This window comes from Rattus rattus, chromosome 8 (genome assembly GCF_011064425.1).
Source record: "Rattus rattus isolate New Zealand chromosome 8, Rrattus_CSIRO_v1, whole genome shotgun sequence".
Classification (NCBI taxonomy): Eukaryota; Metazoa; Chordata; class Mammalia; order Rodentia; family Muridae; genus Rattus; species Rattus rattus.
The window spans coordinates 77,525,942-77,598,030 of NC_046161.1; the positions used below are offsets into that span (position 1 = coordinate 77,525,942).

A 72,089-nucleotide genomic window follows, 5' to 3' on the forward strand; every position below is an offset into this window, starting at 1 on the left:
TCATGGATATCAAGGAGCTGCCAATACCAATCTTGGATCCCATGGTAGGGCCATTTTAGTTCTTTAGTTCTTTAGTTTTTTACTTATTTCTGTTCACTGTGGACTATCTCATCTTTGTGGAAAGGTCTGAGAGAGGGGGGAAAACTGGTTTCTAAGTGGAAAATTAGACATCCTGATGGATGAACCATAGGGAACAGCAAGACTTCATACACGTCTTGGGGAAATGTGGTTCCTTGAAGAGCAAATGTGTAGAATCAAATGCCGAGAAAGCCCTGTCAGATTTTGTTAAGGGAAAACTGAACAACTGTGTCCTGGGGATAGAGTCAAACCGGCTGACTAGAAGGAGGCCAGCCCAAGACTGTAACTAAACATGAGAAAACTGAAAGGTACAGTGTTGCAAAAACATTTATGAACTTGCTCCTCTGTCTAATGTTATGGTTTATTCTTGAATTTTCTCCATTCAGCATGAGTTTAAAATACTATTCAAACTTGCGTGATAATGTTGTAAGAAATAGGAGGTAAAGCTTTCCAGGGTAGGTGCCTGAGAGTAGAGTGTTTTAGAAATATATGTCAATGGATGTGAGTAAGTCATGCATCCATGGCCTTGGGTAAGTGTTAGTGCTAGAAATAAATGACTACAGCAGTTAATGTCTCAGTGAGATGGAAAGGAATTGAGGTCATTTGTTTCTTCTTTATCAAGCCCACACATATAGAACATTGTGAACATTCTTGAGACTTTCCCCTGAAGTTCAAGTCCAGTGTCTTGGAAGATGGCTCAGGTGGCATTTGCTGCTTGAACATGAGAACCCGAGTTTAGATCCCCAGTTCATGTAGAGCTGTGGACCCTAGTATACATCTCTAATTCCAATACTCCTGCGTGACATGGGAGACAGAGACACAGGAGGAAGTCATGGAAGCTCACAGCTTAATTAGTCTGCATATGCATATGCAACAATAAAAAATATTCTGTCTTAAACAGGGGGAAGGATGAACACTGATATATCATGGCATGCATACACCTGCATTCGCTCACACAAACATGCACACACATAGACAGACACATGCACATAGACAAGATATTTAAAAATCATCTAGACTTATTAAGCAATAGAAAGATGTTAGGCTGGCACTTGGCACACACATTTCTGCTGTGCTCAGCATATTTCCCTGTATGGTTCTTTGTGAGGTTGAAAAGCAACTCATAATAGCACAGTTTTTTAAAAAAAATCTTCACCTGGAGCCCGAGTAGGATTATGTGGGAAGATCAATTTTTCAGTTCTCATCTTCTTACTGATTGTAGGAACGTTAAATCACTCAGAGCTATATTAGGCTAAATATTAATGGAAACAAAAAAATCTTGTTCCCCAGACTTGGGAACAATCAAGGTTATAAGGCATATTTCAGCAGCAGCTGAGGTTGGTAGAGCACGCTGGTCACCGCATCACCTTAATTAGATGCGACACATTCTGAAGAAATCTGAGAATTAAGGCAAAGAGTCCGTTTTAGCAGCCTCCTCAAAATAAGACCAAAACGAAAAGGCATGTCGCCAGAGCAGCCGAGATGGGGGAGCTGCTGACAGTGGCGGGTTCTGATATGCCCACAATCTTGTCAAACACAGGGCCTCCAACAAGGCATTTTGAAAATCACAAGCTAGGATTAAAGGAGACTTTAAATATCCGTTTAGGTTTTTTTCCATGTGTCCATACAAAAGACAGATCCCAGACAGCACACATTCATAAATCTCTAGGGTGCCATGTGACACTACCCCCCTCCTGCCATCTAGCCTTTTTAAGTAGGAGGCTACTTGAGGTAGATGCTAAGGATACGCCTCTGAGGACTCTGCTGCCACTGTAATCAGTCACATGGCTACTTAGGCAGGGATTGCAACGGACCTTTGTTCTCCCTGTGAGTAGCAGGACATAGGCATCCTTGGAGTTATTGAGCCTGTACTGAAATGAACATAAATCTCTTTCTGAACCAAAGTCCTGCTCAGGAAAAATGGGTCTTGTTGGACTTTGTGATACATACAGGACTCTAGATGAGTGCACAAGCAAGTAGCCTGGGCGATAAAGGACCTCGGTATAACTGAGTGTCAGAGAAACCATCCATCTGCCTCGAGTGCCTTGTCATCTTCAATCTGTGAACTTTCACAGTGGCTCCTGTTCTCCTGTGGACGCTCAGAAGGGGCACCACCGTCACAGTCCAGATCTGCCTGTCCTGTGAACTGTGCTCACATAGTACTGCCTGGTCATCAGTGTGTGAGCTCTCTCTATAGGGCTGACGGGGAAGCCTCGCTAGCATCACTCAGATGGTTGGGAAGTGAAGGAAAGGGTAAATGACTGGGTCTGGGACACTGGCTAGATGAAGTTCCCAGTCTTTCTACGTATCCGTTTTCTGTAAGGCTCTTTGGTCCATACGGTCCTTTGTCAGGTATCAAGAGGACAGTCTAGTAAAACAGCAGTGCACCTGACTGGAGATTGAAAGAACTTCCCCTTAGAGTCTTGGATCTTCCTGGAAATCATCTTAAGATGGTCGCTGCCTCTGTAAAGGTTTTGAGCGAGCCAGGAAGGAACCTTCTGGTGGCTTTTAGGGATGTTGCAAAGAAGTCGGTAAATGTGTGCCTTTCAGGTGCCCCCTGCCTATGGCTATATCATCCTAAATGTTTCAGTTCTTGTCTAAAATGCCTCCAACAGCATATCCAGAAACGCACTGAGAATCGTTGTGCTGTTTGAGAAAACTGACCAAAATACCTGGTCAGCACAGAGGAAGAGAAGGTGGGTCTGGGACAGTACATAGATAGTCTAAAAGAAAGTGCATGTACTTATGGGAAATGCCCTGGAGGATCGTTCAGTTATTTGGCTATGGAGTCACCTAGGGGTCTCTTGTGAACAAAGGAGCAACTACTCTCACAAATTTTACTTCTACTAGATTTTGGTGACGTACTGGCCGCCAGAACAGGAGGGTTGAAAGTACTGTGAGATGGGACTAATAGAAAAGAGTCAGAATGACGTCATCAGCAAAGGGACTGCCATTCACACATAAGAAGCTGAGTCTGGGTCCCAGGTGCCACATACAACAGGGCAGGCCAGAGCTGGACTGCAGTTCCAGCACAGCAGGAACAGAAGGATCCTCAGAGCTCTGTTGTCACCAATGTAGCCCAACAGTGAGCTGGAGTCAGAGACACCTCGTCTAAAAAAAAAATAAATAAAGGTGGAAGCAAACAGAAGCTGGATGGGTGGGGAGGTGGGAGAACCTGGGAGGAGGTGGAGGAGCAGAAACGTATCAGAATTTATTGTATAAATTAAAAACAACAGAAATGAAAGTAGAGAATGTTAAATAAAGGAGAACAGTGACTGATCTGGAGTGGAAGAGACACAGATTCCTCTCTTTCACTGTGGGGTTTATTGGACTAGAAGAGTCTCGAGGCCTCATCACAGCCCTGAGGCTGGAGGGAGGGCATCAGATAGAAACAACACAGTATATGGGAATGAGCACATGGTGGGACCTTGAAGGAAAGGGGGCGTTCTCTTTAAAACCTGGAGAGAAGCTCGAGAGTGATGAGGGTGTGTGAGAGAGAGAGCACTTCCATGAGGAGGACAGAGAGAAGTCAAAGGAGCATCTGCAGAGCGCGTGCCCCAGCGTGCCTCTCTGAGCCAATTCTCAGATCTGACTTTGTATAACCTTTCAAGGGTGCCCGGAAGTTACACATCTGGTCATATGGTGACTTAGTTCAGAGAAGTGTATGTGACAAAGAACACGGAGGAGTCAGACATCAAAATTGAGAGCTGTCAGGTCACTGAATAGACAGCTCTTAACGCTCTGCTGGGGAGTGGGGTTGAGAATGAGGGGCCACAGAAAGCATGGCCTAATATAGGCTATGAGATCTGACAAAGATGCGGGCCCATGTTCTAACAGATAAACGATGACATCCAACACTGACCTCTGGGCACACACACACACACACACACACACACACACACACACACACACACACGGACATACGGAGGGAGGCACCAGTATGATGCACACACACAAACATACATGACACTATGCACACAGACAGACAGAGACAGAGACAGAGAGGGAGGGAAGGAAGGAGAGAGAAAGAGAGAGAGAGAGAGAGAGAGATTTTCTAATGAGCTTTGGCACAGAATGTCCCTGGTTAAGAACAGCTCACCAGATCTTTTCATAAGCAGAGAGAAACCAAATCCTGAGGATTATTCTAGAGTCTTATCCAATATCAGGATCTATCTCTAGCGCTAGAGAAACAACACAAAGGCAATGAGTTCACTCCTTGGATACAAAGCTCACGGGCACAACTAGAAAATAATAGGGTGTCTTAGTTAGGGTTTTACTGCTGTGAACAGACACCATGACCAAGACAAGTTTATAAAGGACAACATTTAATTGGGGCTGGCTTACAGATTCAGAGGTTCAGTCATTATCATCAAGGTGGGAGCATGGCAGCATCCAGGCAGGCATGGTGCATAGAACTGAGAGTTCTACTTCTTCATCTGAAGTCTGCTAATGGAAGATTGACTTCCAGGCAGCTAGGGTGAGGGTTTTAGGCCACGTCCACAGTGACATGCCCTCAACAAGGCCCACTCCCTGGGCCCAGCATATACAAACCATCACACAGGGCAAGGAAAAGTTTCATTGCTTTCATCAAGAAAGAGAACACTGGTGATAGCCCCATAGTAGCACTTCCCTGAACAGGCAAGTCAAGGGGCTATCACCAGGTACAGTCACAGACAGTCATGTAGGAAGTCCCATCACCACACACAAATGCAGGCTCCTTCCACACCACTCTGTTTGGGGGGTCACACACTTTGTGTTCAAAGAATTAGCAGACTTGAATGTCTGGAGGGAGAAATACAGAATTTAGTGTTTTTTTAATGAGCAAACTTTATTCTTGGTTACCTAACAGGCGGGATGTGGGCTAGCCCTTTGAACAGTTCTCTAGAGATCCTTATTGAAAGGAAAAGAAAATTTCACAACACACTGTCATTAGCAAGGACAGCAGCAGTTGCTCCTGAGTGACTGAGTGACAGTTGATGTGACCTTATCTCCAGTTGCTGCTGCTGGCTGTGGGCTGTCATGGCTACCCTTGTGGAAAGGTTTGGAGAAGGAAAAGGTGATGACTCCTGGATTCTGATTGGTGATAAACCCTAGACCCTCAGCCTTCATTAGAAGAGTCACCCCACAGACTGAATGTCCATCCAGGAGACCATATGGTATCCTGAGCACAAAAATCTCACCACCTGACACTGATTTTTTGATCTGGGATTCCAGAGGACATCTTCCTTCCGTTTGGGATGATTTTTTTCTACCAGGACCAAAATCGTAGAGAACCCCAAATATGGTTTCTGACAGCTGGATGGACAAGTCCTGTGTTTCACTTCGGAGTGGCAGTGTCTTTCTAATTGAGCCTCGTGTAGCCTGCATTGAAGCTGTGCTGATGTGTTTCTGGAGTCAGGTGGCCTCCTGAGTTGGCAGAGGGGAGGGGAGGGTTCAGCCCTCAGTGTTCTGGGAAGCATTTCTATAAGCTCAGTGTAAAGAGTCCTCCAGTTCCGTCTTTACAAGTCCCAGAATTCCCTTATCAAATTCCTTCTGTGTAAAGTATCGAGAGTGGATTGTGTCTCATTCACCAAACCCGGTCTGCATCATCAGGGTATCGAGACAAACAAGAGGCCCACTGTAGTGAGTCCCAAAGATGCCCTCATTTCCCTCACAAATGAAATCTAAACAAACAAACAAGTTACGAAGGGAGGGGACTGTGAATGCGATCGTTCTTGGTGACGCTAATGACAAGAGAACTGGAGTGGTTCAAGCTTGGGAAGTGATGCACGTCTCTAAGATTCACAATCCGTAATTACATAATATGGAGTCACAGCGGCGTGCAATAAAGAAGTGTGCGTGGTGTTGTTTACCCTACACTTTGCCAAATTGTTTCAGACTGGCAGTCAGTATGACAAATGTTAGTCTATTTCATTCTGAGGGAAAAAGGGTACTGCCAATGTAAGTTGCTTAGAAAATACATGAGACATCAAAACAAACTATCAAAACTTTGTCAAAATTCTGTCAAAAAGGCAATATTGGATAAAATTCTATAAGCAATAAAACCGATACAGTTTAGCTTAAGTCTGGGTGTTAAAACAGTTATTTATTTTAGGGGGATTAGGCAAAAGTCTTAAAAGGAAAGAGAAAACACAGTAAAAAATTAATTTAAAAATCTGTACTATTTGGGGCTGGGAGACGGTTCCGTGGGTGAAGTGCTTGGATTGCAAGCATGAGAACCCGACTTCTTGGACTCTATAAAGACTCAGGCAAGGTGGTGCATACTTGAAACTGCAGTTCTGGGAAAGTGGAGCTAGGAGCAGGCATGCCGTGTGCTGCCCAGCCTTGCCTCACGGGTGAACTCCACGCACCGAGAGACTCTATCTGGAAGGAGGTGGACTTGACTTCTGAAGATGACACCATAGCTTGTCCTCCAGCTCCAAACGCTTGTATACACTCATGTACATGCAGCCATACACATGGACATAGACCCTGCACACAAGTGTACACACACACACACACTCACTCACTCACTCACTCACTCACTCACACAAAGAAAAAAGTATCAAATTAGTAAGTTCCAAATTATGAATGAGGAAAAAAAATCAAACAATGACAATAAGGTAGGAAACTAATAACTATTGTTAAACAAAATCCAGGAGTGAAAATACTATGTGTGACAAACAAGAACACTTACACTGGATTTTTTATCATCGTCACCACCATCGTCGTCGTCGTCATCATCATCATCGTTTTGAGACAGAGTTCTCTGATTAGCCGTATCCCTAGCTGACCTGGAATTTAGTCTGTATGTCATACTGGCCTCAGATTCAGAGGTCTGTCTGCCTCTGCCTTCTAAGAGTTTGTATTAAAGGTGTGTCCCACCACCACCCAGCCCCTGGATTTTGAAAAGAAAAAAAGAAAAAAAAATTACAAGTGTATGTTCTTTGTAGGAGTCTATCCAAAATAAAAATCTTCCAAAAAGTGTGAATCAAAGGATGCACAAAAATAGACGAGATATGCAAACTAGCCAAGTCAAGGAATCTCGGAGCCAGCACTAAAGCAAATGGGAAGCTTTCGTGTTTGTAAAAATTACACAGTCATGGCAAAGGGAGAGGAAGACCCCTCTACACGGGAGCTCTTCAGTACAGCGTCCAGGACTGCCGTGTTTGCTCTCCTGGGTATGCCATGGTCAGTGGATCTGGGTGCATCATCACGGACTGCTCCATTGCCACACTCTTAGTCACCTATTGAGAAAGAACATGGGTTCTGTGTGGAAGCCCCTGCTTCACCAAGTGGCAGAATTAGTGGCTGGTTTGCTAGCCACACTCCTCCAGTGACCTGCCCAGTCACCTGTCAGCCAGCTACCGTGGCTCTGGCTTCAGTGGAGCTTCTCTGGCGTGTGCTTCCAACCATACTGAGGCTCTACTCCAACCGTGTAGAAATGCTGGGGCAGGGCATCTGCCCAGCCAGTGTCTGTCTCAACTAGAAACAAGATGCTATCCTTCAAACCAGTTTTCCATCCAGTGAAATTCAAAGTTCACCCCAGTCTGATGGGTATCTTTCCCAAATGGCTTATGAGCTGAAAAGAAAAAAGGTGTAAGTAACAGTCTCCAGACTCCAAATGGGAGCCTGTACCGGCTGGTTGTGTATCAGCTTGACACACAAGCTGGAGTTATCACAGAGAAAGGTGTCTCAATTGAGGAAATGCCTCCCTGAGACTCAGCTGTAAGGCATTTTCTCAACTAGTGATCAAGAGGGGAAGGCCAAGCCCACTGTGGGCGGTGCTGTCCCTGGGCTGGTAATCTTGGCTCCTGTAAGAGAGCAAGCTGAGCAAGCCAGGGCAAGCCAGCCAGTGAGTAACATCCCTCCATGGCCTCTGCATCAGCTCCTGCTTCCTGACCTGTGTGAGTTCCAGTCCTGACTTCCTTTGGTGATGAATAGCAACATGGAAGTAAGCTGAATAAACCCTTTTCTCCCCAACCTGCTTCTTGCTCATGATGTTTGTGCAGGAATAGAAATCCTGACTAAGACAGAGGTCCTAAGCTTACTGAAAATATATAATAGCAATAAATAAGAAGATATAGACAAAACCACACTATAAAAGAGGATTGGTGTTTGCCTTTGATCGTGGCAGAGGCAGCTGGACCTCTATGAATTTGAGGCCAGCATGATTTATGTAGTGAGTACAAGCCAGAGCTACATAGTAAGACCCTATGGGACACTATTGTTCCCTAACTCAGAAAGACAAAGAAAACCTACAAACTTAGACGATATATTAAACCCTAAAATAGAATCTCTATAAACTCCTCAAAGTGACCATTCTGTAAATAAAAATAAATGGAAAATGCACAGTCTCCAACAGCAGTAAGCTACAAGTTAAAATTAATCAGAAAGATCAGATAGCCCTAACCCTCTGGTCGAAGGCAAAGTTTAAAGCAGAGTTTCAGGGGTTATCCTGTGTCTGAGGCCTCCTGCTTGCCATCTCACAGTTTCTTCCTCTTGCCTGAGTCCAGCCACCTCTCTGTGGCATGTCCTTCCTTGTAGGCTACAGTGTGTTTATGTGGGTAGCAGCTCACCTGGGCGGTGATCATTCCGTGCTCACACATTCCTGTGGGCTGAAGAGATGGCTCAGTGGTTAAAGGCGAGGCTCACATCCTCAGCTTGTAAGAGCGAGAGGGCTTCGCCCAGTTAGGATGATGATCCCTTTATCATTTCCATGAAACATTTAATAGTCTTTACAACATCCCTGAGACAGCAAGAACCATTTTACTCCAATGAATCTCGATCCACTAATGCACATGTGTATTGGAACTGTCTTTCCCCATTTCAGTCTCCATGACCTCTTCTCTCTGCTTTCTGGAAGCCCTTCCCAAGTAACTATCTGCTTGTCCACAAGGTCTCACATTGAGGTCACTTTTTCTATTTCCAGGAACCATATATAAAGTCAATACTGTTCAAGAAAGCTGACTTTCTGCATTCTAGAACCTAACTCAGGATTCAAATAGCAACGGGGATCCTAGTGCACGGAGATGAACCTCCTCTGGTAAATGAAAGGGGGCTGCCCACGTTTCTCCACAAGGATTGTCTCTGAGTGGTGCACGTATTTAGCAGATGCCCAGTGCCAGTAAAGAACAGGTCAGAATCGAAGCGAATGCAAATGCTATGTCCTCAGTATTACATGAATAAAGTTGGGAAGGAAAGAAATTCTCAGCCTCACCTATAATAGTTGAAAGTGAAAGACATCATTTGAAGTTGATGAACCAAATAGCAGAAGCACGGCAGTGTTCAATGATACAAAGAATGAGAAAGATGATGCCAAGGAAATCTTGTGTGGGTGACAGAGCGTAGGGAAAAGAAGCATGCTAGCTGTTGACATCCTGGTTAGGGGACTATTGTAGACCCTAGCCAACGGAGTAGAGGGAAAGGGTGTTAGACGCTGGGAAAAGCACCAACCTTTCCTAATATCAAACTGCACAGATATAGGCAGAGAAAAATCCACATAGTGGAAAGATTTAAAAAAGAAACTGCTGACACAAGAGTGCATAAAGTAACAGCGTGGAACAAAAATCAAACTTATCTGAATAGCAATAAATGTCAAGTAACTTAATTTACACATTGAAAGCGCTTTTCAGGCTGGATCACAAAACACAGCTAAAAATAAACGGGACTCAAATATACTTCACAGTAAAAACAGGACCGAGATCTTAATAGGAAAGGTGAAATTCAACCCTCGAAGCACAAATGATCCACAAAAATAAAGACGTTCCTAAAGCTAATGGCCCAATTCGCAGCGAGGACGTAATTATAAATCTCTTATGCATCGAATACCACTTCAGCATATTGTATGAAGTGGAAAAAAAAAGCTACAGCAGCTACAATAGAAGCAGAAACATCTCTTATTATACAATTCACCCCATTAGGCCTGAATGAGCAAGTCCATAACTATATTGCTAGCCTAAAAAGAAAAAACCTTGAAAAACAACCAGAAGACTGCTCTTGATTAAAGTTCTTAAATAAAATGAGAAAATATATGTATTTGTTTAACATGAGGAGAACTAAATCTATCTCAGCCCCAAAGTCAGAGTCACATTTAAAGGAAAAACATTAAAGCGTCCCTATTAAATCTATGCACCACACAGGAATGGACAACTTCAGCACTGTTTCAAAGTCCTGGAGCAAGGAGCCAATTGCAACGAGCAAGAGAGGTACAAGTGATGTTCTATGGGAATAAGGATTTAAAGTTATCATTATCAAGATGTTTATACAGCCCAAGACCTCGAAAATTAATTTTCATATATATAAGCAGTAGTCGTAGCAAAGATACTGTGAAAGAAAATGGTGTATTTAGTAGCAATGAAAAATAAAAATGGGCCTGGGGATATAGCTCAGTGGTAGGGAACTCAGTATTCAAAAGGCCCTGGGATCCATCCTCGGCAACACAAAAACCAAAAGATGCCTGAGAATAAATGTACGGAGAAATATGTAAATGCTATGTAAAAACAATCCAACAATCCCTGACAATGTTAGTGAAGTTTATAGAAGAACTTAACAGGCCATATCATCAGAAACGTGAGGCAACGTTACCGATGGGTCAATATTGATTTAATAAAAAATACCCCAGGGGATAGAAAGATGACTGAGAAGGTAAGACCATTGGCTGCTCTTCCAGATGATCTGGGTTTCACTGGAAGCATCCACATGGTAGCTCAAAACCAACCGTGACTCCAGTCCCAGGCGATGCTCATCTGTGGTGCACAGACATAATATACAAACAAAACACCCATGCACATACTAGACAGACAGATATAGATAGACAGACAGATAGGTTATAGATAGGTAGATGAATAAATGAATAAATATTTAATATCCCCAAAGGTTTATTTTTAAGGTAAACATTTTTTAACTAAGTCTGGAATGTAACATAGTTTAAGTGTCTGCTTAGCATGCACAAGGGCCTAGGTTTGATCCCCGGCACTGAGGAGGCAAAATGTTTGCCAAGTATGGGAGTGCAAGCCTGTAAAACCAGCACTTGGCAGGTGGAGGCATTAGGATTACAAGGTGTGGAGCAGTCTGAGCTCCATAAAGAAACTTGAAAACAAGAACAAACAAAACATCTAACGTCTTCTTTTTTTTTTCTTTTTTCTAACGTCTTTAAAGCATAAAAATGTGTGTGTGTGTATGTTTGTATGTGTATGTATGTGTGTATGTGTGTGTGTATGTGCATGTGTATATGTGTGTGTATGTGTATGTGTGTGAGTGTGTGTATGTGTATGTGTGTGAGTGTGTGTGTATCTTATGTGTGTATGTGTATGTGTGTATATGTGTGTGTATATGTGCAGTGTGTATATGTATGTATGTGTATATGTGTGTGTATGTGTATATGTGTGTATGTGTATGTGTGTATGTGTGTGTATGTGTGTGTGTATGTGTGTGTGTGTGTGTGTGTGTGTGTGAACACTGAAAAACTTTAGGTGCATGATGAAATTAGAGCCTAGCGCCAAGACTCATTAAGATGAATTGTTTCTTGCAAAGTCGAGGTAACAATTGGCACATAGATAGGCATGAAACAAATAAAACAGAATTGCAATCTGAAATAGTTTCTATTGTGTATCATAAGTTTATACATTATAAAGACGGAATTTCAAAATGTACTGTATCAAATTCTCAAGTAACAAATACATTTTATATTTCGAAAATTGGAATTTCAAATCCAACTCAAAATTTGACTATTTTGTTTTGTTTGTTTGTTAAGCTAGGGGTTAAACCTAGACCCCAGAGCAGGCCAAACCCTCAAGTGGATTTTTAAGAAACAGTGTCAGAACCCAGTGGTGGTGGCAGAGGCTTTAATCCCAGCACTTAGGAGGCAGAGGCAGTTGGGTCTCTGAGTCCAAGGACAGCCTGATCTACAGAGTGAGTTCCAGAGTACCCAAGGCTACATAGAGAAACCCTGTCTTGAAAAACCAAAGGAAAGAAAGAGAAAAAGAAAGAAAGAGAAAAAGAAAAGGAAAGAAATGGTCTCAGGATAGTTTGATATCCATTTAGAAAAAAAATTAGTTACTTCTGTAGAAAGTGAAATAGAATTTTTTGAGTCTAGAGTGATAAAGAATAAATTACAGATAAAACATTTAAAAGTAAATATGATGGAGTAAAAGGAAAATCAAAAGATGAGAATAAATATAGAGATTTAATTTTTATTTACATTTATTTATATGCTACGTTTTGGTGTTTTGTTTGTTTGTGTTTGGGGGTTTGTTTTTTATGTCTGTGCATGTTTCCCCGTACATCCGGGCATCCCTTGGCTGCAGTGCCTGCAGAGACCAGAAGAGGGAGCTGGATGCCGTGGAACTGAAGTCACAGCTGGTTGTACGCCCTCCAATGTGGGTGCTGGTTCTCTCTGAGCGCAGTGCAGCTCCAGCCTCAAATTGGGTGGGGGTGGGAGTCCCCTAAGTCATATCCTAAAGAGGTGATGTAACACATCTGAAAAGAGAGAACAATAACCCGATAACAGAAAGGACTTAAACAGGCAGTTGTAAAATAAGTGGTGTCTAACATCATCTCCCTTGGAGTCAGGTAAACACAGGCTTCCTCAACAGTACTGAAATGTCTATAAGATGGTCAGAGTGGCTGTGCGAACAACACCATCCTGGAGGGCAATCATATTAACTGCTAACCAGCGATGCCCCACTGCTGGGAGTCTGACCCACGAAGTACATACCCAAGTGCTGGAGCGCCCATAATAGCAGCACACAAAAGCCCATTGAGAGCAGATTGGCAGTCGGCTCCCGTATGTTTGTATCCATGCAATACCATGAGGGGTAAGGCCAGCTCTCCTGCTCTCGTGAGGAATTAGTTTTAAGGAAACCATTTTAAAGGTTCAAGCTAATGGACACGATCATTTCAGTGTTATTATAATCCTGTTCCAACTCATATGTTTTGCATTCTAAATAACCTTGTCCAGATTCCTAACAATAGATACCAAATGTATGTAATAAAGCCCTAAATCAACATCTCTGCTGTATATTTGCCTTCTGTTTTCTGCTTGCACATGCCTGTATGCGTGTTCAACAACTCAGTGCATTTAAGAAAAAGCTATAAGTCACGTGTAGTGGGACACACGCAACAGGACATGCCTATCATGAGCACATAGAGCGTCAGGGGAGGAGGGTCAAGAGCCCAAGGCCTGCTTCAGCCACAGAAAAGATCTTGATTTAAACATAACAAAATGGACAAAAAAGGTGAATTAAAATGAAACTACTTGTCACTTCCTCTCAAATCTGCCCCTCTAACAGTCCTTATGGCTGCTCCTGCCACTGTTACTGAAAGCCTCTTCTCTCTTCCTCCCCCTCATCCAATTGATTACCGAGAGCTGTCAATGCTGTCTCATAAATAACTCTGCTATTCATTTATGTTCTGGATCCCCACCGACTCTTTCATTACACCTTATCTGTGACTCCTGCGTTGTGCAATCCATCTTCTGCATTAGTATGGAACTGATGGTTGCAAAATGAAAATCGATGTGACAGCGACATTTAAAATTCTTCTTATGGTTACTAGCACTTGTGTTATATACAATAGAAGCCCCGGAAGCACTTACCAAATGAAAAAAGAAAAAGCCAAATTAACAAGTGCATCATAGACAGGGAACAGACACGGTTACTGACAGCTTCATATTTATCAGCCATAAAATAATTGCTAGGACACCACCCAAATACAGCTGTTTGCCAGTCCTTAACCTCAAAACCAACTGTCCATATGGAGTCAATTACTGTGGATGGATTTCTATTTCTCTTTGTAAGCTTCTTGATTTCATTTTACTAAATCAGCCAGGGACCATGATTGCAATTTGTATGAAATTTTGGAATCAAATACCCCAGTAAATAATAACAATCATAATAACCACAGTGGGATTTCTGCAGAGCACACAAACAATGGAGAGTCTCCCGGCGGTGATTTAAATTCAGAATTCTTTCAGCTTCAAATCCGTGGACACTGAGCTCTCCCTAAAATAGATGAGTAATTCTAGGCCACTAAGTTATTATTCCACGCACATTCTTCCTGCGCATACCTAAATACATTTCTATGATGCTAAAAGCATTCGGAGTTAGATAGCACTCATCTTGCTATAAATTTAAATGCAACCTGACCTGTATTTCTATGAACGATAAAAATGCTACTTGGGCAATCTAGCTCGTGCAGTTAATCAAGAGAATTGTGTCTTTAAGAGTATCCTAGCAACATGTCTGCAGCTAAGGAACACCCAACTGACACTGCCCGTGGATTTAATTATGCCGCTGGACTCCGTCAAACTTTCTGGTTCATCAAAAGGATACTTAAAAGCAGAAACAGAATTAAGCTACAGCTGAAATGGCTGGGGAGGGGGAGAAAGAGGAGAACTACCTAGGTGGACAAGGCCACTGGAGCTTCTGAGCAGGCAGAATAGTGAGAGAAAATGAACAAAGTTCCAAGTCAGTGGAGGGACCAGAACCAGTGCATTAATGACTTAGGAGACTGCTAGTCCCCGGGCAGAAGTTGTACTGGGGTAATCACAGTCTTAGAAATATGTTCAAAACTTGTAACAGTGTAACAAAGTCACTGGCCTACCCAATGTACATTTTCTGGAGCCTGTGCCTTGAAGAAAATGCTTGGCACACATCAGGAATCACCAGGAGTTATTCCCACCATCATAACTACAACCTCATCTCCACTGTATTTTTTTTAACATGGCTGCATATTTGGCACAATAACAAATTCTACATAAACAAGTTTTACAAAAGACAGGTCTGTTCAAGAGGAACCGGTTTGTTTGACTTGTAGAAAGCCAGGAAGTCAATGAACGACATGTGGAGATTTGCATTGCAAACAAAATCCTACTTCATAGAAACCCAATGGAAATTGACCGTTTTATTAGTTAGCTGTGCAGAGACACCGTGACCAGAGCAACTCATAAACTAAAACATTTTAACCGGGGAGGACTTACAGTTTAGTCCTTTAATCCATTATCATCATGGTGGGAACCATGACAGTGTGCAGGCAGACTTGTTGCTGGACAAATCTACATCTGGATCCACAGGCAGCATGGAAGTGAGGCACACTGGGCATGGCTCGAGCATCTGAGACCTCAAAGTCTGTCCCCAGTGACTGCTTCCTCCAACAAGGCCACACCTCCTCCCTATGGGCCTATAAGGGCCATTGTCTTTCAAACCACAACCATAAATGGGAGAGCATCTTCCCCAGTGCTCAAGAATACACAAGAGTTCAAGTAGTTAGTTCTATTTTAGTTTTACGTAAAACTATCTCATGCATGCAGACTAATCCTTTTAAAAATTGTTAGTGTTCCTCAAGCTGTATGCACAAGTTTGTGGTTGGCTCACTAAGAACACACGCGTGCATAAGCACAGATGTGTATGTGCAAGCATACACACCATTTTCTAAACGTTCAGAAACCTAAATTTTTAAGAGACCTATTAGTTTAAATAATTGTATGTTCATACAGAATATCAACTTAAGCCACTGAAAGTCCTTCTAGAGGGAATACTATGCATTTTCAAGCCCCACCCCCTTTTCTTCTGGAAATCTGAGGATCACAGAATGTAACAGAGGAATGCTGTATGAATTGCCCAATTGTTCTGATATTGGTTGTCGTCCCCCCTCCCCCTCTCTGTCTCTGTCTCTCTCCGTCTGTCTGTCTGTCTGTCTGTCTGTCTCTCTCTCTCTCTCTCTCTTTCAAGTGTTCTGACATACTAGTCAGAAAACTGACAGTAACAGACCACAACTAGTTATAGCCATTAAAATATAATAATTTCTGGGCTGGGGAGATGGCTCAGCAGGTAAAAACATACTGATCCGAGTTTGGATCTCCAGAACCCACATAAAAGCTGAATTCGGTAAAGTAAGTGTCTGTAATCTCGGGACAACACAGGAAGCCAGGTAACAGAGAGAGAAGACTCCAGAAGAGACCAGGCCACCAGCTAAACTCAGCAAAGAAACTACCTCTCAAAGTAGAAAAGCCAGGACCATCACCCTAAGGCTATAATCATTCGTGTAACCTTATCTCCACCCATGAACATCTCTCTCTCTCTCTCTCTCTCTCTCTCTCTCTCTCTCTCTCTCTCTCTCTCTCTCTCTCTCCTCTCTCTCCTCTCCCCTCTCTCTCTCTCTCCTCCTCTCTCTCACGCATGCACACATGCACGCTTTTGAGATAGTTTCTTTCTAGGAACCATGCAGTGTAAGGTGCAGAGTCCTTGTATCTCATCTGTACCCTGGCATTACAAGCTCCAAGCACCAGATTTGAGTTTGCAAGACACTGCAGCCATCCCTGTACATAAAAGAACACCTCCTTTCCCTTTGCTTTCCCTATAAAAGTGGTTCTCAGACTCCAGCTGTATCTATCAGGATGGCCTCGAGGGCTCATTCAAACACAGATGCTTTCTGATGCTGTCTCGACACAGGACGTTTATAACGTAGCTGTCAGCAGGCATCTCTGCCTGGTTTCCCCATGCTGCAGCAGTTCTGGGGACACAGACTTGACAATTACTGCCTGGAGCATAAAGCAGATCTATTAAAATGTTGCTCAGTTTGTTCAAGAGAAAACCAGTCTCCTGTCCAGAGAACCTATGCCCTGCCTAGGATGAGGTATGCTTAGATATCTACAAAAAAACTAGGCCTGAGGCTCATGGACCTTACTGTTCTATACAACTGCCCTGGTCACAACACACCATTTCCCTGGTCAGTGCTTTTGGGGTCTATTGATTTTACATCCTTTTGGAAATTAAGTGGCATGCGGGTTTGTAGTCATTATCTGAAGGGTTCCCCCTGCCCCAAATATTACCCATAAGAAGCACATAGTTTCAGGCATCCAACACTCACTGGATATAAACTCTTGACTTCCTGTATCAGGTAAAAATCAGATATAGCAATGCCCTGTTATATAGATTGTATGAAAAAATGTACCTAGACAGAATCAATTCCTACTGCACAGGACGTAGATTTTAATCAGATCAGTTAATGGAGGCAGGCGGCTAGCTCTCTTTAGCCCTGGTATTCAGGGGATCTCCACACTGCTGCCTGGGTGGCATTCTCGGGCAGAGTCCAGCACAGAGAGTGAACATATAAATACCAAGGGCAATGGCCCGTCTGCCAGTTTGTAGACATTTTAGGGAGACAGTACCAGCTGAAGGGATCACTGTACTCTGCTGGAGAGTGCATCAAGGGAGGCAGGCAGGTAATCCCTTGGCTTCTGATTCTTCCATGAGTTTGGCAGAGGAGCAAAAATCTGTGCAAACTCGCTTCTCCTGCAGCCACAGGCTGTTCCTTCACAGAAAAGCCAGATGCCTTCTCTGGAGGGCTGCAGCCTCTGCACCAGTCGAGAAAGGTGAGAGCCATCTCACTTGAAGATGTCTAAGAACATGCCTACCTTTTCAAATGTTCATATCACCAGCCTCGGCTAATTAAAAGATATTTTGGGGGGTTGGGGATTTAGCTCAGCGGAGAGCGCTTGCCTAGGAAAACAAGGCCTGGGTTCGGTCCCCAGCTCCTAAAAAAAAAAAAAAAAGAACCAAAAAAAAAAAAAAAAAGATATTTTGGACGGCAATGAATGCTTTGTGTATGAATGTAGTGAGTACATGTGTGTTTACTGTATGCCCACATGCATGCGTGTGTGTGTGTGTGTGTGTGTGTGTGTGTGTGTGTGTGTGTAAGCCAGATGTTGACATAAGGTATCTTCCTTGATCATTCCGTCTTTTGCCAAGCCTGAGCCCATCCATTTGATTCGGTTAGTCTAGCTAGCTTGCTTGCCCCAGGGGCCCCTCTCCCCATCTCCTGAGCACGGGAGGCAGAGGCAGACAATCACTTTGTTTTATCCATATAGTCATCTCTCCAGCCCGTGTGTCTCTCTTAAGTACAGAACCGACAATACTATCCTTCTTATGGCACACTTCATTCTACTGTTTTCTTCTCCCCAAAATATACCACTTCAATGGATTCTCATAAGCATGTAAAGATATGATCAGTCCCATTTCACATACATAGAACTTGAAGACAATTTATTTGAAGAAAAGTGTAATGTGTAAGCAGTCAAGGCTAACCTATTTCCTTACCTCAAAGACAAATGTGTTTCTACCCTGTTTTGACTCACTTCTAATCTTTATTTTGTGTTATGGACAGACTGAATATATTCCCAAATGTAGAGACATATGCTAGAAAGAATTAATTTTTAAATAAGTGTTTATTCCTTGAGAATTTAATACACACATACAATATTATGACATTCACCCTTTCACCCATACACAACTCCCCTCGGATCCACCCCCTCCCAACTTTACATCTTTTAAGAAAAATCAACTCCAGTTTGTGTCACCCATGTACTCATGGATATTGGGTTGGGCCAACCACTGGATTTGAGTCAGCCTACTGGGGGGAGAGGGGGCTGCACTCTTGAAGAAAACTGACTCTCCCCAGCAGCCACCAACTGTCCAAAGTGCCTCGTCAGCGGAACCGCGCCTTCCCCATTCCTAACCTTGTCCTGAGCAGGGTAAGAGCAGAGTCCATCCTTCCCTGATTAAGGCAACCAGCACAGAGAGTGGGCATGTCACTGCATACCACGGCAATGTCTCTTCTGCCAGTTTGTAGACACTTTGGGGAAACAGTGCCAGCTGAAGGGACCACGTAGGTTTGAAGCTACCAATTTATTCTTACCAAGAGATTACCTGAAAACAAGACAAAGCAAAAGTAATCGATTTTGTAGAAGCTGTTTTTATAGAGTACTGATGCAGTGTTTTTTTTTTTTTTGTTTGCTTGCTTGCTTGGTTTTATTTCTTATGTCGTGAGAATTGAGTGCAGTATTCCACCTATGAAGTCTGGGTATACTCTGTAACACGGGTGCCATGTTTGCCTCAATTCTAAAGAGAGCAATGATTAACACAGTACCAGCTACTCAGGAAAAGGCCCTTTAAAAACTATGCTCTCCCCTTTTCTTAATTTCTTTTCCATAACAACAACAACACGGCTAACATTTGGGTAGCTGTGGCTCTGGGCATGGTCTTGGGTCTATCAACTGACTGAACGTATGTAGGCAAGCCCCACAAAACAGACTGTCTTAACAGCAGCGCTCTGCAGAGAGAAAAAGGAGAGGCAGAGGCTCCCAAGCTTAGCCAGACACATCCGCTGTGGAGAAGTGGGGTGTGAATGATTAACTCATGCAACCCAAGGCCCAGCATTGTCCAGACATTTAACCGCTGCGAGGCTCTCCCTTTGCCTCATGCCACCAAACCTGTCTTGGGAAACTCTAAAGTTCTTTTTCTACTGTTCTGTAGAAGAGCTCATAGTGACAAATAAAGGACCAGTAAGCACAGACCCAAGACAGGGTGTCTTTACTGTGGATGCCTAATGGTTGGGGGCTTATGTGTTGTGTGCCCAGTTTTGGGGTGTGTGTGTATGTGTGTGTGTGCGTGTCTGTGTCTGCTCCACTTTTTCAATTACTTATTTTAATTATCATCATCAGCTATGACAACAGCAGCTGTTTATCAAGTGCGTATAGCATGCTGGCACTTGGCAGAGCATTAACCTCTGTGTTCCCCTTACTTCTAACCACCATACGGCCCACGGAAGACCGTTAGGAACTGAGGAAGCCACAGTCCACAGGTACAAGCTGACCTAGGAGGGCAGTGCCTGCAGGGTAAGTCTCCACCCTCTCTACTCACCCCAACAAGAGGGAAGCACTTTCAACTGACTTTTTAAAAAACACACTTTAACGTAGGGGGTACGTATTGTGAAGCCGAGAAAAAGGCTTTATGGGTATTTTCTGTGGCCGAGTTAGGGTGATTTCTATCCGTCTAAAGCTGTCACACTGCTGCTTTAGTGCATGTTTCCCTTCTGGTGTCCTGAGGAGCCAGGGACTGCAGCTTGGAGTGTGGAGGAGGATGAGGAGGAGGAAACCCAGGGTCCGCCAGGAAACAGGCCTGCGTCCCCTCCAGCTTCTTCCTCCCCGTCTGCATCTCTCTTTATTACCACGTGGATCGTGCATCATTGCTGGAGCTAGTAAGGTCGGAGAGATTGATTAGGACTATAATCCTGTGAGAAGACAGCCACGCTGTCTAGTTGGTACAAATTCATGTGCTTCAAGTCAAAGTCCTGAACAAAATAAGGCGACAAATGAAGGAGCAACCTTGCAGATCCTGCTTCCATGGTCTGTCTCCCAAATATAAAGTGTCATTCAAATAAAGAATCATGGTGTGTTTTAACTTTTTATTAGTAAGAGTTCTGAGTACAAATAATTTAACTTGACATTTAGAAAAAACTGATTTGCTCTCTAAGTTCTGTACATTTTAATATCAAATTTTAATACTAAACATCATAATGCCTTTAAGCTTTTAACTTAATTTAATTTTAATAATTCTTTGTTTCACTGGGTTAAATAGACTTTCAAGTAGAAAAGGCATAAATATAATGAAAGTAGTGAATAAAAATTTTTCTGGACAAAAACATTTTAAAAACCCTTAAAATTAGAATACTATTGTAAAAAAAAAACCATATCCATGAACAAAATTAACATTACATAATGCTTTATCAAGAACTGTGTCACAAATAACATGCTTACATATATTACAATGATTTGCAATATAGTAAATGCTTATTCATAAAGTCCTCTCCTGAGAAAAATTTTAAATATTATTTAGCACTTTAAGGAGAGTTTGTTCCCCCAAAATGACAAGAACCCAATCCAGGGGGAAGACAGCAGTACAGCCGTGAATTAGGACTGACCAGGGAAGGTCTTACCAAGTAACAGCAGAAGAACCCAGACAACATGGGAACGCCTTCCCTAAGCCTTGCATGAGACGTGCACTGTGAACAAATGGACACACTGCTCAGGTCACCCACGTTCCACGCAATGTTTCTCCTTGGCTGATATATTACTGCTCCAACAGGCCAGACCAAGTCAGCAAATGCCCCTCAGCTATCCTGGACTGAGTGGAAGGACCTTGCCTTTCAACAGAAAGCTGTCGCATCTACTCAGAAAGACAGGAGCCCCACGTCTAAAAACTTCTTTGTGAAGTTGTGTCAACATCACAAACTCACGAGTATCGCACCGCTGTCTCCTGAGTTTGAGCACAAGTTCAAATATTAAAAATATGTATGAAAATTTCCAAACATAACACTCTGGAAACATAATTGAGTTGAAAATCATTGTGTTGGGCTGGCATTTCTTCTACTGCCCGTATTTGGTAGGGAATCTTTCACCTGTCACCAGAATTTAGAGTGTACAGAAGAGGAGGGGAGGGACAGCCTTGAGCTTGTGCCCAAGCCTCCTGCAGCCACAGAAAGGAAGGCCATTAAGGCAGCCATGTCTCCTGTGCTCTACCGTATCCACGCACGCGGCCAGCAAGGCAGCACTGAGTGACTCCGGGCCTGCAACTGAGGAGTATCAATTACTCCTCAGGAGTCACCGCCCAGTGCACACTCCACTAAACACCCTCAAGTCCCCAGGGATAGTTTTCCAAGAAAATGAAGTCCCAACATTACTGTCACCACCACTCAAGAGTGGCTTGGCTCTGTCACCTCAGACAAGGGCACAGCTCCTACATCCCACTGCTGTCTGCCACTGAGGTCTTTAATCCTACCGGAGACCCTCCATTTCCACTTAGCCATCAGTGGGAAAAACAGTGCTTGGGCTCACTGAGGTTGGATCAAAATGAGAGGGAAAAGAAATGAGATTTACTGAAGTAAAACTTCCCACAGTGCTAACTCAGTGAGACCTAGCCGTAACAACAGAGGAACAGTCAGCAACAACTCTCCTTAGGGTTCATTTCGAAACAAAAAAGCATTCTTACAATGCGGCTTTGAGGAACAGCACTACCTGTTTGATTATGCCATCGTTAGCCACTAAAAGTTACTCCCTACTAAGTCTACTTTACCATTGAAAGTTTAAATGTTTATAATAAATACTGTATTAAAATACTTTAATATTTACAATTGAAAAAATATATATACTCTGTGTGCTCCAGTCAGTCATCTGAGCGTAACCTCTTCAATGTCCTCGTCAATAGAGTCAACGGCTGTGACTGTTGGCTTAGTGCTCGTGTGCTTCAACCGGTGTCTATTTGGATTAAAACTTCTTCCTTCGCTGAGGAAAAGGTCTTCATCTTCACCATCAGGCTCCCGGACTCTGCTGCTTCTGTCCCCGGAGAGGAAATGAAGAGGGTCCAAGTCACCTCTGCTGGCAGCAGGGAAATGTGAGTCAATGCTCTTGGAGGGGACATTGCTGTTGGTGTTGGTGTTGGTGTTGGTGATGGTGTTGGTGTTGGTGTTGGTGATGGTGGTGGTGGTGGTGTTGGTGGTGGTGTTGGTGTTGCTGGCGCTGGTGCTGGTGCCAAACAGCTGCTCCATCAGGGTCGCCTTTTTCTCTTTCCTTGAAATGAAATCTAGACTGTCTTTACTCAGGCCCTCAGACGTGTTGCTTTGGAAATCTAAAAGGCTATTTTTTTGGCTAGGTGGATTTGACTTTCCTGATGTTTTTCCAAACGAAGGCACGTAGCTACCGAATGAGAACTCATCTGAAGGAGCTGGACTTCTGATCAGTCCTGAACTCTGGCCTTCGTCCCTGGGAGTTAAAAAACTCATGTCTGACAAATGTTGTCCATTAAATGATCTGTCTAAGGACTCCGAGAACGTGTAAGGTCTGAGGCTTCTGTCTGGAGAGTACAGCTTGGATTCGAAGTTGGGTAGCAACGGCAAAAGGGGTCGGCTGAGGCTCTGGGGATCTTGGAGTTCTTTGTTGATTTCGTTCAGTTTGGCAAGAAGCATTTCTGTCTTTAGTCTTTCCGCCTCGTCTTGGAATTTATCAATCGTTTGAGCTTGATAACTTTCCGTTTGGACACTTCCAGCTTCTGACACCAGCTTCTCTGTTCTCCCTAGCAAAGATGACTTGCCTTTCACCTTATCAATCTCTTCTCTTTCCCATTCTGCATAAAATGAAAGTTTAAAAAAAAGGAATTTTTAAAGCAATAAGTATTTTTAAATAGGAAAATTCAGCTACCATCTTCTGAAAAATGTCTTTTAATCTACATTTGACATTCTAAGAAAGGTGTAAGGGACATTGTGATATTTTGTTTCTATGCTTGACAATCTGGATTGGAAAATAATTAATACAAATTGCACTTAAGGGTCCCATGGCACACTTTGGTCTTCAGTATAGCAGTAGGAAGGTTCTCTATGGAGTACTGTCCAATTCATGATGTGCGAGGAGACACACCGAACAGTGAGTTTACACATAAATTCTTGGCTGTCCTGAGAAAGCAACCCTTACACACAGCTCGTATAGTAAGTGCATCGACTCAAATCAAGACAAAAATCTCAGTTAAATCTCAAATGAAGAACATTTATTTTTTTTTTTACTCATCAAAAATATTCATTTCAATCCAAGAGGTGGTGGGGAAATGCCTTTAATCCCAGCACTCAGGAAGCAGAGGCAGGAGGATCTCTGTGAGTTAGAGGCCAGCCTGGTCTACAGAGTAAGTTCCAGGCTACACAGAGAAACCCTATCCTGAAAAACCACCACCAGCACCAACAAATGCGTGTGTGTGTGTGTGTGTGTGTGTGTGTGTGGTGTGTGTGTGTGTGTGTGTGTGTATGGTGTGTGTGTGGTGTGTGTGTGTGTGTGTGTGGGGGTGTGTGTGTGTTTGTGTGTATCTGTCTGTATGTGGTGTGTTGTGTATGTGGTGTGTTGTGTATGTGGTGTGTGTGTGTGTGTGTGTGTGTACACATGCACACATGTATATTTCACAGACTGAAAAACATAAGCAAAAAGTACTCGAGTAAAAAACCCTAGAGAATTAAACACAATTTATAATCAATTTCTGGGGGGGAGAAAATGCTTCCAGGAACACTCTCATGTTTACCAACAAGATCACATTCTGTGTCAGAGAGCTCCTGGATGTGGGAACTGTGACGGAGACTATAAGAGAATGTCTGTGCTTGGGAGAAGCACATGCCACGTGCTCAAGGGAACGGCTGTGAGGCGCAGAATTCATTTGTAAAGGTTCAAAGGGGGCTTTGTTTTGTTTGTTGTTTTGTTGTCATTGTTTATGGCCATTCTTGGCATTTTTCCATAATTTTGAAGTCATTTTCTAGAGAATGAATTCAAATATCAAATTTTAGTACACAGCATACATTCTGATATCATTCTGATATCAGACCACCCTGTATAGAAGAGAGGGTAGGGGAGAGCCTAAGGGACCAGGCCACAGTCTTTGGTCATTTTATTCCTTTTTGTCATCGTTGTTGTTCCCTAAATGAACTGCCTATAACAATTTTCCATTCTGTGGCTTAACCCATAAAAGCATTTTGCTCGGCCTCTGGCCAACATTGATAGCATTTCCCATCCAATATGCATATTAACAACTTCAAGCAACAACTGGATCACAAATTTCTGCTCCATGCATTTCAGCTCAAAACAAACAAATTCAGAAGATTTCTCCATATGCAACTACCACAGAACTAACTGAGATAGGGAAGTTAGTCTGGGACGCCTGGTGCCCACACCTCGAGCATCCTTGATCTAAGCTGTGGGAACTGCCTCTCCAAACTTATAAGCAATGCCAGTAAAGATTTGCACACTAAAGCAAACCAAAATGACAAGAACACTCAGAGCCTTGCAGAGCGCTGACTTCTGTGTCTTCATTAGCTCCTGACTCAGTTTCAAGGCCAGTGCACGATAGGGCGCTCTCGGTTCTTTCTCAAGTCTTAGCCATCACTCGGGAAAATTTTTCCTCGTTGATTAAAAGTTGTTTCATCTAAACTCGCTAGAGTTAATTTATTCATAATTCCCAAGCCTCAGTAACAACTTGGAGTCTTCCTTTCCTTCCTTTCCTAACTCTATTCAGGTGTTCTGACTGGCCGTTTTCTACCCTCCACTGCTGCCTGGGTCTCTCCCTGTTTCCTGCAGTCACCTGAGAGCCCACCCACTGCGTCCACAAACTCTTACCACTCTCAGACTTCCCGGTCTCCTGCTTTGCAGTAGATGAACCCTGGTCGTCGCTGTACTTTCCTTCTTGTTCTAAAGTTGAGCTCAGACTCTCTGACCCATGCTCATTTCGCTCCTGGTATTCCAGGTACTGTTACGTATCCAAAATGCAAATGCGTATGGAAAAGGGAGAAACAGACTTTAAACTCAGTGGGTCATTCATCAAGCATGGTGACCAAGTTACAAATTAAACCAAATCTTCATTTAATACATTAACAAATCACAAGTTACCACGTGTAGAAAGATGCTTAAAAAGGGAAAGGTTATCTTTTAATTTAGCTAAAATTTTAAAGAGAAAACAAGATATATTAGAACCAATCAATATAATAAAAAGAAAACCAAAAATCTATGTATAACTGTGAAGAGGTAAGCTGCAAAGGTAGCTTGGGTTTGTCTATTTTTACAACAAAATCTAATTAATTCAGCTACCTAGAAATGGCTATTACCCTGCTATGCTAGCCAACTAGGATGACTGATAGTGAATTGCAGAACACAGGCACTGGCGGCCACACTGAATCTTTTAAATCTACATTTTGTCTAAAATCTCTCAATAATTAATTAGGTAGTATTTAACTCAAATAGTGTTATAAACTTACTCACTAGCCCCCTTGATGACCAGTCCTTGTCTAGGAGATGCACATGTGAGTGTATCCCAGAGGACCTGAACTGAGGAGGAAGACCCATGCTGAATGTGCGGGGGACCTACCCTAATGTCTGGGGACGAAAGGGAAAAAGAAGAGGGCTGAGCGAGGGCCTGCCTTCCTCTCTGCTTCTGGACTACACAGCTCACATCCCGCACCATGATGGAGGACATTCCCTCAAGTCAAGAGCCAGAGTGAACCTCCTCCCTCTTGGGCTGCATCTCATGAGATGTGGTCACAGGAACAAGAAGGTGACTAGCACACCTCCTCGGAGGACACAGAAGCAGCCAGAGGTGGGGCGCGTGTGCAGAACTTCTGACCACATTTGTGCAAATAGCTTTTCTGGAGTTTGACTGCAGTCACTGTGCTAAACTCACCGAAGGAAGATAATCTGACCCGTCCCATCTGTTTTCATAACAAAGGACTGTCTGTGCTGTGAAAGGAAACTCTTCCGGCTCAAAGTCTTCGGCGGTCTGTACTGCTTTTGTACACAGGTCCGTAAAGTCGCTCTGGCAGGATGCTACAATGGGGATATATATTCAATCGGCAACATTCATCCCACTGAAAGCACACTTCGTTGATGACGGATTAACTACCAATTATGTGATTTGAGGGCAACTGTACTACAGACGCTAATGAACTTTTGCAAAGTCAGTACTTTAACATTTCTGTAATTCACAGGAAATTATACTTTTGTTTTAAAAAAGGAAAACTGCACATAATACAAACAATGGAGTGAAATGATTTGCTTCTACTAGAAGGAGAAGGAGCAAGTGAAATGGCCGCAGTGAAGAGTACAATTGTGTGAGGTAGATGCTTTAATACTTGGCAATAATTACATAATTTTATGTTATCAAAATTCCAGTAGGAAGGTTTTTAACCTTTATTAAAGCTAAGTTTATTTAATGATGACATCAAAGCTGCCCACTGTGTGTTTAGCACAGAAACACTGAAGTTTTTCAAAGGCTGCGTAAACTGCATCTTTTTAATTTTACAAGTTCTATTTTTTTTAATTACTGTATATAGGTTGCCTGTGAGTCTGTTCGCCAAATATGTCTGGGTGCTCAAAGAGCCCAGAAGAGGGTATCAGGTCACCTGGAGCTGGAGTTTCAAGTCACTGTGCAGCACCTTAAGAGTGCTCTGGAAGAGCGGCAAGAACTTTTAAACCCCCAAGCCCGCTCCCTGTCCCCCTAAACATGAGTGGTCAAAGTTGAAAGCAATGTGATTCCGAGTAAATCTGATTCATAATGAAAGATCAAATACATCCCAAGGATGCTCCTCCCTTCCCCTTCACTTTAGAACCCATTCGTGCTAACAGCTCCAGTTTCAGCAATAATCCTACCATACCATGCTTTCTTGTAATTTCTTTCTCTTTCTTTGGAGAGGACTTGGGCAGGCGATTAGCGTAGATGTTTTTAATATCCAATTCTTTCTCCTTCTCCTGAAAACAAACCCAGTATAGGGAAGGAAGGTAAGCAGTTTGAAATTAAACATCCTTGTTGTGTTGACAAATATCTTCTTTATCAAACTGACATAAATTTCTTCAGGCCAGCTCCCAACTGTAACTGTCCAACTGGAAAAAGAATTACCTCCAAGGAGGAGGAAGGAAGGCAGGGGTGGGGGAGAGGAAAGCGGTAAGGAGATAAAGAAGAGGAGGCAGGAGGGAAGGGGGAAGAGGGAAGGTAGGGGATGCAAATACAGCAAGCTCTACCTCCTCCCCCAGAATGCCTAGCTATCCAGGCTTAGCCACAGAGGCAGAGGCAGAGCCTCTCTTACGGATGGATTTTGAGTTACTAATGACTGAAAGGGTGGACCACACTTTTCAGCCTAAGAGCTCTTCACAATTCGGGAGTGATGCCTTTTTCTGAGAACTTGGTGATCCAAGAGAAAACTATATAAGATAATACATACAGAATTCTGAGCAAAATTTCAGCCCATCAGACCTCTGTCAAATGCAAGCGTCATTAACACAATTAATTAATATGAATTGTGTTGCCTCTAAACAGAAGGAACTTTAAAAGCAGCCATGTGAAGAATTCTAGATCATTCAAGAGTGAGGTGCAGGTGCTCCTTCCCATGATCCTCTTCTAGAACTCTGTTATTAATTTCGTTTACATTGTTCCTATTGGCATATACAGTATTTACTTTGTTACAGCAATGACATTAGCCATGCTTTGTTTCTAAGTGACACATATTAGAATTGGTAGCTTATATAGCAGCGAATATGAAGGGTGGCCACTATGTTAAGTACTAGGTTTTCATGTGATTTCACATGGCCTGGGAAATCGTGCAGCCTAGCAGAGCGTGCTCACCTTCAGCTTGTGGTGGAGCCGCTGCAGCTCCTTTTGGAGAATTTTATTTTCATCGTGAGCCTCAAACGCTCTTTTCCTTTCAGCAAGCAGCTGCCGCTGGAAGCTGTTGGTGCTTAGCTCCAGGTTCTTCGATAGTTCCTTTGGGAAACAACAACAAAACCAAGAGTGAAACATGGGACTGCTAAGTGTCACAGGACATCTTGGTAGCGCTGATTTGACTTAAAAACAGGCTAAGTTCAGTGTTCAGGAGCCTAACGCAAACCAGGAAACGGGCTCACTAACACCTAGTAAGTGGCCTAGATTGGTGATCCTCCCTTGTCTTTCCTGATGAGGTAATCACTCCTTACACACCTGCCTGCAGCACATGCATGAGGGAGCACAAGACAGAACGGATGGAACAGGAGCTTCCAGAATAAACTGCTCGGCAGTGAATACCAAGGTGGACAACAGCAAACACAGGTGCAGAGCTGCACTGGACCGCCCTGCCCTCTTGGGAAACTTGTGCTCCTTCCCTTGGTCTCTGAACACGCCTCGTCGAGGTTATGCAGAATTCAGATTAAAATATTTAATTTTCAAATAAGTCGTTGTTTGCCTACCTTCTAGATGAAAAGAAAAAGTCTTTTAAACAAAACACAAAAAAGGGAAGTAAAAGGCAGTTATACTCTTACTACTGTGCAATCATCATTGCCAGCATCTCAGAGGTCCAGCCTGAGATCTCAGAGGTCCAGCCTGAGATCTCTATATGCTTTTTCCTCACTATCCAAAAACAAAAAACAAAAAAAACAAAACAAAAAAAAACCAAACCAAAACAAAACAAAAACCCAAAAAACCAAAGCCACAGATTTTAGTGCCAAGGTCCTTTAAAAATCACATTCCATTTTGTAACCAAATTATTAAATAAATTATTAAATTAAATAAATCAGTCAATTTATTTAACCAGATTCTGCTGTCCCAGTTTTTCTGTGCTTCCGGTTTTTCCCATAGTGAATATCCTAGAATAAGTAACTTAAAACATAAATTTATAATTTCTCCAGGGCAATGTTAAGAAATGAAGTTTCTAGGTTCTCACTGAAAGTAAGAACACTCCTGTCTTTGACAGAAAAAGGTGAATAAAAAGCTATATTGGGAGAAACAACTTATCTGTCTTATATCAATACAGAAACATATACGTTTCATATACGTATACATATATATATATATTCACAAAATTCAGTAATAAGAAACCAAACAGCTTAGTTAAAAAAATAGTAGAAGAAATATCTGAGCAGGTAATTTATCAAAGAAGACAGAGACACATGGACACCAAACAGGAGGCCCAGCATCATTATGAAGAAAATGCAAAGTCAAGGCACAATGAAGGAATATTACCTGTCAGTTACAAGGTCTGAAACTCGGAAGCCTAAGCGACCGTGGTTCACAGGGATCAACAGCTACCAGTATCTGTCACTGTGAATGGGAATGCAGGATGGGGGTTTCAGGGCAGAAGTGAGGGCTCTGGTGGCCCCAGCCAGTTGCCTTGCTCAGCAACTTCCTCAATGCCAATTAAGACATTGATGGTGAAAAGCAAAGAAAGAACAGCCCGGGTAGACACCAAGGACCTCAGAGCGATCTTAAGGAAACGATACTGCCTCTATTCCAACGGACAAACTTGGGTTAGTAACACTGACGCATCAGAGGAATGCAAAGTTACGGATGTTCTAACCTGAGTCTGGTGGTGTACAACCGTAATCTCAGCTGTGGGACAATGAATGCAAAGCCAGACTGGCTTCCATGGTAAGATTCTCTCTCAAAAAATCCAAAGTATAGCAGCAAGGACAGAGCACTAAGTTAATGTTCTATATAAAAGACCTGCAGAGGTCGGTACTATATTCATAGCAGGCTGGATCTTGTAAACAGGAGGAGGAGTATAAAGGAAATTAAGTCAACAGAAAAACAAACAAAACGGCACTGGGGACAGTGGAATAAAGAAATTGCTGTACACATGTAAATCACAAAACTGGTGTATTTAGGGCCAAGGGGTATGATATATGTAACTTGCCCTCAGAAAGCCAATCTGTGTCTCCACATGTGACACAAAAAGAACATGGGATCCTGTGGCTGCCTGCGACAAAGCAAACATTTTCAATGTTTACAACAGATGAGCTGGTCAACCATTTAGCCTGCATCGTAGCATTTGAGGTTTGCCACTCTACTTAAGCTGGAAATATTTCTACAAAGCAGGTAGCACGAAAACTGTACCCTGGATGCTTTGAGGCAAATTAGGAAGTCAAACTGCAGAGAGGAAACACAGCACAGGTAAAATGGAATAAAACATGCTCAAGTTCCAAACGGCCACTCTGTCCAGCTGGAACCCAAGTGAGACCCAGGGAAACCTACATTCCAGAGTAGAGACAAGACATTCTCGAAAATGACGACAAAGTTTACAACTTGGTCCTCACTGAAAGCAAGTCTATTTCAGTAGGAAAGAACATGAACCCCGAAGGAAAGAATGAACACTGAGCGGCCACGACCAGCTCCGAGCAATGGCAAACCTGAGAAATGCCAGGAGGCACCTCAACATGAGACCTGCTGTTTGAAGTTGTACACGTAGGAGCTTGGAACCTTTGTATACCTCGATTTCTGTGACTGTACAGACATTTCCTTGCTTGGGGTCAAGGAACCTTTTGGCCAAGTACAGCAGAAGGAACTGTATCAAACCAAACCAAACCAAATCAAACCAAACCAAACCAAACCAAACACTTTTGAATTTTGCCTCACAAAGGTCCTGAGGAACTGGCGTAACCTCACCTCACACAAGCACAGGTGCAAAGTACAGGCCAGAGCAAAGAGGAAAGGCGAGGGGAATGCATTAGGAAAGCCACAGCCAGCACTGTGGGGCAAACAGAGATCCCAGCTGTGCTCAAGACGAGCAGGGGCTTCCAGTGAGACAACTGCAGGGCCAGGGCTCAGAGGTTCACCCAGTGCCCATGGCCCTTGCCCAGTGCTCAAGACTTTCTTGTCTGTTGATCAGGACATAAACTCCATTGACCACAATTCTCATAAACTGCAGGACGTGATCAAGAAACCAACCCTGAGAATCTATGTCTAGAAGGGCCCATAGTACAAACTACAGGCAGAGACAACATAGTCAGTGAAATTACAGCCTAAAACTGTTCTCTACATCAAGGCTGAATAATAGACATCTAAGTATAAGAGACATTTAGAATTCCAATTAGATATGACCAGAAAAGAATGTCTTCAAGGCACATTATAGATAAAATGAAACAAAGTCTCTCTGCAGAAAGCCCAAATTCCACCGAAACATGTACCGTTGTATCTGAAACCCGAGAGTAAACAACTGCTTATAAGACACCATACAGAGCAAAGGTGTCCTTTAATGTAAAGAAAGTGTTTTCCAAAATAAGCACAATAAAAAAATAAAGCAATTCATAACTACTAAACTAGCATTATAGAAAATATTTTACAAGAGAAATTGATTTTAAAAATGAGAATAAGGAAGGAATCAAGCCTATTTAACTCAGCTTTGATGAATTTCTATAATAAATAAATAAAGAAGAAAGAAAAGAATGAAAAGTAAACAAAGAAGCCAATGGGAAGAAAATCCAACAAAGTTACAGGAGTAGCAAATGACTCTCAGTGTCAACACTGAACCTAAGTGATCGTTAGCTCTCCGATTAAAACCTTCGGTCTAATCCACAAGGTGACAAACAAATATAACTTCATTGGCCAAGACACGCAAAGGCTGGAAGGGGATTTGTGCAGCACACAGAAATTGTAAGCAAGCAGGGGGAGGTGGAGTGATTGCAATAAAACAGACGTCAAGCCAGAATTGGAGGCCATGAAGAGCAGCGTATCCTTAGCAAAAGGAAACACCCATCAAGAGGATACAATTGTTGTACACATACATGTACCACACATCGTTACACTCAGTTCCATAAACAAATACTACAGGTCCAGATAAAACAATGCTGATCTCATCACACCAACTCTGCCAGTAAGCATGCTATCATAACCACACAGAAAACCTTCCGAGTTAAGACGGGCCATGGGGAGCAGACTTAACAGACATCTGTGGAACACGCACGACAGCCATGAACAGACTTTCTTTTCAAGAGGTCATGGAACAGTCTCCAAAACAGATCAATTTTAAGCCATAAAATAAATTATACCAAATATATAAAAACTGAAATAATTTCTTATAAAATTAGAAGGCAATAGAAAAACCACAGAAACAAGCAAAGAAAATGTGGAAGATAAGCTGAAAGGATCGGAGGGAGGAGGTACACATGCATGCAAATATCAAAGGATAATTCTAAAACACACCTGAGAAAGCATGCACACACAGAGATTGAAAGTGATACACTGCTCAATGTCCCTCAGTCACTGTGGAAATCACGGGGATGCTCGAATCAAATGACAGTAAAAGCGCAACTTACCAGGGAGTTCTAGGGGATGTTACCGCAGTACTGACCTACATTGAAAGAACCAGAGAGGTCTCAAATAAATAATCCACTGATATACATCAAGGTATATCAAAACAAGAGCAGCCCAACCCCCAAATTAGGAGATGGGAGGAAATAATGAAGATCAGAGGGAAAAATTAACAAAACAAATACTAAAGGAACAACACTAGCCGGGTAGTCATGTTGTACACCTTTACTCCAAGCACCTGGGAGGCAGAGGCAGGTGAATTTCTGAGTTGAGGGCCAACACAGTCTACAGAGTGAGTTCCAGGGCAGCCAGAGTTAAACAAGGAAACCAAAACAGGAAGGAAGGAAGGGAGGAAGGGAGGAAGGAGGGAGAGGGATGGAGGGAGGGAGGGAGGGAACGGAACAAACAACACTAAAGAAACTAGTGAGACAAAGTTAGCTATCTGAAAAGATACATGATCCGCAATATGAAAAAACTCTTAGCCAAAGTGCATAGGAATGGGGGAGGGGAGAAGAAAGGGGTGCAGGAGGGAAAGAAGAGAGAGAAAATATAATAACCCAAATTAATAAAATTAGACATGAAAAGAGGATGTGGCAACAGATACCAATGAAATCCAAAGGATTTTACTTGATATTTGGGACACTTCTAGTAAACTGGAAGCTAGAAGGAGCAGTTCCATGCCTAGACTCATACGGTCTGCTGGAGTTGAATGAAGATGACATACACAACTGAATGGATCTAGAATGAGCAGCAAGATTGAAGCAGCAATGAAGTAGCTCCCATAAACAGAAGCCAGTATTGATGGAGTCACTGCTAAACCCTAGTGACTTTCCTGTGACAATACACCTGACAATTTAACAAAGGGAGAGTTTAACTTACAAGAGACGCCGGCTGCCCGTGTGTACTACTGCACTATTCCTAACGGTAAGACTCTGACTAAGTGCTTGTAAAGAGATAAAAATATAAATGAAATAATGTAATACATGTAATGTATATACACATATACATCATATATATACCATATATACCATATATACACATACACACATCATATATACACATACATACCATATACACACATACATAAATACCTATACCATTACATGCTTACATATATCACATAAACACATTCATACATGTCATATATACATATACATATACCACTATACACATACATGTATCACATATATACATACACATATATACACATATAAATATACCATTATGCACATACACATATCACATATACATGTACACATGTATCTTATATACACATATACACATAGCATATATACATACACATGTGCCATATGCATATATACACATACCATATAGATACATACATGCATGCCACATATATATTCATACCATATACATGCATACACATACCATTTACATACATACCCATGTACCATAGAGTATTATTTAACTGAGAAGAAAAAAGTTCTGTCATTTTCAGAAAATTCAATGGAAGTCATCCTGCTAAGCAAAATAAGCCAGACACAGGAAGACATGTATCACACACTTTCACACATGCGGAAACAGAAATCCATCGTTCTAAAAACAGAATAGTGACCACTAGGGATGGATGCAGGAGACAGAAGCTATCGTGATCCATGTCATATGCATATATGGAAATACCAAGTGAATCCCATTAACATGTGCAATGATATGTACTACCAATAATAGATGTTAACTTAATGGTGGAAATATAAAACCTATGAAGAAATGAACAAATATAAAGTACTCTGAAGGACTGAAAATGGAATACACACCATCAGTCTCTAGGTCTTAGATGAGAGGCATAATCAGCAGAAACAAAAAACAAATGCAAACTTTGAGAGAAGTGTTCAATCCAGAGACTTAGGAGGGGAAACGTAGTAAAGAGTGAAAAGAGGATCCCTTACATATCATTCCACAAGAGACTTGTATAGCCTTGAGTCTTATAAACTGCACAAGGACTGCGTAGAATAAAATAAAACTCTATGTGAACGTTGACATAAAATTCTCCGGTATTAGCATAAAGAACTAAGCAATATGTAAACTACATCAAGTAACATTATCCCTAATGTATCTAAGTAAATCTAAATGTATCACACTAATGGAACAGGAACGCACTAATCATTCCTGAGGATAAAGCAAAGGCAGGGATCCAAACACCTGCTATGATACAGTTCATTACTAAAACAAAACCTAGTACCACCTCCCTGTTCTGCATGATTCTCACTCACAGAGAAAGATCCAGAAGGATGCTTACAAGTTGTGATCTCTAGGTGGGAAGAGACAGGCTCATGGCCCAACAGCTCTGCAGCAAACTCAAAGCTGCTGCCTGCCTTCTGCTTACTCGGTCTTCTCTAGCAAAGAGGACTGTCCTCAAGCACCACTGAATATCACCAGGAGAGTCATTAGACCATCGTTTGTTTCAATGGGTCTCTTCCTGTTATCTTAACCGCTATTCAATGTGCTAGCGCTCAGTTCTGAAGAGTTCAGCCTTGTGAAGCAAGAGGCCTGACACTCACCTCACCAGCCCACCCTACAGGCTCCCTCTCGCATAGGAGGACCCAGGCAGATGGCAAGGCAATCTCAATGATTGGGAAGGTCTTCCTTACAAATGGATGAGCGGAAATCAGTCTCTATGTAATGTTCATTTGACTAGTATTGCACCAAGAACTCCCCCCACCCCAAAATGTTTCTCCTCTTCCGTGCCGCAGTCCTTTGAACAATGAAGTGATATTTTCTCTTAGTCTGATCTATGCCTTCATATTTCATTTCTTTTTAAAAATTTTATTACATTTGTACACAAAAGTGTGTGTGTGTGTGTGTGTGTGTGTGTGTGTGTGTGTGTACACATGCACCTGTGCCACAGAGCACATGTGTGCATCAGAGGACAATCTCTGGTGGTTAAGTTCTCCCTTTCCACCATATGAGTCCCTGGGATTGAACTCGGGTCATCAAAATTGGCCGCAGTCACCTTTACCTGCTCAGCCAACTCAAAGACCGGCTCTGTGTGGTTCAGCATGGTGTGTAAGACAGGCTTGCTGCTGTGCTGGTACTGCTTCTGCTGCTCGTTTTAGCTTCCTAGCTGTCCTGTTTGCTTTCTACATGGCAGCTTGGTAACATTTTGTACATGTTATTATAGGTACTCTGAGCAATAAGTCAGAGTTAACAATACCTCCTACCTCATGGGTATTGCCATACCTAAATAACCCCCACTGTTGGTACTTTAAGCAGTAATACAGTCTAAAAAACTAAAAATACATTCTTTCTAGAACCTGAACTATTCAAGCCAGAGGTCCCACAATACATACTCTCAGAGTTAATCTTTTTATAAATGAAAAGTTAATAGTTAACCTTAATCAAGTTTTATGACCCTGTTCAGAGCCAAATTTTGAGCCAAGGGGAAACTGCATTTGGATCTCACACATTATCACACTAGCCGCCCTCCACATTTCTGCACCTGTCACAGCAGCCTCCTGACTGCATCCGGTCACTCATTCTCTCCTGAGACATTCATTCCCTTCCAGGGAGCATATTCAACATCCAGTAGTGTGAGCACAAAACCAAACTAGGCTGGTTCCTGACCTTTAGAGACACGGTCAATTGAAAGTTAGCAGGGACAAGGCCTAACATGGCATGCAGAGTAACACCTAGAGACGTCTCCATGGTCACAGCAGCTTTGTCTGCACCAACCTTGGCTACAGCCACGGCTCTGCTTGTAAAGTCTTCTAACAGTCTTCAATGAAACATGATGAGACAGGGAACACCTGTCTGTACGGGGCGGCTGCATAAGCCTGTGGACCTGGCCTGGCCGTCCCAGCATGCAAAACGCATGCGCAGTGAAGTAATGAATCAAGCAGTTGTTAGGGTGCACTCCCGTCTGACAGGAGGGTATGACAGTGTACACCGCTAGCGGCTTGCAAGGAAAGACTGCTTCCTCGAGGGGACTGATTCGATGCTTAAGTATTCCACAGACTGAGGAAATCGCACTTCACTGCAAACCTCTTCAGTGTTAAAGCCCGCCCCTCTTGTTAAAGAAGTTAAAGCCTATGTTACTTCTTCAGCTCAAAAATTCTCATGTAAATATTAGCACAAAACTAAAATAATTGCCCTATAAAATCAGAAGTTACCATGGATCCTCCAAACATAACTGTTGAAGTCACTAAATATATAGGTATAATAATATTTAGTTATATATATATACATATATATGTGTGTGTGTGTGTGTGTGTGTGTGTGTGTGTGTGTGTGTGTACAAGGTATGTCCTGGTCATTTTTTTTTTTTTCTCAGATTTTTTTTTTTCTTTTTTTTCTTTTTTTTTTTTTTTTGGAGTTGGGGACCGAACCTAGGCCTTGCGCCTAGGGCAAGCGCCTACCACTGAACTAAATTCTCAACCCCTCTGGTCATTTTTTAGAATTGTTTTAGAGTAAAAAATAGCAACAACCTGAGGTTTCTTTTTCAAGCACTTCGTGTTTTCATCTCTATAATATTTAATAATAGTTATATAAAGGGATATTACATGAAGGGATATAGTTATATGAAGGGATGGCTATTGTTTTCTCCAAGGCCTAGAGTTCAATTCCCAACACTCACTGGGAATGGTTCTCGGCTACCTGTGACTCAAGCTCTGTGGGCTCCCATACCCTCCTCTGGATTCTGCAGGCACCTGCATTTACATGTCTACATAATATCTCCACTCACATATACCCAAAATTAAAAGTAAATCATTTAAAAAAAACAATTTTAATCAGAGGAATTGAAAGGTTTCCCAACTAAAAGCATTTGAGGCACATGGAAGGCTCATACATAATGACTTCAGGGCCAGTGAGAAGGCTTAGAAGACGCAGGTACTCGTAACCAAGCCTCATGACCCAGATTCAATTTCTAGGGTCTATATGGAAAAAGGAGAGAACTTTGACTTCCTCTGACTTCCACTAGCATGCCATGGTATGCAAGCCACTACATAGAGACAGAGATACATACGCACACACGCATACACACATGCTTGCACGTGCACACAAACACAAAAAATAGATGACAGACAGATAGATGATAGAGATGATAGAAAGATAGATGGTAGATAGATAGATAGATAGATAGATAGATAGATAGATAGATAGATAGATAGACAGATAGATGATTGATGGATATGATAATAAAAAATGAAGTAGGACTTAGACCCATCAGATCCCAGAGCTTAACAGCACCAACCCCATCATTTGATTCCTCAGGTGCACCAGCTGAAGCCTGGGGGTTAAGACAAGAGTCACAGACAAGAGGGCAAAACCAGAGGTAACCTGTTGACTTGATGTCCGTTATTGCCTTAATTCACTTCTCCTGTTAAAAATAGCACAGGAAGAGGCAAGGCAATGGCAGAGCTTCTGGATTTGGGGAGAAAAGCTCTAAGAGCAGATTCTGGCCGCTAGAGGGAGGCGGCAGGGAGAGAAATGGACCTACCTGGCCAGAGAGAAGGGAAGCTATGCTCAATTAGTCCTTGCTTCTAAAGACCATTTACTGAGAAGCAGTACTGTTTTAACAAGAGGCACCAGTCTACTCTAGGGAACCCCTGAAGTAAAGGGAAACTGAGTAACGGTATCTTATAGGAAAATCTACCAGATGAACAGACTACCCAGGCTTTCTTTCCCAGTGATAAATACTGAGCTCTACAATAGCAAACTGCTTCCTAAATTTCACCAGCTGCCTACAGAGACGACATCAATAGTCTCATCATGCTTTCTTAACACCATAGCTCACTCTGTGTTAATCCGATGTTAAAATTAGAGCTGAACTTTCATACTAAATGCACCCCTCACAGTTCACTGCAATTCTTATCAAAAACTTATGTACATGTGATGACAGTTTAACTTTCTGTTTGATGACTCTAGATTCCTATAATGGTCATAATCCCTGACTTTGTTTCAGGACAGACTGTTGGTGACTGCTACGATTAATCTGCTCCTACAGCCTCGTTCTGGAAGGCACCCAAAGTCTGGAGAATACCAACATAAGTTTTAGAACAATATTAAAGAACATCCACTTGTTTAAAGTGCTTTTTAAATATGCCTCTGTTTTCTAATTACTGCCAACATCTGTGTGAGGCAGAATTGTCTGCATACTTATCAATCATAATAACATATTGTAACAGTGAATGAGAAGCAGAGTGAGGACCCAGCTGTCCTCTCCTGAGTCAGGCATTAAAGAAACTTACAAATATGTAATACAAACCAATTCCACCCTGAATTATTTCAAGTTCAGAAAAATTATTATTAAAAAATGTTTATTAAAAAGGATTTATTTAGCCAGGTGGTGCTGGCGCACATCTTTAATCCCAGCAATTGGGAGGTAGAGACAGAGGAAGGCAGATCTCTGAGTTTGAGGCCAGTATGATCTACAGAAGAATGAGATCCAGGACAGTCAGGGCTACACAGAGAAACCCTGCCTCAGAAAACAAAACACTAACACAAAGGTTAATTTTTATTTTCTGGGTCTAAGTGCTTGCCTGTAGATAGGCGTGTAGGTTTCCTATGTACCTGGTGCCCCTGGAGGCCAGAACAGGACACTCCAACTGGTGGCTGTGAGCTGTCATGTGGGTGCTGGGAACTGAAACGGGGTCCTCTGCTCGAGAGGACATTCTCTTAACCACTCGGCTAGCACTTACACTGAAAACATTTGATAATGTAACGGAAGCACTTTTATCATCACTTAAATAAGTTAAGAAACACTTTAACTGTTAAGTTGTGGTTCCTAATGTGGCTAACATCAGTAGAAGAACCCACAGACAGAAGCTTGGTTGGAGAAGCATTGCCGGTAACCTTTAAAGGTTTGAGACTGCTGCTTCCTAAAACTAAAGCATGTTTTTGTGCTTTCAAATCAGGTTTAAGAATTAAAATTTGTATTATTATATTAAGGAACATAAAATAGGATGCTATTTTAAGATGACTATTCAATAAAGTGCTAAGACCTACTGCTATACAGTATAGTGACTAAAGAAAACAACAAAGAACTGTGACGCAGGGGGATGACCACAGCCACCACAGTGCAGAGGGGTGACCACAGCCACCTCGGTGCAGAGGGAGGACCACAGCCACCTCGGTGCAGAGGGAGGACCACAGCCACCTCGGTGCAGAGGGAGGACCACAGCCACCTCGGTGCAGAGGGAGGACCACAGCCACCTCGGTGCAGAGGGAGGACCACAGCCACCTCGGTGCAGAGGGAGGACCACAGCCACCTCGGTGCAGAGGGAGGACCACAGCCACCTCGGTGCAGAGGGAGGACCACAGCCACCTCGGTGCAGAGGGAGGACCACAGCCACCACGGTGCAGAGGGAGGACCACAGCCACCACGGTGCAGAGGGAGGACCACAGCCACCACGGTGCAGAGGGAGGACCACAGCCACCTCGGTGCAGAGGGAGGACCACAGCCACCTCGGTGCAGAGGGAGGACCACAGCCACCTCGGTGCAGAGGGATGACCACAGCCACCTCGGTGCAGAGGGATGACCACAGCCACCTCGGTGCAGAGGGATGACCACAGCCACCTCGGTGCAGAGGGAGGACCACAGCCACCACGGTGCAGAGGGAGGACCACAGCCACCTCGGTGCAGAGGGAGGACCACAGCCACCACGGTGCAGAGGGAGGACCACAGCCACCACGGTGCAGAGGGAGGACCTCAGCCACCCGGTGCAGAGGGAGGACCACAGCCACCACGGTGCAGAGGGAGGACCACAGCCACCACGGTGCAGAGGGAGGACCTCAGCCACCACGGTGCAGGGGGATGACCACAGCCACCTCGGTGCAGAGGGAGGACCTCAGCCACCCCGGTGCAGAGGGAAGACCACAGCCAACATAGCTGTGATGCAGAAGGGTGATCACAGACAACAGTGTTGTTACTCTGAAGGTTAACTATACACAACAATGTGCTATGCATTTGAAAAAGCTGTTAAAAATTTTTTTTGAAAGTTTCCATGTGTACTGGCTGGTTTTGTGTGTCAACCTGACAGAAGCTGGAGTTATCACAGAGAAAGGAGCCTCCTTTGAGGAAATGCCTCCATGAGATTCAGCTGTAAGGCATTTTCTCAATTAGTGATCAAGGTAAAAGGGCCCATTGCAGGTGGTGCCATCCTTGGGTTGGTAGTCCTGGGTTCTGTGAGAAAGCAAGCTGAGCAACCTAGGGAGAGCAAGCCAGTAAGCAGTTAAGCAGCATCCCTCCATGGCCTCTGCATCAGCTCCTGCCTCCAGGTTCCTTCCCTGTGTGAGTTCCTGTCCTGACTTCTTTGGTGATGAACAGCAATGTGGAAGTGTGAGCTGAATAAACCCTTTCCTCCCAGCTTGCTTCTTGGTCATGATGAGATATATATACATCTCAAAGCATGGTATCCCAATGGTATTCAATTTTTTTTACTGTATCATGTATTTCATGTTTAATTTAAATGGCATTAAGAAGACAAATTCATGTATAAATTTGTTGAAGTAAAACCCAAAATAAAAGCATATAAAACCCCAAATAAAGGTAAAAAGTAATTTTCAATAAGGGCTAAACATGTGTTCTGATTTAGGTGCCAGCTCTTTGTACAGTGTTTAGCATGATTAACTCCATTAAGGGGTTCACCCTAGTGTGTCCTGGGCTTGGATCAAGCATTACTATAGGTGAGCTGATTCCCAAAGGAGGAAGTCAACTGTCAGGGGAGCTAACTCCATTGAAATCCTTCACTAAAGGTTTTTCAAGACAAGGTTTCTCTGGGTAGCCATGGCTATCCTGAAACTCACTCTGTAGACCGGATGAGACCCAGAGATCTGCCTGCCTCTGCCTCCCCAGGGCTTGGATTGAAGGCGAGAGCCACCACTGCCCAGGCTAAAATGTTTCACTATTTATCTCTGTAAACACATATCCATTTCTAAACTATCGATCTTACTCCTAAACCACTGAGCTCCCAGGCATCCTGTTACTCCCATCAAATAACAAATGTGCAGCCAAATAGGTGATGTTCATGGGAAAGGCTGTTGACATCAGCTAGCTAAACTCAGTGCTGTAAAAACACCTCCTTCTACTCCTCAGAGTAAGTGCACGTGGTGAAAGGAGTAAACACCACGGCCTGATGTCTGTATAAACCTCAAGCTGTCCCTTCCAAGTTCCAGCCAAGAATGGAATCCTAACATTTAAAAAAATCTACATTGAAATCAAAGAAAACTAAAATCCCCACCCAAATGAAAATAATAGCCTACAGTTCGTGCAGAACCACCAAAGACCTGGAAGTCAAAGCGGTCCTGAGAAAAGTAACGATGCCAGAGGTTCAAGCTACGCTACAGAGCTATAGTAATAAAAATGGCATGGTAAAGTACGCTACAGAGCTATAGTAATAAAAATGGCGTGGTTAAGGCACCAAAACAGACATGGAGGTCAACTGGACAAAACGGAAGACCCAAATTTGAGTGCATGTAACTACAGCCATTTCTTATTTGATGCTAAAAATACCCACTGGAGAAGAGATAGCTCCTCCAGCCAACGGTGCTGGCGTCCACACATAGAAGACCGGAACTAGACCCATGTCACCGTCACCCTGCACAACTTCACTCCAAGTGGAGGAAAGGTGTGACATCTGAAGTGGGGAAACCAGCAGAAGAAAACGAGATGGTCTCCTCCAGCAGGGGTCTAAGCACGGGCTTTCTTTATGGGGCTCCACTTGCTGAGGACAAGGCCAACCACTGACAAATGTGACCTCATAGAACTAAAACGTTTCTGTAAAGGCAACAATCCAGCTACTGAAAAGGAAGCCCACAGAGCGGGAGAGAATTGGTATCTATTTATCTGATAGAGAAGCACTATTGAGAATATTTAAAGAAACAAAACAGTCAAGAAAACAAAAGCCCCAACTTAAAAATAGACGAGGGATCTGAACAGAGAGGTCTCAAAGGAAAAAGAAGAATCCTGTAATTATCCCTACCCATTAGAAAAAAATGTGAATTCAAACATTTCTCCTCACCCCAGTCAGAACAGCTAAGATCAAGCAAACAAATTACAACCGAGACTGAAGAATGAGGGGAATGGAACCCTTATTCATCGCTGGTGATTTTGCAAACTGGTCCAATCACGTGGAAATCGGTGTGCGAAACCCTCACAAAGCTAAATCGAGGTCCAGCGCGTGGCCCAGCTGTACCGCTTGTCAGCACATGCACAAAAGGCCTGGCCTCTTATTCCACAGGTAACTTCTCAGCCGCTGCTCTGTTCTCAACAGCTAGGAAGAGAAACAACCTAGAAAGTGTGGTACATCTACACTATGGAATAATATTCAGCTGTAAAGAAAAATCCCGAAATTTACAATTAAGTGGATGAAACTAGAATATATTGTTACACTGTGTGAGGTAACCTGGACCCGGAAAGGTAAATGCCTCCCCCCCACCAACCCCGCCCCCTTTCCAGTGGGCTTGATGCTGCTTGTATTCTAATGCTAATTTGGGCTCCCAAGACTGGTTGCCCCAGAGACTAGCTAGGCGACCCTGTGACCAATTGATTGTGATTAGTAAATAAAGATGCCAACAGCCAATAGCTGGGAAGGACAGACATACGTGGGGTTGCAGTTTCTCAGGCGTGAAGGGAGGAGAAGAGGAACATGCAGGAGGGGAAAAAGGAGAAATAGTCACGAGGTAAGAGAGAGTGTGGCCCTGAGGGCTGCCCAATTGGAGCTAAGCGCATCCCAGGTGAAACACAGTAATAATTCGGGGCTATCCATAGGGAAATAGATTCTAACAGCATGGAGGGTAGGCAGCTGCCCAGCTATTGTGCTGCTTAAGGCTTATTAAAAATATAAAGGCTGTGTGTATTTTTTATCTGGGAACTCAATAACCAAAGGTGGGGTAGAAGCCCCAGGGCAGAATTTAAAATATTTAACACTACAGCCAGCCTTGTTCTCGATAATTTATGGATCCTGGTTCTGAATCTTTAGTTGTGAGTCTATAACCTGGAGTCACTGTGGAACTGCAGACCAGAATGTGGAGAAGTCCTAAAGAGGAGGGCAGTGAGACCCGGGTGCTATGGAGGAGGGAAGGAAAAACTAGTGATGGGAACATTCCAGAGAAGAGAAGGAGGGCAATACTGAAGAGCGGGAGGAAGAATTAAGGAAACAATGATTGGGGTAAAAAAGACTCATAGAGAAACACACATTACTATATTAACTTAAAACATACATATTACACACACACACACACACACACAACAACAACAACAACAACAACAAGCCCAGTGTAAGAGATGGAAAAATCTCCCTTCCAGCCATTTATCAGAGGAGTCCAAGGGAGTCCTCCAACAATATAGGTATGATGTTGCCCCTGGTTGCCTTCCAGAATTTGAAGAAGGTAAGGCCCTATTGCTGAAGCCACCACATACATCAGTCACAGGACAAGGGGAAATCAAGCTGGAAGTGACCTAGAAGCTTCCTTCCTGAGACACTAGCTCTCATAGTTTCTCCCAGTGTTATGCATGTTGCAATTAAAATTCCTACCCATCTGTAAAGCCTACAACCCACAATAATGACCAGCATGGCAAACAAACCCAGGGTCTAACAGTGACACATCTTGGGTTAACCAATTGTCCCCTACTTGGACTGAACCTAGCCAGCCTCCTGTGCTATAAGCTCATAGACCCTAGAGGAGAACCTGCTATTATCGTGTTCCTAAACCAGGATAATTTCTAACTGAACACCCATCCTGAGACCCACGGTGAGGTGTAGCTCTAACTCTTCGTCAAAGAAGCTTCATTTGTAGCAGATGGAGGCAGAGACCCACACCTGATCAAAACGCAGAGAGAACGCAGGTGCCAAGCCTTGTCAACAGACACAGCCACAATAAAACCCCTGTACTGAAGACTCAGAGAACATTGTGGAAGAAGAGGGAAAGATTGTAAGAGTCAGGGGACCGTGCCATCTGCTGCAAGATTCTGATTTCTATGACAGGGAAGCTGCACCCATAAAATATTGAACAATATGGTCTCCTAAATAAGACCCAAAAAGCAGTATCATTGATTGACATATCTACATGGATGGGGGAAATTTCCTAAGGCCCCATCTACTGATAAAGACTACAGGCCATTAATGCATCTGAGAGAGGAAGACTCAGTCTGCCCCAGGGATGAGCCCCGACAGGTTATCTAATCCCAAGTCATCCCTAATCACATGTACAGATGAACAGACCTGAATGGACTCCTCAGACTGTTTCATATACAATAGAACAATAATTAAAGAGTCTATGCAGCTGAGACGGAGTGAAAGGGAGCACACAGGGTAAGTTGGAGGAAGAGAGTATTAAGCATAAAAGATTACGGTACTCATGCATGAAAGCCTCCAAAAATAAAATGAATATAAAAACTCAAAAATGCCAAAAATGTGATATGCAATATGAAAATGATGTTAATTGCTATAATGTGCTCGAGATTTTAATTATATGAGCACATGGTAACTATTCGTGTCACAGAGAGGAAACATGTACAACCACTTGAGATGACAAATACTTTGTTTTATTATTATAACCATTTTTAGTATATGTCTGTCTCTTGTAATAACATCATGTTCTGTATGTTAAATATACACAATAAAATGCATATAAAAGTAAAATATAAGCTAGTAAAGCAATACAAGCTGAAGGATATAAAATTTTTGTGATCCATACACAGACAAGATATTTAAAAAACATCAAAAAGGAACAAACAGTCCTTGTCACCACACATCCAGTCAGCCTCAGGGGAAAACGCATGACCACTGCAGCAGTGCAGGAACAGTGCGGCAACCGTCAGGCCCAGCCAGGTGCCCTTGAGGTGTAGTGTGGGAAACATGAACCTCACAAAGAAGCACCCCACCGCCTCTCTTAACCATCACCAACTGACCTAGACGGGGGAATTAATTTAGAGTGGAGAGACGTGAAGAAGCTAAACGAGGCCACATTTCCTGGCCAAATTATAAACTTAGTAACAATGACTTCAAGTTCTGGGTTGATTAACGAACTTCTGAAAGAAATAATTACATACAATGAGTCCAAAGTTGTTGTGAGGATAAAAGAGTAAGCGAAGAGGTAGAGAAGAACTCTCTCTGGAGGGATGAGTGGGAAGAACCACTCAAGAGAGAAAGGAGGAAGGTGTGGCAGCAGACGTGACATTTGCCAACTGGGCACAGGAAGGTCCCTGACTGCATGTTAAACACTGATCCCAGCACAACTTTAGTTATATAGAAGCAGTTCAGGTCAGATCTCAGACTCAGAGCTTGTAAGTTTACTATCTAAAACTTGGGTCATTTCTAAAACCACATTGCTACTTTGTATGCATAAAACATTCAACTGAAAATCTAATTTTACAATGAAATAAGCTTTGAATTAAAAAATAACTTTAGAAATGATCCAAGAAAATATTGCTATTTAGAAATCAAAAATGAGTCAAATCAGAGAGACACCTTGCACTTGGAGGTGGAAAATGCAGCAGCTCCGGTGGCGGTCACTGCAAAGTCATCTATGCATACAGCAATTCCTATCAGAGCTCAAGGATGTTTGCAGAGAAGCTCACTTTACAACACACACGGAGAGGCTGAGACATGGCTCAGCAGTTAGGAGTGCTTGCTGCTCCCCCAGAAGAACCAAGTGGGGTTCCTAGCATTCAAATCTGGTAGCTCAAAACTGCCTGTAACACAACTACCAGGGATCTGATGCAAACACACACACACACACACACACACACACACACACACACACACACACACACTAAATCTTTTAAGACAGTCAGAAGATCTAACGTAGATTTAAAACATTTCAGAAGCCTATGAGAAGTCACTCTCTGTGTTAAGGTCCAAGGGTGTGTGGTACAGAAGACTGGTATTTAGGTCAGCAGCACAGATTAGAGAACTAGAAAGAAGCCCTTAAAAATATGTCTAACTGGTGTCTGTAAAAGATGCCCAGGTGAAGGAGAAAGACATGAGAACAACAGAGACCTGATTCTTGGGCCTAACCACAACCCCTTGCACAAAAAATAAACTCAAAATAAACCACTATCTTACATGTAAAACATAAACACAGTGCTTATAAAATACTGAGCTGTATGTTTTTTTTTCTTCTTTTTTTTTTTTGGGGGGGGGCTGGGGACTGAACCCAGGACCTTGCGCTTCCTAGGCAAGCACTCTACCACTGAGCCAAATCCCCAACCCCGAGCTGTATGTTTTAAACATATATTTTTGTCACTTATTCCTTAATGAAAATTAGAAAAACTACTTTTAGTCACAAAACAGAAGAACACCTTTAATGCTACAAAGGAAAACAGAGGTGAATTGTTCTTAGACTTGACAACAAGAAAAATCTTTTCAAAAGAAAATCTTTTAAAGTGTACCACAATGAAATGAAAATCTTTCCTTCTTGAAATATCTTTCCATCTGCAAAGATGGTAAGTAAAGTTACAGAAAGATTTGCAAACCATACATTTTTTAAAAGGTTTGTATCAAGAAAATTAAAGAACTCTCAAAAAATCAACATAAAAAACTACACACAAATAATTGATTTGGTAAATGAGAAAAAATAAACCCACCAAGAACAAAATTTAAAAAAAAAAAAATACTGAATAAAAATCATGAACTGATGTTCAACTCCAACCTCTTAGGAAACGCACAGTAAGGCACTGCGGGCTTGTGAGGATGGGGTTAATGCCAACCAGATACGGATGAGAAGAAGCAGAGCAGAAGGCACTGCTGACGGACAGCCCCGGCACTGCTGTCCTGGGAAGGTGCTGGTCGTTTCTGTACAGACAAGCACACTTACCCTACAATCCAGCACACGTACTTCCGGTACACATCCCAGAGAAATGAAAGCCGTGTTCATACAGACAGTCTGTACATGACTGGTCTTAGCATTCTTACTGGCTAGTATGAAAACTAGGGGATATCCTTCAGTTGGCTATTCCACGACATTCAGTCACTACACTGTCAGGCACAACTCAGAAATCTAAAGCCACTGGCTTACTTAACAACTGGCATTACAGTGTAAGTGACATACACCAGCGTCAAGCCTCTGTAATAAACAGCTCTAGTTACAGAGCAATCTTGAAATGACAGAACTATAGAGATACCTGTTACTGGGCATCTTAGGTTGGGGAGGAGAAGGGTAAAAGTTATTGCTGATCCGTATCTTGACTGGAGCCATGGCCACCAAAATAACAAAAACCAAAAGGCCAGGTATGAAATTATTGTGCATCACATTACCCATGAGTACAAAGCGGAGTCTCCTGGTTCATCTCACTGTATTAGAACCAAATCCCAGACTCCAATATTGTCGGATGGTTATAAAATACAGGAGACACCAGATAACTGGAACAGAGACTCTGTATGTAGTTTTCCTATTAATGCATTCCATCTATAATGATCTCGAAAGTAGGAAGTAAAAACCCAAAACAAACTAACAACAATGAACAGTACCCTTTTTTAAGAGACAGTCTTACTACGTGGTCAAGGCCGGCCTTGAACTCAGGCCTTCCTCAGCTTCCCACATGCCCGTTACACGCACATGCCAGCGCTCTAGGCCTATCCACGCCCCCCTCTCTTTGCACAGACTGTTGTCAGGAGGGTCTCTTATACAAAGGGCCTCTCACACTCACTAACCCATCTCATGCCTGTGTGCCACCATCCTTCCTTCTCATTGCTTCCCTCCTCCACCGACCCCTCAGCCCCACCATGTCCCTTAGCCCACATGGACTCTTCTTTCCTCTAGACAGTCCCCTTTTTGTTTTAGCTTTTGGTCACAGTGGTCCATGACCCTTATGATCTTTCTCCTTCCTCATGAATGTCTAGCTTCATGAAAAGAGGGTTTTTTGTTGTTGTTGTTGTTCGGAGTATTTACTATACATCACTGTTCTTTAAGACAATCAAAAAGCCAAAGAGAATATTTCCAGAAATAACTAAGATTCCAACTTACCCATCCCCATATGGGTTATTAGTAATATGCAGTCTTTGACATCTAGCTTTTAAATGTATAATCTTCCATGTAAGCAAAGGTATGCATCCATGGGTGTGGAGGCCAGAGATCAACCTTGGGCTTCCTTCCTCGGTCCTGTGTACTGTCGTTCACTAACTAGTACCTGGAGCTCAACAAGTCGACCAGGCTCGCTGCTCAGTAAGCCCCAAAGATTTACCTGTCTGCACCTCCTCTCCCCGGCACTGAAGTGCTTACCACCTACCATACCCAGCTAAGTTTCTGTAAGTGCTGGGGGTAGAACTCGGGTTCTTCTGTTTGAGGAGCAGGCATTGGACACTCTAAGCTCTCTCTGAGCCCCTAAACACACATTCTCAGTTGCCCTGAATTTCTTTTGTGTTTCGGCCAGGGTATCACTATGCACCACAGGCTGGCCTAGAATGTAGTCCAGTCTGGTCTCAAACTCACAGAGATGCCCTGGCCTCTGATTCCTGAGTGTCAGGACTAAAGGCCTGCACCACCAGTCAGCTCTGTCCTTAATCTCTATCCTAGAAAATCAGCATTAAAGACTACAGTCAGGTCTAAGCAAAGGCTGAGCTCCAACGGACTGCTCAGATGGCGCCCCACGCCCAGTGAGAACCGGCCACAGAACACAATGGAAAGGCGTACAATTTTACCTTAATCTTTCTCTCGGTGTTGTCTAATTTTAACTCTGCTGAAACTAGTTTCTTGGCCAAATCGTCTCGCTCCGGTAGGTGTCTGGCCTCAGAGATCTTTTTTAGTTTCTGTAGGGAAAATTTCGTCCTAAATAGTTCCCCTTCTGTGTCTTTCACTCTTTTCTCTGCCATCCGCTCTTTCTCCTGAGATTTTCTTAAGCGTTCTTTGAGCGCAGTAATCTCACCGTTATGGCGGTGTATGAGTTGTGAGATTTCATTCTCTGCATCTTCGAACTTACTCAGTGCTTTCTCCTGACGATACTGCAGACTTTTCAAAGCCTTGTTTTCTTTGAGCAGCTGGGCTAACTTGACCTGTAGTTCAGACACTTCATTCTGCAGCTCGGTGATTTTCAGAAGTCTTGCAGAAAGAACCCTCTTTGTTACGATATCTGGATCTTTCCGAAGTGGCTCTCTGTTGAGGCTTTGGGACCGAAATCCCACTCGGACCCCCTTTTTGTTGGGTATAGCCTTAGGACTCACTTTCCTAACGGCTAAAAGAGAAACAGTAATAATGTGAGTGAAGGCCTTACCTGTGCTACTATTTACCCATCCAGAACAAGTGATCCACATACATACATACATACATACATACATACATACATGTTTGTTTTGTTCTTAAAATATGATTTTATAGGTTAAATGTGGTGGCACACACCTTTAATCTCAGCAGTCAGGAGGCAGAGGCAGGTGGATTTCTGTGAGTTCCAGGCCAGCTAGTGCTAATGTAAAATTTAAATACCAGGGAATTTTTTAAGGTCTTGATACTATTTAAGTTTTTGGAGTTTTTTTTTTTTTTTTTGTGTGTGTGTGTGTGTGTGTGTGTGTGTGTGTGTGTGTGTGTGTCTTGGTTTCTATTTAAAGAGAGTTTGGGGGTGAGAGATGGCTCTGTGGCAATGTATTTGTCACAGAAGGACCCAAGTTTGCCCTCGACAACCCATGTAAAAAAGCCAGCTATGGTAAAAATCCAGGCATGGAGGTATGAAGGTGAAGACAAATCCCTGAGGCTCACTGGCAAGCCGGTCTAGCCACTTGGGCAAGTTAAAACCCATGAAGAATTACTGTCTCAAAAAACAAGGCAAGCAGCTACTAAGAAATGATACCAAGGTTGTCCTTTGTCCTCCAACTTCCAAATACATACACACACACACACACACACACACACACACACCCCACACACACACACAAATAAAACAAAAGTAATTTTAAAAGCACATAAAATTCTTAAAAGAATAGATATTATATATATATTTCTCCAAGCTTTTAAAGTATTTTCATGAAAAATTTATTCAACATAAGTCTCAGGATATATAAGGCCTACTCATTAAAAGAGATATCTAAAAGTCTATCAAAAGGTTAAAATACAAAATGCAAAACCAAAATAAATGGACAAAACCAACCTCTAAGTCAAAAGCCCACCTGCCCCAGGCCCAGTGTCACTCTCTGTTGCCTGTTGATCAAAACTTAATACTCTCGGTTAACTTTACCAGAGCCATGGCTGCCCAGGTTCCACCACACTCCCTGCCATGATAACAGACTAACCCTCTGACACTGTAAGCAAGTCACCATAGTTAACTGCTTTCTTTTATGGAGTCGCCTTGGTCATGGTCTCTGCACAGTAACAATGACAGAAGTTGGTACCGGGAGTGAGAGTGTGGTGGTTTGAATGAGAATGGTCCCCCCAGGCTCATGTTTGAATCTGTGATCCCTAATCAGTGGGACTGTTTGAGAAAGACTGGGAGGTATGGCCTTTGGTTGGAGGAGGTTTCAAAAGCCCATGCCAGGCACAGTCTCCCTTTCTCAATCCCTGCCTGCCTGCTACCATAGTCCATGCCATAATGATCATGGATTCTCTAAAATCCTAAGCAGCTTCCCAATTAAATGTTTTCTTTTATAAAAATTGTCATGGCCATGGTGTCTCTTCACAGAAATAGAACAAAAACTAAGACAAGAAATTAATTCAATTTAGTCCTGTTGCTTGGTCTAAGCAGATAAATGACCTCAGGGTTTAAAGACAGCACAGGAGAAAGTGTGCAAACCAGAGAGTAGATAATAACTGAATTTTCTCACTGCTGCTGGGATTGCTTTTCACTGCTTTTTCTCGGCACTCTTCTCAAATAAGGTAAGGCTTACAAAGTTCTGACCCCTTAACTGGGGAGCTTCCAGGGAAGGAAAAGAGAAATTAAAGTACTTCTTGCCAATACCCTAGATGCATAAATTATCCTTAGAACTACCAGGTTCAACTGGACAAGAGTTTTGTCAGTATATAGAAGCCTGAGACCGTGTACTCAATTAATTAAATTATAAGAACCAGATTAAGAAGAGGGTTAAATGCAAAGATGATGCTTAGAAGTGAGGTGAGGCAAAAGGGAATGGCAGCCAAAGAAAAGAACTCACATGTCAGTAGATGGACATCCTGAAGAGCTGCACTACGGCTCACCAACAGGTGGCTCTCGGGGGATACACACTCCTTGTGATTTTCATGCTATTTTTTGATTATTAGTATTTCCCACTCCCACTCAGGAAGTCTCAGTAATCTGCAGAGGACTTACCATAAGGGTGCTGCATGTATCCGTGGGTCACAGGGCCCCCTTGCCTAGACTCTTGCTCCATGGTGTTCTAACAGACTCTGGGCATTTTGTTGCTCAGTACAAAGGGATTGTCTGGACTCCGAGATTTATTAAAATGAAGAAATGTATCTAACAGTACACAGCTAAGCATGCTCCAGAATAGTATCACTTTAATAACAAAAGTTATGTTTAATAATACTGTATTCCCCTTTAAGTCCGTGAATGCAAACACATTGGACAATGACAGAGTCCAAACTCATCCCTAGGTTCAAGTTTCACATTTATAATGAGCATTGTGCTACCCACCTAAGGTCACAGGTCTGCGGAAGAAAATACCTCACAAACAATTAATGTCACTGCTTTTGGTTAATTAAAAACAAAGATATGGAAATGTACAACTGCCTTTAGGTTCTGCCTTTACTGTAAGCACCTTACAAGATAGATCCTCAAGAAGAAGAGAAAACGAGCTGTCTTATGGTGCTTTCTTCTATATGAACTTGAATATAAAAATGGTAATGTTTGGTAATATTTAAATACAAGCAACATATAATTTATGAAAATGAAGCCTATTCAAAATGCAAATCAGCCTACTCCACGCACACAGCGAGCACACTGAAGGGAGAGTTCTGTTCATTCACACCGGTCTTGCCGAGCCGCACCTGAGCATCCAGGTGTCTGGGACCGTCTCTAGACACTTACTTTGGTGGTGGTGCACTTGGTTGTCTGACAAGTGTCTTTTGGGATTCTTCTCCCTATTACTGGCACATGGCAGTGTGTTGACAGGTGACGAGGGGCCAGAAGACTGTGGTGAGGACCCGAAGTCAGACGAGTAATGGGACAAGTAAGGATGTTTGCCTCCTTTTCTTTCTTGATCAGTATCTGAACTTTGGTCCCTTTCCCCCATTGTTTGGAAAAATGACCTCTCTAGTCACATCGTTTTACAGATTCGTGGAAGTACTGAAGAATGTTTTTGCAGCCTTGGTGTCCTGGTAATAATTATTTATGTGCAGTTTGATTTCTTCACAATATGTCTGTAGTCCACACCAGTAAACACAAGAAACACTTCATTTGCTACAGTGAGGAAAGAGAAAGCAGACTCATCAAGGGTCATGAAACAAGTTCTCTAATCAAAATAGAGCTTAATAAAATAATTTACAGCATACAATGATAAGAAAGATGCTATCACTTATATTTTTATATATTAACTTACATATCTGAAATAAGGTATGTTTGTCATGGCCTAGATGATAACATTCCTTCTGAATAAATGTCAACTAATTTTGATGACCCTTTCAATCCTGAGGATTACAACATGATCTTGAAAATTTACAAGACAATATGATCAAATTGCCAGTATTTTTTCTATGTGGGGAAGTAACAAAAACCCTGCAAACAAGAAAAATACCTAACAATGACTATCAAATGCAAAACAAAAGTATAAAGGCCAAAACATATTTGGTGAACAAAGTGCTCCTTAGCACATATTATGCCAAAAATTAAATGTGGGCAGGCAGTGGTGGCACATGCCTTTAATTTCCACACTTGGAAGGCAGGAGGAGGTTGATCTCTGAGTTCAAGGCCAGCCTGGTCTACAGCGTGAGTGCCAGGACAGCCAGGGCTACACGGAAAAACCCTGCCTCAAAAAGCCACTCCCCCCCCCCCCAAAAAAAAAACTAAATGAGAAAAACAGAATCAGGTTACTTTTATAATGAGACTGATTCCTCTATTTGGAAGACAGAACCTTATTGATGAAGCTATATTAATAGTAGAGCACCCCTAATACATGAGAAGACATACCCACAAGGCAGCGAGCACACTACTCACAGCTCCATGAGTGCCACCAGGAAGGAGCTGACCCTCTAACTAATTGAAATAATGAGGATGACTCTCTATTCACTCCACAGTCTGGGAAAATCTCCAAGATCCACTAAGGAAAGGGCAGCCTGGGTCATGTCTCAGAGGCACACTCCTGGCCTAGCATGAGCAGCCAGTGTGAAGCCATTGGGGTGCAGAAGGGAACGCCGACGGAAGAGACACAGAGCACAGGAAGTGTGCAGGATGCATTTTTGGAAGCTTTGTCCCTGGAAGGGCTATGCTCAGATTGACAATGTCTTCAAGAGACCAGATTTATACAAAGTAATTAGGTCATGAGAGTATTACCCGTGGAAGGAATTAACCCTGGTCTCCCACAGCGAGTTCTTGAAGATGGCATGTTGTTTATACAAAGCCAAGTCTAGACCAATAATTCCAACTACAAGATGCCTAGACCAAGCACAATGCCACATGACTGTAATTCCAGGTACAAGAGAGGGCAAGGCAGGAAAATCACGTGTTCCAGAGCAGCCTGGGCAACTGAGCGAGGCTCATTCTCAAAGCAAAATAGAGGGATAGGGGTCCAGCTCGGTGGTCAAGAGCTCCTCTGACAGAGGAGCCTTACATCCAGGTCGGGGCCATGGAGCAGGTCTGACCCCCGAATCACTCTGACTCCTTGTCTCACCATGAAATCTCCACCACGGAGGGCTTCCATCATTTGCCATGAGGTCCTCCCAGGAGACCACAGAACTGCAGCTGCCCAATCTTGGGTTTCCAATCTCAAAACTGTGAACTAAATAAACCTTTCTTCTTTGTACATGCTCGGGTTCGGGTATTTTGTGACGTGACAGGAAAAATAAATAACCTTTTATTTTTAAAAAGTAAAAGGATAAATCGGGTGTTTAAAGAAATGAGTTCTCGAGGGTATGGCTATGCAGTAGAACTCAGGCACATCAGTGAAGTTCCGCAGTCCGTGTTCTATGAGGTCGCTGACAACCTGTGGAACGGCGCTGAAAACATCGCTGGTATGACTGAAGATCAAATGCTTATTTAGTTTTAATGAGTTTGAGTTTAAAAGCCACATTGCTGGGGGTTTCCTTACCAGAGAAAAAAATAGCTATTAGGGAGGAGAGAGAGCAGAATTCAAGGTCAGGAGTAGACACCAACCTCCTTTGTACATAACTGTTTACAGACTTCAGAAACCATAATTTTTGGGGGGGGGTTAAAGCAATTTCTATAAACCTTAAGAAATTAAACAAATGAGGTAACTAATACAAAATTGGTAGCAAAAACATAAGGTGACCAGTTCATATTACTTTAAAACAAATGTGCAGGGTAGAAGGCAAGAATGACATCAGAGGTTGTCCTCTGTGTGCATGTATGCACGCAAACAAACACACACACACACACACACACACACACACACACCAGTAAACACACAACACACACACACACACACACACACACACACACACCAGTAAACACACACACACACACACACACACCAGTAAATACACACATACATGCACACACACACACACACACACACACACACACCAGTAAATACACACAGAGACACACACTAGTAAGTACACAGTAAAAATTTTTTAAATATGTAACAGACTAATACTTGCATAGCTGGGACAAAGCAAGTGGGCAGTTGTTTCAATACTTGGACATTGGAATTTTCAATATAATGAAAAATTAAAAATCTACCTGTATATAAGCTCTAACATTCTTAAGCCCAAAATCTGAATCAGAAGCATCAATAAGAAGGCATGCTAATTTTTATCTTTTAATTTTTCCAAAGAAAGAGAAAATATTTTATATCTATGTCCAATAAGAAATACTAGGAAGAAGAAACAAACTAGGCATTCCCACGCCTCACATCTAAATATCACCTCCTTGTAAAAAGTCTGCAGGAGGAGGCATGCAAGTATCTAATTCCATGTCTGAAGGAGGAGGCATGCAAGTATCTAATTCCATGTCTGAAGGAGGAGGCATGTAAGATGAACTGAGAAAGCCAGAGGGTGGTTATTCTAGGAAGCAAGGCAGTCATGAGAGGCTGCTGAGAGATGTGCAGAGGGCTCACGTGCCAACTTGAAGGAGCTCTTACTGGTCAAAGAGAGAATGCGTTAATCATTTATAAGGATTACGTCAGCAAGGGATTAAAACATGACATAAACTTAATCCCACATGCTAAATGAATCTGCAATTAATGGCCTGGGCAGATGCTTAGGGCGGGAGGTGGGGGTTCAGCAGGCATGTACCTTACCTCTGCTACCAAAGCTGTATCTCAGAATAATAAGGGATAAAACATTTCTTTATAGAATTATTTTTAGCAAATGGTAGGAAGGAAATATTAAAATGCAAGATTAGAACTCTGTCATTTTGCAACCACTCATGAAACAATGAAATTGACAGGATTGTTAACAGCAGGGACACCATAGGAAAGAAACACACAGACATGTACCTCATGCAGAAACACAATTCTCAAAGAAATTGTCCTCCTGCACCGGTGCTAGATTTGAATCTGATCAATTCAGATCAATCCAAATCTAAGGCCAATTTACAGACAGTACAGGTGGTGGCATCTTCACGAACAACCGACAAGTAGAACGGCCTGTGCTCAAGACACTGCCTGCGTACTGACTCTTAACCACAGACTGTGCCCTATGCCTGCCATGTGTGTGGCACCTCGAACACCTTCCATAAGAGAATGAAAGGCTGGACAAATGTAACACTGGCTGGGTGGTATCGTTAAAGAATTACCGAGGCTCTGGGTCAGAGGCAACTGTGCAGATTGTATCTGATGAATCTTCGCCTTTTAAAGGTATTTGTTCAAATACTTCCAAATAAAATTAACTGATGTTTGAGGTTTGCTTCAAGATAACCCAGAGAGGACAGAGAAGAAAGATCACCAAGAGTTAGCAACTGTATGAACACGGTGATGAAGACCATCTTCATTATCATGATACTATGGTTCTCTGAATGTATGGGAGAGGGAGAGAGAGGAAGAGAGAACCGAGGGGTCCAGTGCAGGGCCTTGCACATGCTAAGTACATAACTTAGCACTGAACTACATCTCCACTAAAAAATTAATACTTTGATCTTAGTCTGATTATTAATGGCCATCAACCTCAGGGTGTTGAAAATTCATCAAAGGATCTGAAATCAACGGTTCTAATGGTAAAGTACTAACACGCAGAAAAACAAAAACAACCCAAGTTTGGAGAGAAGACTCTGTCAGAAAAGGGGGTTACCCTGCAAGTACGATGACCTGAGTTTGGACCCCGACCCACATTTAAAATGCCAGTTGCAGAGGCACACACAGTCATCCCAGTGTCTTACCACTCTAGTTGAGAGTAAGGTAGACTAAAGTCTCATGCAATAGCCAACTTTACTCAGAGCATCTGACAACGGATACTCAGAAGGTAAAGAAGAGTCACTAAATGAAGCATACAATCACAAGGGCAAGACGAATGCGGCAAAACAAAACAAAACAGTTCTCCACAGAGGCATACGAACAAATATAAGCCGGTTTTAATGAGTGATCTGAAGTAAACGCACTCCTATCCGACACACCTGGAGGAACACAAAAACACATTCCGAGAACTATTCCGTGTTTTGAAGAAACTGAGGTCAGAACACTCTTGTTTTCTTAGAGTTTTCTCACAAGCACTCAGAATTCTCCTCGACAACTCCACAGTTGAACCATTCCAACCTCCCAACACTGAAGCTGCAGAGACAGGAGGATCCCTGGGGTTTACTTAGCAGCCAGCATAGCCAAACAGGTAAGTCCTAGATCCAGTGAGAGATACTGGCCTCACGCAAAAAGGCAGAGAAGTAATTGAGGAAACCCCATGTCAACCTCTGGTGTGTACACATATGTATGCACCAAAATAGATGTCAGCCCGATTTGTCCCCTCTGCCATCCATACACTGAGACTATTAATAGCAACAATTGGAGAACTGTTTTGAGGATTAAACAGGGTAATTCAGTAACTCCAACACAAGTAGATCCACTCCATTTAAATGCTGATAATTTTAAAGTTGGTTATGTAGGTAAAGATGCATTCTCGTTTTGTCTGCATAGCAGACATATCTTCCCAACCTCACCCATCTAAACTATCAAGGTGCTGTCCAGCTTTTCTTGACGAAAGGGAAGAACACACAAAACAACGTTCTTCCCTCCTCTCCAGGACTTACGACCAAACCACACAGAATCCTACGCTCCATTATCCAACTCCTCCTCCCCACAAGTGTTTTAAAGGGTTACACTTTTATGCTAATCTCCCATCATCCATGGTCAACTGGACCCAATATCATTAAGTGGGAGGCTCCAGAAATAATGCCCACCTGCACGTAATTCTCAGCAGCACGATAACATCCCCTTTCCTTTCCACTCTGTCCAGCTTGGGATGTGAATCATCCAACTGCCCAGAGTATCCACACTGTATATGCTACCTGACCGTTACTCGTGTCACAGCCAGCTTGGTTCTCAGGTGGCCCTGAGGCAGAGGAGCAGAGAAGCTGCAGTCCGGATGAACGAAGATGCCCATCAGAAGTTGTGCATAGTTTATTTCTGGGATCTCCTATTAATCGTTTTGGACCCAGTTGACCACGGATGATGGGAGATTAAGCATAAAGTTTATGTAAAGTACTTGTGGGAAGTAGGAGTTGATAATGGGGTGTAGGAATTCTGTGAGGTTTAACTGTAAGTCCTTGGGAGAAGGGAAGTGTGCTGTTTCTGTGTGTTCTTCCCCTTTGTGAAGAACAGCTGGCTGGCCAGCCCCCTGATAGTCCAGATGGATGAAGTCAGGAAGCCATGTGAACCATTTAAGTGAAAAGTTTGAAATTTCTTAATAAAGGAAAACCAAAATAAAACAAACAAAACCCCAAAGACTATTATACACTAAAATCTTTAGTACAAGATATTCCAAGGAAACACTATATTTACCTAATTTTATTAAAGTATTTTATAATTGCTCTAGTTAATATTGCTAACCATAATGCCAGGCTCATAAGGTATACTTTATCCTAGGAATATGAACTAGAAAAAATAGACAATACAGGGTTTTACACCATCCTCAGTTTCAGGTGGGGCTGAAGAGCACATTCTCTAAAGACAAAGTGGGCTAGTGTATACTATTCCTGAATCACCGTTGGTGGACTGTGAGGATTGAACTCACTCTTCATATTCGACGGCTGTGACATTCAGCTATGTGCTAATTTTAAAGCCTTTTATTTTAGAATATATAATTAGCCCTTTTTCTTTTTGGCTGAGAGGAAAAAACATGCTTGTTATTATATCCCTAACAAATACTAGCTTTTCATGATACCAACAGCCCAGATCCACTCCACTCTCCCGACATTGCCCTTGAATCTCCTACTCTAACTTAGCCCAGTTCATCTCTAAACCCGACACGTAGCTGTTAATATGGAATTGTTTTTATCAGAGTCCTGGTCACTGCAGCAAGTCTTGGGTCTGACCCTTTGGGGTCATCTTTATTAGTTTCCATATGGTTTACTGGCCCATATCCTTAAATGAGTTTCTCAGAAGGGCTATACTGTTTAGGGGTAGAAGGTCTAGTTATTGAGCTCTATGTAAAGTTTAGGGAGGGGATGCTTTAAGTCATTTTCTGTCCTCAGACTTGACACTCTCAGTGGCTCTGAGTTCCAGATCAGGTCACTTTCTCCAGAACTCCTGGAGCACCGCTCCTCTGCCCGGGCTGCCCGGGAGCACCGCTCCTCTGCCCGGGCTGCCCGGGAGCACCGCTCCTCTGCCCGGGAGCACCGCTCCTCTGCCCGGGAGCACCGCTCCTCTGCCCGGGAGCACCGCTCCTCTGGCTTTTAACTTTCAGGGAGTCATTTGTTGTGCTCATTCTCTTACTACAAACATCTTGATCTCTGAACAATAAAACCCGGCTCTATATAGAATTGGCATGCTAGCACAGTTATTAGTTTTAGTTATTAGCCCGCCCCACCTGGAACTATCCCATATTTTACCCTCCTAGCCCTGGTAATGCTAGAGATGCATTTCTGCCCAGTTTGAAAACTAACCCTTTTGCTGGCTTCTCTCACACTCTTGGAGCTCAGGGATGCACTCCTGCCACTGCGCCCTGTACTGGCAGGCTCCTGTGATGGCGATGCCCTGATTTTGGGGGGGGGGGGGTGTCGGTGGGATGCAATCTCTTTTCTACCTTATCCACTCAATGTACCAGCCGTCCCCGCTGGCTCCCTCTCCCTCATCTATCCTCATCTATACTCCCGATCCTTAGGTCATCTCTACAACTGACTTTCAGACTCAAACATTCCCTCTTCCTATTGAACAAATCATTTCAAATTCACACGTTTAAAATCACAATGCCTCCATCCCATGACTCTTACCTATTTTCCTGACCTCACTAAGGGGCCTCTCTATGAAATGACTCAGTTACAAACCTAAGCTCACCGGGGTCCACTCTTCACATCCCTGAGCCATTCCCAAAACCTGACTGTTTAACCTCCAAATGCTGTGTGGGTGATCTACCTGCGTCTTCCCATCTGCACGGCTACTGCCCAAGCCTGAGTCGCCATCTTTTCTCAGTTGGACTTCTGCAGTGGCTGCTGAGAGCCGACTTTCATTCCCACAGTTAATTCTTCATGCGGCAGCCAGAAATAGCAACCTGGAGCAGAGATTACACAGCGGGGCTTCCCTGCTCAATCCACTCTAAAGACCTCCTAAGACCATCTGATTCCTTAAGGTCAAAGCTGCCCTAGATGTAGCACTCTGCTTCCTTCCCAGCCTTGTCGGGACACTGCTCTCATCCCTTCCCCGGGACAAATGGCCTCCTGTGCTTCCCTCATACCGAACCTTGTCTGGCTTCCCTCTCCACCTAGAACTTCCTCATGACGGCTCCCTCAGACTGCTCTCAGCACAAAGGTCACCTTCTCATAACATTTTGGATTGAATTCTGTTACAGTGAGCCCAGTCACACCATTCTATTGTCTATTTCACTGCCTGTATAGACCTTATTAGCACTGGGAACACTCTTCTGTTGACTGTGAGAAATTGTTATGGGTTTCTTTTAAATAACTGAGAAACCTAATAGGGCTTCAGACAAAATTCAGTAAAATCCACCTGCACTGCTACTGTTTGTATTTGACTAATATTTGGGGACGAATTTGACTAATTGTTTGGAGACAGAGTCGCAGGTAGCCCAGGCTGGCCAACAACTCGCCATGCACTGAAGATGTCCTTGATCACTACTGGTGCCTCCCAAGGGATGGGACTGCAGTGTGAGGCACTGCAACTGGCTTAGACATATTACTAAATAATGTAATTACTTTCTTCTCTTAAAACACGTGTAGCCCACAGAGGCATAGCAGGGAAATAACGTCTAATGATGCTCTGCACACTCAGAGCAGCCGCTCACTCAGCCATCATCAGGGACCTTCCTCCTGCAGTAGATGGGAACAGATCCACCCACCCACAGCCAGACAGAATACACAGAGTGAGAGACCAAACATCTCCATCAGATGCCCAGGGCTCAGGGAACCCTAAGGAAGAGGAGGCAGAAAGATTGTGAGGGCCAGAGGGTGTGGAGGACACAAGTGAAACCCAGCAGACCAAAGCCTGTGTGAACTCACAGAGACTCAGGCACCATGTATAGGTTTACACAGGCCTGGGCCTGATGGGGTCCCAGCACTGAGAGGGTGAGTGGGCATAACCTCCAATCCCTACCCAGAAGCCATCTCCATTTGATAACCGCTTGCAAAGGGAAAGTTAGTTTTCTCCAACAGAGCTTCACTGGGGGTGCAAACAACTCTTAAGGCTGGCCCGGTGCCCAGCAGTAGGTGACTGAAACAAAATGGCATCTTAAGAGGGCCTTTGTCTCACGGTGCTTTGTTGAGCCTTTGTCTGTCTGTCTGTTTCCCTGATGGGCCTTTTGTGTATAGATTGTGATTTCCTCTGGCTTTGTGTTCCCATGGGATTTCTCTGTGTGTGTGACTGTGTGCATCTCTGTGTCTCTGCGTCTCTATTGTCTGTATGTGTTTCTTGTGCTTTTCTTTTTAATGTTTTTTTCTTCTGTTTTGTTTTCTGGTTGGTTTGATACTTTTATCTTACTTAATTACTATTTTTAGATGCCTGTTGTTTTTTTCTAATGAGAAAGAGAAGGTGTGATTTGGGCAAAAGGGGAAGAGGAGAGTCTGTAGGAGGGATCGAGGGAGGAAGAAACACAATCAGAATACACTGTGTGAAAAAGTTTATTTTCAATTTAAAAAAGGTGTAGCTTAACAGAAACCTGAAGATTTATGTTCCATGTTTAGGTTTCCAACTCATTTAAAGTCGTCATTGTGACCAGGAGCGAACCAGTGTTTCATCTGTTTCTCCTGTCATTGAGGGGTGAGTGGAATGGTTTGATGTATTCATTAGATGAAAAATTAACTAGCTAAGAGATATACACACACATACATATTCACACATACATGTCTTGCTAATTTAATCTCTAAGAACAGTTATTTTCCTAAAACTGGCCAAGAGCACTCCTACAGCAAGGCCAGGAAACTACCAATTCCACAACATTTCATTTTGTATCTAAAAGTAAATTCTTTAAACAAGAATTCCCAAGGATACGGTTCACACATGACTGGTCAGGAAATAACATACCGAAGGTTCCTTCAGTGCTGTGATGGCTCCTTCAGACCCAGATTCGCATGGATCCTGAAGTGAGCTGCTAGAGACTTCTGTGTGTGGGTTATCAAAGGGATCGTCTGGCTCACCTGAGTCGACGAGCCAAGTGTTCAAAAGCTGACGCCTTGCTGACTGCCTAACAAAAGCCTGTGCTGGGTTTCTGTGTATGAAACATTGCTGCCTGGTTACCTCCGCCTCTGGCAGGCAACAGGACAAGAAAAATAAAAGAAGCAAAGCCAAGCAGGGAAATATGGAGTTTGGTCTCCTCAGAAAGGAAAGTACAGAATGATCAGGTTAGGTCCACGGCGCCCCTCCCAAGCCGTACCTGCAGAACTATTTGCACAGAGCAGGAAAAGACTACAGTCTCCTCGCTCCATTTACATGATGACGAACTATTTTATTCGCACAAGATCTTTTCTGCTTTCAATATCAAACTATATTTGTTCAAAATAAAACTTTAAAACACTAAAACCTTTTAAACTATGTTGGCTGTTTAAGTATGATTTTACTACGACCGGTCAGACCACAGCAGATGCTAGCCTTCACATCTCCGACATAGTCAGCTTCTTTTAAAAGGCATTTTAAATACTCAGCCAAATGAAAGCATAAGTGTAGTATGTGTCCCCAAAGTGTAGTGGAATCAAATGCAAACATCACAGGATGTTCCTTCATTCGTCCACTGGACACTTGTTCAACATCCACCAAGTGCCAGGCACTGCACATCAGATAAGTTAGAAATAAAAAAAAAGAGAGAGTGAAAACCCACTGATTCCACCCCCCCTCCAACATGAATAAGCTCAGAGCTGAGAGAGAAAAATAATACCACAGAATACAGTTGCTGGGGGTAAAAGGAAGTAGAGGTGGTAAAATGAGAGCCCAGGTTGGTGCTGGAGGAAGTGTTTCCAGAGACAGTGCTCTGTTTCTGTTTTCATGTATTACCAGAGGTTAAGCACAGCATGATGGGGGAGCAGGAGGGTTAGGAGGGGCAGTGGCAAATGTGGTTTAGCAAGGACTGAGCACAGTGGCCACACCTTTAACTCCAGAACCCAGTGTGTGACCTGGTCCCTGTATCAAGTCAGCTAGGGCCTAAGAACAGAACAGGAAAAAAAAAAAAAAAAAAAAAAAAAAGCAAACTTTCAAATTGCAAATAGTTCCTAAGCACAGGAAATGTAGACCATCAGACTTGAGCTATATGGCAAGCGCAGTATGTATGTGGGACGTCCGTGTTTACTGCTATAGCACTCACAACAGCCAGGGTATGGACCCGCCTGGATGTTCATCAGCAGAGGGTGTTGTAAAGAAAACAAGGCAGCTGTGCACAAAGCAAGTGTACGCACTGTACACACGGCAGTGCAGGAAAATGGACGGAACTGGAGGTTGTCCAGGTTATTTAAGTAAGCAAATACCCATGTGTTCTCATTTGTAGAATCTAGGCATCTATTTCTATATGATGAGAATGGAGGAACAGGTCTAAAGGAAGTCGGCAGGAAGACAGGGCAGTAAGATTCATTTTCTTTGAATAGTAACCTTTTACATGCATAGCACATGAGTCCTTGAAATTTTAATACACACACACTTTAATGAATCTTTTCTAGTATTGGTTATGTGGTTATCCGGCTAACTTTACCTGCTTACATTTTTGTATGCTTATTGAAGAATATGTGCCTCACATTATGTAAATGTGGGACAATCTGGTTTGAAATGAGTGCACTGGCTGCGAGCATCACGAAGGAATGAATGAGGCTGGGTCAGGGCGAGCTACAATCACAGGCAGGTTTCTGACAGAAACAAGGGATCTAGGAAGGTTAAAGCACTTAGACGTGAGCTTTACACCTTAACCCAAGAACCAGAGTCCGAGCTACAGTGGCAAAGCTAGGGACACAGGGCTTCAAAGTGATGCTGGAGATAGGGAACATGCCAGCCTTGGTGATGGACTAAATGCGGAGTATGAGGAGAAGAACCAGGATGGATTTCAAAGTTTTGGACTTGTAAGACTGGATGCAAATGATATCATCTGGCTACGTGGGGTTTATCAGGCATACTGAGTTCCAGGTACCTGTGGGCAGGTTAATCCAATCAGAAGTATCTATAATTACCTACATACAAGTTGGAGAGATGCAAAATTGGGGGTGTGCTAGTAAATTATAGACAGTAGACGCCAAGAGGAAGGATGGAGTTGGCCAAGAAAACTATGGGATGAAAACAATGGAAGGCTGAGTTGTGGCAGGGGAGGGGTGTCCCCACAACTTGACAACGGGAGGGACTGCTTGGGCCTTTGTCTAGCAAGTCTCACAGAAGTGGTTCTGGGAGGCTAAAGAGATGCAGCTTTGGAAATATTTCTTTTCCACAGGCATCAATTGCTTTTGACGTCTGAATGACAGTTTATCAATTTAAAGAACTGAAGCAAACTTATCTTTCCTGCCATACATTTCAATAAACATACTAACCGATATGCATGAAATCAGAGTGAAATATTGTAAATAGTAATGTCAAATTGGACTGTGGAGAGACCGGAAAGGATACAGATTAATGAGCATGAGAAAAATGAAACCTCCATTTACCTTTTCCTTCATGTCTGTAGCTCTCCCACCCCAACCCTCATCATTTAAATGACTTTTTAAATTAATTTATGTTTGATTGATTGTTTAATTATTAGTTACTTATGTTGGTGTTTTTGATGAATGTATGTCAGTGCACCATGTATATATAGTTCCGGGTGCCCAGAAGGACCAAAAGACAGCATAGGATTCCCTGGAACTGGAGTTACAGACAGTTGTGAGCTGCCATGTGGCTGCTGGGAATCAAACCTAGGACTTCTGCAAGAGTATAGTACTCTTGCTTGTTGAATCATCTCTCAAGCCCTAAATTATGACGGTTGATCCCAAAGACATCTAACCCTGAATGTACGTTGGGCATAAGCATGTATGTGGTCAAGCATACTCTGCTTAGGCAAAGAGTTAAGACCCTCAAACTCCGGGTGGAGATGAGCAGGCAGGAGCTGGCCCATGACGGGGGGAAACACACAAAAATCAATCCTAAAAGAAAATCTACTTTCATAAAACCTTCCTCCATACCCCCACCCTACTTACCCAAATGTAGACCTCCTTAAAATTAATCCTCACAATGTGTCTGCTATTCACTGCACCCCTCCTCTGGGGGAAAAAAATACTGCCACTACCAACGTGTTACCAACCAAAGATGCCATTACTTTTCAAGCCCATGAAGTAATTAAGAATTTACATTCTGGTGAAATGGACCAGCCCTTCACACTGGGAAACACTGTTCCCTTGTTCAGCTAGCACGAAACAAAAGGCATCTGTATTCACCACAACTCAGTTATGCCAACAGGTAGGTTTTGCTAACTACCTTTATTCGCTTCATTCCATCATCCCTCAGTGATGTATAAAATTAATCCACAGCCTGGACCAAAGTGCCTCTCCCCTTTAACGACAGTGTAACAATAATATCCTAGACTGTTCCAGAGTCTCTGAAAGGCTCCGCGCGCCCTTCTTTCCCATCCCGATCTCCACCAGCCTCCTGAGGTTTCTTTCTGGTAACTTCGCTCTTCTTTGGATCGGTCTGCACATGCTTTCCTCCTGCTTTGTGGGGCTAACAAATCCCACCCTCTCAACTTTCTCTCGCTCCTGTCCAAAGCCGCTTCAGCCGTCCAATCCCGCCCCGCCCCGCCTCACCCCATCAAGTCCATCCCCCGGCCGCAGACCACTTCTCTCCGCTGCCGCCCGCCCCTCGCCCTCTAAGCTGGTACCTCCTGCACCTGCCCGGATCATGGGCCGATCTCCGAGTCCGACTGACAGCCCCGGCCCGAGACCTAGAGTACCCGGACGCTGCAGACTGCGGCTGCGGGGAGTTTAAACTCACCCACTGTAGGGACCACGGCTGCGGGCGGCGGCTCGGCGGCTTCGGCTCCCGGGCAACGGAGCTGAGGCCCAGCTTGCACCGCGGGAGGACCGACCTCCGCCCCCCCGAGTTCCCATTGGTTACTAACTGCATACGGCCATTTCTATTGGTTACTGTGGCATCGGAAGGCGGGATGGCGAGACGAGAGGCATCAGCCATTGGTCGGCAGCTGAGGCGGGGACCACGACCCGCGAGGACTGTTGCTTCGCGGAGCCCCGGACTGAACGAAAGAATGCCAATCCTTCTGGTAGAGGGACGCCGACTCGGGAAAGGGTCTGTGAAACTGGCCACTGGACAAAATCCTTGAAAACTGCCCCGATTTCTTTCTGAATATTTTGGATTTCGTTATAAAGTGATTTAATGTAGTTTTCTAGTTCCGCTGAAATTGATCTGTAGGAGGATGTGCTCCTGCCTGGGTTCTGGGCTTTCTTGAGACAACGCATCTTAAATATGGCTTGAGTGGGATTTTTAAACTATGAAGGAAATTTGAGGCTAAAGGATAATGGGAACACGTTTGAGCAGAATTACGTTTTTGAAGGAAATATTCCTAAGTGCATGCCAGTGGGCGAAGGGCGACTGGTGGCTAATTTTTCTTTTAAATTTGACAGCTCACACTAAGCAGCATTAATTGCAGTAGGCAAAGATGCTATAAAGAAAATCTTTTCCACGGGGGCTTTGAAGCTCTCTGAGCTTCTCATCCAGATGTTTAAGACTACTCAGTGTCTCTCTGGTTTCAGTCTTCAACTGCAGATCAAATTCTTTGATGCAAATATATTCTAATCCGTTGCCCATTAAAGATCATCGTTCCCAATTTCTCCCCTCACTTCGTTTTTATCCCCCTTCAAATAACAGACTACTTACCTAAATACTGTAAATGTAATTTTCTATGTGTTTTCTTATGTAATTTCCTATGGTACACAGTTTGCCTTAGGAGGTAGCAATTGTCCTTTAGTGAAAATAAAAGGACTCCCGCAAACTGCCATGAAGTCCATCATATCCCATAGTTCAGTCCCATAGTTCTATGTCAAAATAGCTTACTGTTGTTACTGACAGAGTTAACAGGAAGTAGTTGAACCATAAATAAAAGAAGGATTCTGCCACCTCCCTGGACAACTGCCCCCCCACCCCCTCCTGAGAAGGTCTGTTCAACTCAGAGACAGCCAACAACTGTGACAACTGGGCATGCAGAATGTTCTAGGCTGTGTGATCCCGTTCTGTTTCAACCCATGACTTAACTATTGTTAGTTGTCATTTATGCTCCAGAAAAGAGATTCAAGGAGTAGTAAGTGATGAGGTCAGGAGAGAACCACATGGCTATTAAATCCCAAACCTAGCATCTTTGGAGTGCTTCTCTAGCCGGCAAGTCAAAAAAAAAGTATCTAAAAATTTAGAGATCTCCCAAACAAAAGTACCTCTCTGTATATAACATTTTCAGTGTCCTTACTACAGTGCACAGTGTTATTCTGTCAGAGTTAACCCTTGCTTTATTTGACCTTGAAAAAATAGACCAAAATAATTTATAAACTCCCACCTCAAAAGCCAGTTTTACGGAATTGATGTTTTAAAGGCTTATCTGAGGGGTGTGATGATAATTTCACCTTTCTACAGGACATGGTTTTGATCTGTCCTTTTGTTAGAACTTCAGTCTTCTGATTATATCGTTTCACTTCACTGTGTACTACACGGGATACGGCTTTTCAGGAAAAAGAAGAAATGAAGCTACCCATTTTAATATGTCTGAAACTACTTAGCTGCACTAAATACTTGACTGCTGTTTCTAAAGATCGTGTTTGGGGTGAAGCCTGCTCACCACGGGGTACTCTGGGGTCGTGTTTTTAGTCTCACAGGAGTTCTTGTTATTGCAGTGACTTCAGATTCCCATTGGCCAATGAATGGCCTTTTTTTCTCTGTAGGACTTTGCCATGGTTGATGCTTTGTGGCAATACGCGAAGAAAACTTAACTATTTCTACAAATGGTTTTCTAATAGAATCATTCCAGTTTTTCTTATGAAGTAACAACTATCGCAGAGTTGGAAGAATTTGCTAGAACCTTCAAACCATTTATTAGCCAGAATAATAATCCATAACCTTCCTGCCATCAGACGATACAGAAATTGCACTGACCACAACTTTAAAGGGGGAGATGCATACACACGCGTTTAAGATAATCTTATTACAGCAGATGATCATCCTCAGCAAAAGTTCAGTTATTCATAAGCTACCATTCTTTTAAAAAGTTGTGTGTGACAGATACCTATAATCTAAAATTCGTGAGCCTCAGACAGGAATATCTCAACTTCCAGCCTTGGCTATATACATAGCAAGATCTTGTCTTAGACAAACCAAAAAAAACAGAAAGAAAGAAAAAACAGAAAGAAGAAAGCAGTGGGCAAAGAGACACCTCGGTGTTTTCATATATCAGTCAGGGGTGGAGCAGATGGCAGCATCTGTTCATCCTAGCCTGATGCCTGGCTTGGTGTCCAAAGCTGCTTTATGCCTAGGACACACAAAGGTCAAACCAAATCCAGGCAGCACAGTCCAGGAGGAGGAAAACAGACCTGCCTTCTGCTACGCCATAAGGTAAGGGTAGGGGAAAGATGCCCACAGCCTGCCCTCCACCCCACAGCATGGGCAGGCCATAGACACACAAAGCCCCGCCTACCACCAAGCAGCCCATGGAGAGAAGAGGAGGACGGAGACCTGCAACCGCTATGCCATCCACAGACCTGCGGCCCTGTGAAAAGCACAGGCAGACCGTAGACACTCACCTGCCGTGCAGCGAGATGGAGGATGTGACAGGGGCCTGCCAGTCGCATGGCCAGCCTGCCGTAGGAACAACCACATATGCGGTGGTCAGATGGAGAGAAAGAGAAGTGGAGCGGCTCGAGCACTGTGAAGAGAGGTGGAACTGGAGACCCACGGGTGGGGAACAGTAGCCTGCTTTGAATGGCCAGTGTCACCACCTGGAGCCATGCTGAGGTCCCAGCCTGAACTGCTGCTAAAGACCATGTCTAGATCCATGGCGACACAGTGGCAAGTGTTGATGTCTATGGTTTTATTACCACTAGAGAACATGGGCAAGTCTCTGGTGGGGGCAGCCTATGGGGATCACATGGATGTCCAGGGGCTGCCTAGAACTAGCCCCACCCCTCATCACTGGCTCCACCTCCAACCAGAGGCAGCACTCACAGAGCAAACCATGTACCTTACTCAGGCATCAGTGGAGCTGGCCTTGGTAGCAGGGATGTGGGTGAGCAGCACCCCTGAATAGGGAGAGCTGAATCTGAGAGTTGGGAAAGCACAGCTGTCGCTAACCCCTCTACACTGCCACCAGTGACAGGCTGCGAATGAGCCAGCCTCAAGGGTGAGAGCAAGTGTGGGCTAGCCCCACCATTCATCAGCAATGAAGTGTCGTGGGTGTGGGGGTGATGCCCTTCTCGTCCCTTGCTACCTGTGACAGGAGAGCTGGCCCTAGGATCATGAAACTGGCTAATCTGGCAGTGTCCCTCACCAGCTGCAGCCCTTGGGAAAAGTAGCCCCACATTTCATCATGAAACCTATAGTATGTCATAGTGTGTCCCACAGAATATCCCTCTGTCTTAAGTTCACTTCATTGGCCAAGTTCATTGCCAAAGCCAGCTCTCCTGAGTGCTGCCACCTGTGAGAGGTGGGGACAGCTTGAAGCACTGCAGTTAGTGATGTTTTTCTATGCTTTGCTTTTTGTTTTGAGGTGTGTGTGTGTGTGTGTGTGTGTGTGTGTGTGTGTGTGTGTGTTGTGTTTATTTTAGGGAGAAGGTTGCAAGAGAAGGGTAGATATAAGGGGATGGGGAGCTGAGGGGGACTGAGGCACATGATGTGAAGGTCACAAAGAATCAATAAAAAATTAAACAGATAGTTTTACATTCTTTTACCTAAATATCGAAGTTTGTATAAATAAGTATCGAAGTCGGGCAATTTAAAAATGGGACTTTGTGTTGTTCATACCGCTTTAAATGCATTACTTCATTTATTTGTTTATCAAATAGAATAGAATTAAGAGAATTAATTAAATAGAATGTTAGCATATAGCATTAATGAAGAGCATATGTAGTTTGCATTGTAAAGAAACTGATTAACTTTAGAAAAATGAACAAAAGATAAGGTTTGTGGCAACTGAAGACTGATAAGGTGGGGCTGCTCTTGCAAAAACACACAGTCCAATCTGATTATCACTGCTCATCTTCCATAGCTCAGCGGTTAATAGCACTGATTGCTCTTCCAGAGGTTCTGAGTTCAATTCCCTGCAGCCACATGGTGGCTCACAACCATCTGTAATGGGATCTGATGCCCTCTCTGGTGTCTGAGACAGTGACAGTGTACTCACATATATAAAATAATAATATATAAAATAATAAGTAAAAAATGAGCTATAGTACTCATGCTGTTGATTATTGTCAAAGATGAATTGTTGAATACTTGATGAAATTTTTGAGTAATTTACTGTGTCAGTTGAAAAAGAAACTGAACCACTTTAGATATTCACTGGTGACTTTCTTTAACATTGTAAGGTGAGTCATTGATAGTATCTGAGTTTTGTAGAGTTTATTTCAATTGGGGGAGGAGCTTTGCATCGGTGTTAAATTCTAAAATACAAGCCTATTCTGTCATGGGACATCTGGGTTGTTTCCAGCTTCTGACTATCACAAATAAGGCCAACATGAACATAGTGGAACACGTGCCCCTATGGCCTGGTGGGGCATCTTTTGGGCATATTCCCAAAGGTGGTATCAGAAAATGTGGTTCATTTATATAATGGAATGCTACTTAGCTATTAAGAATAAGGACATCCTGAGGTTTGCAGGCAAATGGATAGAACTAGAAAATATCATCCTGAGTGAGGTAACTCAGACCCAAAAGGGCATGCACAGTGCGTTCTCACTAATAAGTCGATATTAGTCAAAGAAAAAAGTACAGAATACCCAAGATACAGCCCACAGAACTCCAAAAGTTCAACAAGCTGAGGGGCCCAAGTAAGGACACTTAGGAGGGACAAGAAAGCAACCACAAGGGGAGAGGAAGGGAGGGACTTGAGAGGGAAAGAGGATGAAGGGGGGATGCAGGGGAAGTGGGGGGGAGAGGGGAACATGATATGCTATTGGGTGGGGGAAAAGGACTGAAGCCCTGAGGGCCAGCAGAAAGAATGGAAACAGGCAACCTCAGGAGGTAGGAGGTTGGAAGGATCCTCCAGAATGTACCAGAGACCTGGGAGGTGAGAGACTTGGGACTCAAAGGGAAGGACCCTAGATAAAATGTCCTACAGTAGGGAGAGGGATCTTGTAGAGCCCACTTCCAGCAGAAAGACGGGGCATCAAGTGAGGGATGGGGTTGCCATCCCATAGTCAAAACTCTGACTCATAATTGTTCCTGTCTGAAAGAACTGCAGGGATGGAAATGGAGAAGAGCCTGAGGAAAAGAAGGTCCAGTGACAGACCCAAAGGGGATCCAGCTCAAGAGGAGGCCCCAAGCAAGGCCTGACACCATTACTGAGGCTGTGGGGTGCTCACACAAAGGGACCTATCATGACTGTCCTCCGAAAGACCCAAAAAGCAGCTGAGTCAGATGCAGATATTTGCACTCAACCAATGGACAGAAGCTGCTGACCCCTGTGGTTGAATTAGGGAAAAGCTGGAGGAAGCTAAGGAGGAGGGTGACCCTATAGGAGGACCAGCAGTCTCAATTAACCCAGACCCCTGAGATCTCTCAGACACTGCATCACCAACCAGGCAGCGTACACCAGCTGATACGAGGACCCCAGCACATATACAGCAGAGGACTCCCGGGTCTGGGTTCAGTCAGAGAAGATGCACCTAACCCTCAAGAGACTGGAGGCCCCAGGAAGTTTAGAGGTCTGGCTGGGTGGGTGGAGTGGTGACACCCTAGTGGAGACAAGGGGCTGGGGAGGAGGTATGGGATGTGGAACAGTTGGAAGGTGGACCAGGAGGGGAACAAAATCTGGAGTGTAAAAAAAGAAAAGAATAAA

General features: G+C 43.3%; 1 protein-coding gene across 2 annotated transcripts; it reads right to left on the reverse strand.

The window, feature by feature from the left end:
- Positions 1-18,264: 18,264 nt before the first annotated feature.
- On the reverse strand, positions 18,265-52,927 carry Lca5 (lebercilin LCA5). Of its 2 annotated transcripts, none has more exons than XM_032909983.1 (7): positions 52,363-52,926; positions 49,058-49,587; positions 28,029-28,166; positions 27,064-27,157; positions 26,094-26,236; positions 25,037-25,166; positions 18,265-18,764 (listed from the first exon to the last, which is right to left on the reverse strand). In XM_032909983.1, exons 1-7 carry the CDS (start codon positions 52,565-52,567, stop codon positions 18,736-18,738), a joined length of 1,269 nt encoding a protein of 422 aa, XP_032765874.1. In that variant the 5' UTR covers positions 52,568-52,926; the 3' UTR covers positions 18,265-18,735. The 2 variants fall into 2 exon arrangements, with proteins under 2 accessions (XP_032765874.1, XP_032765873.1); XM_032909982.1 differs by lacking the exon at positions 18,265-18,764 and adding an exon at positions 20,929-23,015 and having other exon boundaries at positions 52,363-52,927.
- Between the last annotated feature and the right edge of the window lie 19,162 nt (positions 52,928-72,089).

Excerpts from the sequence above, each read along its gene's own strand:
- Lca5 (XM_032909982.1), bottom strand. The coding sequence starts at position 52,567 with ATGGGGGAAAGGGACCAAAGTTCAGATACTGATCAAGAAAGAAAAGGA. Across the intron at positions 25,167-26,093 it reads GGTCAGATTATCTTCCTTCG|TACCTGGAATACCAGGAGCG; the intron begins GTGAGTTTAGCA and ends GATACGTAACAG. Across the intron at positions 23,016-25,036 it reads GACCGGGAAGTCTGAGAGTG|AATGGGAAAGAGAAGAGATT; the intron begins GTAAGAGTTTGT and ends CATTTTATGCAG.